The sequence below is a fragment of the Syngnathus scovelli genome, chromosome 18, assembly GCF_024217435.2.
Source record: "Syngnathus scovelli strain Florida chromosome 18, RoL_Ssco_1.2, whole genome shotgun sequence".
Taxonomy (NCBI): domain Eukaryota; kingdom Metazoa; phylum Chordata; class Actinopteri; order Syngnathiformes; family Syngnathidae; genus Syngnathus; species Syngnathus scovelli.
Window position 1 is genome coordinate 4,461,473 of NC_090864.1, and position 60,948 is coordinate 4,522,420.

Genomic DNA, 60,948 nt, shown 5'->3' on the forward strand with positions numbered 1-60,948 from the left:
GCACAATGGTGTTGAAGGCAGAGCTGAAGTCCACAAACAGCAACCTCACATATGAGTCCTTTCTCTCCAGATGGGTGAGGGCCGAGTGGAGGGCAGAGCAGATGGCATCCTCAGAGGACCGCTTGGCACGGTACGCAAACTGGAAAGGGTCAATGGTGGGGGGGAGAACGGACTTGATGTGCTCCATGACCAGCCGCTCAAAGCACTTCATGATGATGGGCGTCAGTGCCACAGGGCGGTAGTCATTGAAGCAGGACGGTGCAGGTTTCTTCGGCACAGGAACGATGGTGGCAGCCTTGAAACTCGAGGGGACGATGGCCTGCTGCAGGGAAACGTTAAAGATGTCCGTGAAGACACCCGACAGCTCCCCAGCGCAGTCCTTCAGCGCTCGACCCGGGATGTTGTCAGGGCCCGCCGCCTTACGGGTGTCAATAGCGGCAAGCGCCCTCCTCACACCGTCGGCAGAGAGGCGCAGGGGCTGCTCGTGTGGGGGGGGAGTGGTCTTCAGCGGGCAAGTGCTGTTCTGGGCGTCGAAGCGAGCAAAGAAGCGGTTCAGATCGTTCAACAGACGGACGTCGCCCTCACAGCTCCTCGGCGCGGGCTTGTAGTCCGTGATGGTCTGAATGCCCCTCCAAAGGCTACGTGCGTCCTTGCTGTCCTTGAAGTGGGTGGAGACCTTGCACGAGAACGCCTTCTTCGCTTCTTTGATGCCTCGGGACAGGTCGGCCCTCGCTGTCCTCAAGCCAGCCTCATCCCCCGCTCTGAAAGCCTTGTCCCTGGCCCTCAACAGTCTGAGGACAGCCCCCGTCAGCCACGGCTTCCAGTTCGCGCGAGTGACGACGGATTTCGAGCAAGTCACATTATCGATGCACTTCGTGATGTAAGAGGTAACAGAGTCAGTATACTCCTCTAAAAGCGCCTGAAGTAGTGTTTCCAAATTTTGCTCACTATCGAGTAATGTGGCAATTGGATGACCTGATTAATGACGGGAAGCAGTCGAGAGCCGTTTTCATCCAGCTCTACTTATCCTTGGAAAGAGGAGAGAATTGTCCAGAATGCCACCAACACAGAATCTGGACATTTATCATGTAGATCAGTTGAACGCCCTCCAACTCTGAGCATGAGACACCGATCACTCAACTCTGTTTTAATTTTTATGGAATCTCTTTTTCTTCCCAGGTTGCAGAGATGCAAAGTTTGCACCTTTCAGTCACAGCTAACAGTGGCAGTGTGATGCTTTTAAAATTGCAACACGGTGCTGTGATGGGGACATAGGAAGACGGCGCTCAGGTTCCGGCTGTTCGCCCGACGGCTTTCCGCTTGGAAACGGAGGCCATTGCTGCGTTTAGCGTTTCCTCTTTGAAGCTTTTAATCGCACTTTACCGATCCCCCATGACTGGAAACAACAATGGAGGAAACATTCAACAGCTTTTTTTGGTCTCAAAAACAGGAAGAATGAATCAATACCCGTTATCCCAGTTGGTTGGGCATTCAGTCTGACTTACTGAAACGACGGTCACAAAGACTAAATTTCTGAGATTAAAACTTGAGGTCAATGTAAGTTTGTATGAATACTGACAGGGACATTGAGTTGCTCGTAAAAGCCAAGGTTCCAAAGTCTTTTAATACGGTATACGGTTCAACCTTCGGTTGGGACAAGCTTGAATAGGATGAAGCGTAAAAAGAGAGGCAGAATGGACAAGAGGAACTAGAATGGTGGCTCACTGATGATATGTACAAGCTTCAGTTTGAATGAAGGACAGAATGAGCTGAACTCAATTGGGTCATCCATTGTGTCCTGATTGCTTGTGATTGCTCTGTCAGTAGTCCAGACAGTGGAAAAAAATAGAGCAGGTTAACCAATTTCCTCTTCCTACCGCTGAGGGACTGATCTTGAAGTGGAAAACTTGTCTAAAAGATCTTCGCAAATGCAAATGCGGGCCCCCTTTGGGTTAACCCTGACGTCCGTCGGGAGGGTATGATATGCAAAACATCCTCAAGCAGGAATATGGAGCGTTGGCTCCATAAATCAGCGTGAAGTTCCGTCACGTGGAAACCCCGAGAGAGAAGCGGACGAGAAGTTTGGCTGGGAAACGACTGACCGACACCGTGAGGACGGCTTACTCCCGCAACCGGCTGCACTGGAGAGACGGTGAAGGGCAGCCAGGACGGTGATAAATAAAGACTTAAAAGGGGATGAATAAAAGATAAAGGGTGGAATTCGTCCTGCAAAGCAATCAGAAGTGGGACCCGCTCAGTGACCCGTCGATTCCAAAGACTCAAAGTGAGGTTGGACTCAGCAAAGTTTACCTTTTGGTGTTCAGTTACTGCGGCAACGCTTCGGCTCATGTTTTATACACCTCGCGCTGACACAATCCCACACAATTTGCTTTCCCAGAAATAGCATTTAACATCTGGCGGAGGTGCTTTTGCAGTCCGCCTCCATACAACATACATGCGTGTCGTTACCCTTTAGCGCGTGACCCTGGTGCATCCTGATGGATCACCTACAGACCGGGATGGATGGTGTTTCCGCCTCCCCCACTAACTACTGCACATTATTCAACGCATCATTCATTTGCATTTTCCTGCATGCGTCTTGCTTGTTAGCGGCGGTTGGGTTGCCACCCCGACATGGCCCCATGAGACTCAGTTGCTCCTGTAGCTATTTGTTACTCTTCGTTTAATACCACACATGCCGGAGTGGCTCCGTTCGAGCCTTATTGCAAGGTTTCTGCTGGAAAGAAATTACTAATATGTCTGTCAGTCCTGGGGAGGAAAAGGTGCAATAACGCTCACTGAGCATTTAATAAGTTGTAATCTGTGTTAAATATTGAGTAACACTTTTATTCTGGGATGTTGAAAATTTTCTCATCCGCGAATAATAAAAGCCCAAGTCAATACTATCAAGTGAATTCTCTGGAGAATTGGGTTTGACAAATTTGCTTTCAACAATGTGTGAAAAATATGTTCTAACTCTACAATGTGGCATTTCAATGAACATCCAACTTGACTCAATTTGACAAATGCAAGAAAAATGCATTATTGGATAAAAACACATTCCACAAGGAGAACTTGCCAAAAGCCTCAATAGTGAACTTGAACGGCACGGCGCATCAAACAAGGCTCTGGAAAACAAACTTCGTCTTCATTCCTGCAACTGTGCAGCCAGGAACCTCCACAGGAAAATCAAGGAAGCAGTCAACCGGCCGACCGGATTGCTATCAAACACAAACAAACTCCTCAGCCTGAGGAAAGAAACGATCCATCTTGCTCCTAGACCCTGCCATGTTGTTTTTTGCAGTCAGTGAGTTCTTGCTTTATGGTGCTAGTGTCGGGATAGTAGCGCCTTGGTCTTTGATCCACTGGAAACCCATCAGAGACACAAAGCCATAAATAAAAATAAAAAATACCTTCTACAAGGTTGTGTTTACATGAAAGATATCCGGCTTTTCTCATTTTACGGTTTATGTGGGTATGCAACCCTGATTTAACCACTTCGGCTAGCAGTTCGCCTAGCTCGCCCTCCGGGCTACAACTTGACTCCTAAATACCAGCTTCATTGCTTGTGGTCTTTGTTTCTAAATCACTGCTGCGAATGAGGTCCACAGGCAAGCAATTTATCAACCACTCGAAAGGGGGGGGAGTCAGTAAACACCTAAGTAAGCAGTGGGATTTTTTAGTAAGCAGTAAGGGATTTTGTATTCAACATAAAATAGCAGAAATGTTCTTTGTCTTTGCAACCTCAACCCAGTACGCGCTACTGAAGATGAGGTTGCGTCTAGTCTTAAAAGTTTAATTTCGGTTGATACAAACCAATATGGCCACCTTACTGTTCACTTTTGGGCACGAGTCTTTAATAAAAAAAAAATTCATGAAAAAATGATGGATTCCGAGAGGGCCTTTGGGTTGCCTGGTGCTCGGTCCTAATTATAGCATTTTTGGCACCCCTGAATGCAGCTTTCCTGTTCTGCGCTACTTGAATGCATCAAGCGTACAATAGAGCAGCATGTTGAGGAACAAAAGCAACGCATCCCTCGGAGGGAGTGCCATGTTACAAGGGGTTAAAACTATATCCGCGGTGATAACTTCAACGCCGAACGGGAGTGTGAGATTTGCTCCGGTGATTATTCTGTCAGATGCCGCCACCACTCTGATGCGTGATCATACTGTCGATGGCTCAGGGGGCGAGCTGATAAAATGGCAGCTCCGTATTGGAGCCACCCACGCTCATTCGCATCTATGCAGTGCTCTAATCCCCAAACTGTTTGCCCTACATGTTGGAGTAAAGAATAAAAAAAGTATGCCAGAAATGTCAAGACTACTTTGAAAGCCAACCGGGTCGCTGCAGGTTCCCGAGGGAGGGGGTGGTGGAAAGCGGAACGAGGCGCCCCGCGAGCGGGGCTGAATGTTTGTCAAACATCATTGTTTTCACATCAACCATCCTTGTCCTGAAAGTTGTGCTCGGAAAGGTGCGCAAGGCCTTTTGGGTCTCTTGTCGTGCTTTTGTTGGAAGCTCCAGTTTCACCGTTTTAGCAACACCATGTTTAAAAAAACATAAAATAAAAAATAATATAAAATATTTTGATTATTGCACCCAAACCCAATGGGGAGACCTTGACTAATATATGCACTTTTCATTATCTGCCAAATGAGAGCGTGCTGAGGTAAATTGAGGTGAGTCATTCTTGCGGTTGGCTTATTAGCAAGGGCCCAAAGCAATATATTACAAAATACAGAGCGGCTATCAGTAATAGTCTCCAATAAAAGGAATGGAACAAGGTCTTTGTCAGCAGATAGGGCATGTGTCGGTTTCCTTCACGGCCGCCGCTTGCCTTAGAGATGTTAAAAAAAAAAAAACACACATCAGCAAAGATGGCGAACGGGATCTTTATGAGGCAAATTAGGCCGTCGCTGATAATTGCTTTTCTCAATGTTGCGGAAGTGCGCTTTGAATTAGCGTCTGGCATTCAGGGAGCTGATTAGCTGCCGTCGGCGCAGCTCTCAATCAGATCTTTGGATCGCGGTTTGGTTCCGAAATTCGGACCTGAAGTAGTACTGTCCAAATCAGAGTTTCTACTTTAGTATGTGTCTCATAGATTCAGAGAGATGCGGTTCGTTTTTTTTTATTTTCAATTAGCGGCCCAGCGGACTTCACCCCACCTCATCATTCCACCTGAACTCTGGGCCTCGCCATTAATTGACTCAGCGGCGTTGTCACCGAACTTCATTTCCACGTCGCGCAACTCCTGGCGACTTCACAACACATTTTGGCCTGCACGAATATCGAAGTGTTTTGTGACATATGGGGGGCTTTATTTTTTGACGCTCCATTTTTCCCATCCTCCGTCGTCCCTGTATGCTTTATAACTCGCGCCTGCTTCCCTCTGTAGCCAAGCCATTACGCATTTAATTGTTCTTTTGAACCGCCAGCTCGTGGCACGCTGCCCTCACTCACTGCTTCCATGCAATTGTCAAGAGGAACTCCATTCTGCCAGTGAAGTATCACATGGGCTGTTTTGGAAGCGAGGAAGCTGGCCAACACTACTTTTGGATTAAATTATACGACCCATGCAAAATTTATGCCGAGCGACTTTATTCGCTGAATTCAATGTGTGTCTCCCTCCAAATGATCAAGTAACATTTTAGTGGTTTCATTCTCTTATAAAAACAAAAGAAAGAAAGTTATTAGCTATACTGTAAAAAAAATATATAATGAAAAAAGTCCTGTGGTGAATAAATAGAGCTTACGATAAAATACGATAAAACGTCCCGGCTCGGAGGAATATGCAAAAACAAGTCTGGCTTGACTGGAGATGCCGTCATGATGCACGGAGGCCATTTGTGATGTGAAAGGTATGTGTGGGTGGGGAGAGGCGGGGGGAGTGGGCTGAGGGAGCAAAGCAAACAGATATGTTCCTGCCTGCGGCGGCCACACTTGAACCTATTTTTAGACTTACACACTTGCAACAGTCATGTGACCCAGCAGCAGTTCAGGCTGACAAGTCATGTTGAACTTGGAAACTCTTGAGGGGATTTTCTCAATGAAAGCCAGACATTTTTTTCTCCTCGGCTGAGCCTTTTAGTGAGTAATTCACGGCTGTTGGGAGGTAGCATCGTCTCGGAAATTTTCATACAACGCCCCAAGTGAATTGTTTGTTTGACTTTTTTTTTTTTTGGCACATTTAAACAAAATTACAATGTACTGTGTATAAAGTATTTCCATATTAATTGGATTGGAGAAAAACGTCCCTGCTGACTGCTAACCGACATAAGTGATAAAATGGCGGGGGCTGTTGACATTCATCTCTTCCTGGGTTACAGCTGCACTTTAAAGGGCTTTTAGTCTGATTCGTTTTGCCACCTACTTTTCAAATTAATGGCGCCTTAACCCTCTATCAGCTGAGCACATTTAGGATCAATCCAAATTTGCTGCTTTGCATGTCTGCATTGAATTCACCACTTGCATAAAGCATATTCTGCTGTAGACGATGAGTCTCTATTTTTTCGGGACGTGTCGTCAAGGTCGGCTTGCGCTTTGTTGTTGTGCGGGGGCATCACACGAGGACTCGTTTTTTTCCATAACGAGTGCTGAGCGTACACAAATACAGCTGCTTCCGTTCTCTCGGCACAGAGCGGGTGGAAAAACCAACAACAGCTTTTTCACATTTTGCAATAAGACAAAAGCATTTCTTGTGGGTTGATTCATTTGAGCCCCTAAACGAAACAAACATAATCTAGTTTATAAAGGCTAATGCTAACGCTATTGGTGCTATCCACGATCTGCGTTCTCTAACGGCCCCGCTGCCGGCTTTGCGATGCAGCCTGTCAGGAGAGCAGAAGCGGAGCGCCGCATAATTGACCCCCCAAGATTAGTTTAATTAAGAAACGCCACACAAAAGAAATTCACGGCCTTCCTCGCGGCTTCCTTGCCATCCATGTCACTTTTTAGAGACAGGCCAATTAAGACGACGTATATGATCGTATCTTTAGCGTTGGACATTTGACATCAATGCGCTCCCAATAAGCGGGAAAGAAGAAAGACTCCCCGCAAATGGCGACAACACGTCGCATACATAAAGCTGGGCTGGCGAGGGCCGATTGTCCGGGCTGCTTTTTTTTTTTTTTTTTTTTGTTCCGCCGCGCTAGCTGGTTTTAAATGTAATTAGCTGTCAGGGCTCGTGAAAGCTGCCGCCTAATTCCCCTTTCTATATATTTTTTTTCTCCCCACTAACAGCAGCGCAGGCTGCATGCGGCCAAGGCTCACACTGACAATAATTAAAGCTCTGCCTCGCCGACGTGCATTTGTTTTCGTACGGTCCGCCACGCGCACGAACTCACGCACTCGCATAAGCTCGCAAGCCACACACGTTCCTACAGGAGTAATTCGCTTCCCTTGAGGGATTTGACCACTTGAAAACACAAGGCCGTTGCACTTAACCACCCCCAACATCTTGCAATTCTTGTTAGCAACTCTTGCAACTTTGGAGCTGTTAAAAGTTCTAATTCAGCCCACTCGACAATAACTTTTCCCAGTGCACCTATAACAGTCTTATGACAATGTAATATAACGTACAATCAAGTCATTATAATCACACGGTTTCATGAACACCGAACCATGCCAATAATGGCAAAGATTTGCCAGTGATTGATAACCTGCCTCAAAGGGATCATAATTGCAGTGTGAGCCACAAAGGACTACTTTTGTCTAAATAAAGAACCTCATTTCATAGCAACATAGTTCCTTGGCACTCTTTTCCACCATAGGCAATAATAATAATAATAATAGTAATAATAATAAATTTTATTTATAAGGCTCCTTTTAAGGCACTCAAGGTCGCCGTGCAAACATAAAATAGCATAAACAATTAAAACAAAAAGAAAACAAAAACGTTAAAAAATGACCGGAGAGCAGCGGCAGCAAGTCGCGCCAGCATTCACTCACATCCGGTAGATAGTTCAATCGCTACAAAAGTCGGCCAAGCTCAACTTTAACATTCGTTGCAAAACCGATGCAATGCACCCCGAACACACATGATCAGCGTCAGCTGTGTAACATAATGCTATTGTTGTGCCCGATAATATTTCAAGATCGCTTTAGAACAATCAGTTAAAAACAAATGACGTAGCCCCACTTTAGAGGCTTTTAAACTCGAGACCAGCGAGCCACTTCATTATTCATGGCAACATCATTTTAAACTTAGTTTAGCGGATGCTATCGTTCTCCGGCAACATCTTGTCTCACGGCGTACCGACTGCACGCAGCAGGGAGAGAAAACCCAACAGGAGCATTTAAACATTGAACAAAAAGCGCAAGCCAGCATCTTCTCGGAACGAGCGGCCAGAAAAACTAACGACTCGTTCCGAAGTGCTTGGAATTAATTTTCCTCTCCAGTCGCTGGCGTTAAACATCTGGGTTGGTGGGTGGTAGTCAGGCGGGGGGTGGGAGGGGGGAGAGCGACATCTGTTGCCGCATGATTATCTTTTACCGCCGCGATCGTCATTATCATTGTCAGCGTGTCATTGTGTGTACAGCAGGCAATCAGCCTCGCCGCGCGATCACCTGAAAAGGGGGGGGTCGGCAAAGGGTTACGTAGGTGGCCCACGTTTTGTTTTTTGTTTTTTAAAGCGAACAAGCTGACCTAACGTCACTGTATTCTTTCGCAAGGCAGTCTGGAATCGAGGGAAAAAAAACGCTTCATCCTATTAACGCCGTACTTGTCGCCATGGTAACGCTCACAATGTGGCGTGCTTGCTTTCAAGATGTTTTGCATTTGCAAAAGAGGTGCGCAGATGTTTACATTAATTAAGGGCGCTGAATACATTAGGCCATTCGTGTTGTTTTTATTTTTTTCCCTCCTAGTCCATCATGAGGCTGTGGATAATTTTAAATTCATAGTCATGCTTTGCATGGTTGGTAAACAATCATCTAATTGTTCTACCTTAAGAGCCATGCTGTTCCTTTCATTAGGATCACTTATTATTCACTATTGGTAATTACGGTGTTATTGTGCGGTGGTAACAATCTAATAACAACCACACTGTTACAGTAAGATTGCTTGCTGACATTAGCCAATCAAAATTGGTTGAGTTCATGCTGTAGAGCACGCACAAAAACAAAAAAACATTATTCGCTCAAAACACTTTACATTGCAACTGGTGAGGGACCTCGTTCTATAATCAGCAATTAGAATCTAATAAAACGCAGGAGCACAAGTCAGGTGGAAAATAACAGTCCTCTTTGTCGATGTGTTTGCCCGCTTGCGATGGCGTCGGGCCCTTGTGTCACCGAACGGGATGCCGACGATAAAGCGCAATAATCAAATGTGCTCCCGTGAGGACCCGCCTCGTTCCTCGCTGCAGGAAAATTAAGTGTCCCTTTTGATCCGTGCGGCTGAGTCGCGAGCGTGTAGAAAATTAAAAAGAGACACCCGCCGCACCTGCCTGGGGGATAAAACAATTCTTCCTTTTTATGCTTCATAGTCAGAGACTTTATTATCTTTTTTCTAAACGGAGCAGAGTAGGATGTAAGTGGATTTTCTGGACCAGGGTTTCTTTGTCGTGCCGGAACTCAATGTAAAAATCGACGTGGCTATGCTCCCTACATGGAGTTTTTTAAATTATTTTTTTAGGCGGGGGTAGGAAATGTTGAAGGAGGTGTGTGTCTTCAAATATTTGGAAAGCTGTCCAGGTTGTTGGGTTGAAAAACATTGGGTGCCCCTGGCTTACATGGATGATATATTTTGGCGTTTTTTTGCAGGGAGGCTAACAAGAACTATGTCAAGGTCCTAAAGGGGATACGTGGCTTTGCACTTGAAAGGGTTTTCCTAACCACACATTAGTCAGTAATTGCAATGGCATTTGCTAGAAATCATTTTTGTCTGATTCAAGCATTCTTCCAAGACTACTTCCTTGTGTCCACATTAGCATAAGTGCCGCAGTGATCTACTTGTGGTTGACGCGTTTTAATGGGGGGTATCATTTCCACTTCACAAAGGACACACGTGGCGGTGGAATGGCGGGCCGGGTCGGGGAACACGGTACAAAGAGAATGGCAGAGAGGCGTGCACCACAACCGGGCCTGTTGCCACTTAATAATGCAGCAAGCTTGGAGGGAGAGAGACAAGCAGTCGTCATCTCGAAGTCAGTTGGATTTCCACACAAAAACTAATTACACAGAAGTTTCTCCAGGAAGGGAGCGGAGCCAAATCGGACTCGTCGGAGACCGCCTGAGCCCTCCAGCATCCGCTGTGGCTCTGAGCTGGGTCATGGTGTCCCTCGAGGGCACAGGGGGAATTTGTCGCAGGCAGATCCTGCCAGCTGTTTTGTCACTAAAACGAGTTCAAGTGGTGCCATGCAAAAAATACGGCAGCATTACAGTACAAGTTACATATTGGATCTTAACCCTTGAACAAGCAAAATACGTACATAAAAAGTTAGCATTTTATATTTGGATTACTTATCTGTCTTCGTGTGTTGCTCCACCATTTGCTGTCTGTTAGCCAGTCTATGCCATTTCGCATTGTTTGTTAGCATTATGCTAATCGGAATGATCCAATTTTCTGTGACTGTTTTGTATACGCAATGCGGATCAACTCTGACGATAACTTCCGTTTTACAGCAATTCACTAATGTGATTTTTTTGTTTGCCACAAACACTTTAAAAACCTTGTTTTCTCGCACACCTTTTGAACAAAAGGCACGGAAATATCCGTCGGCGGGTCTCGTGAGGGTTCAAGACCCGCTCCGCTCGTGTGCCTTATCCTGGCTGTGATTTAGCCTGACACTTTTGGAAACGTTTGTTTCGTGATTGGAATTTTAAATGCATGAGGCCCTGTTTGCGGTTCAGAGAGGCCTTCCCCGAAGGAGAGGTTAAATCAGAGTGCGTTAAAGCGAGCGCTGGCAAAACGGCAAAATTCACACGCTGAACTTTAAAAGATACTTTGTCTTGTTGCGGTATATTTGTTCCCTCAGTGCACAAAAAGTAAAAATTAGTAGCAGTAAAGTCACTTGTGAGTTTTATGTACCATTCAAATTTCATTTGAGCTGCATTTCTTACACTTCCCAAGCACTTCCAAGGACCAACGCTTTTTGTCTCACACGGACCATATGTCCGCATTCTCACACCACGACAAACGTATGCATGTGTGTGTGTTTTTGTTCACACCACCTCATTGAGATACAACAATCCCACTGCATTGGCCGCTTTCTGTTTATACGCAGCCCACCCTCAATGTTTTGGCACGGCCGACACAGCTTCCGAAAAATAGATATCGGATGGAGCCCAGCCTGGAGCGCGCTTCTAGTTCCAGTTAGTCATTTTTAGCACAATTGTTTCACAAACAAACAGCCCAGGCAAGAAATGGCTGCCAAAAGCAATGACTCGTATTTCAGGCAGTGAAATCTAAAAAATGGATTGAACAGATTTTAAAGGAGATCAAACAATGTTATGATAATGATTCAAATGATTAATATTGGTAATTACAAACATTTTGGAGGCGTCAAGCGTTCACATTTATTTTATGGTCTTCCTCTTACTTCATCCATCCATCCATCCATCCATCTTCTTCCGGTTATCCGGGGTCGGGTCGCGGGGGCAGCAGCTTTAGGAGGGACTCCCAGACTTCTCTCTCCCCAGCCACTTCATCCAGCTCATCCCGGGGGATCCCAAGGCGTTCCCAGGCCAGCTGAGAGACATAGTCTCTCCAGCGCGTCCTGGGTCGTGCCCGGGGTCTCCTACCGGTGGGACATGCCCGGAACACCTCCCCAGGGAGGCGTCCAGGAGGCATCCTGATAAGATGCCCGAGCCACCTCATCTGGCTCCTCTCAACGTGGAGGAGTAGCGACTCTACTCCGAGTCTCTCCCGGATGACCGAGCTTCTCACCCTATCTCTAAGGGAGAGCCTGGACATCCTGCGGAGAAAACTCATTTCGGCCGCTTGTATCCGAGATCTCGTTCTTTCGGTCACGACCCATAGCTCGTGACCATAGGTGAGGGTAGGAGCGTAAATCGACCGGTAAATTGAGAGCTTTGCCTTTTGGCTCAGCTCTCTCTTCACCACAACGGACCGGTACAGGGTCCGCATTACTGCCGACGCTGCACCGATCCGCCTGTCGATCTCACGCTCCATCCTCCCCTCACTCGTGAACAAGACTCCAAGATACTTGAACTCCTCCACTTGGGGCAGGATCTCATCCCCGATCCGGAGAGGGCATTCCACCCTTTTCCGATCGAGGACCATGGACTCGGATTTGGAGGTGCTGACCCTCATGCCGACCGCTTCACACTCGGCTGTGAACCGTTCCAGCGAGAGCTGGAGATCACGGCCTGAAGAAGCCAACAGCACCACGTCATCTGCAAAAAGCAGAGACGCGATGCTGAGGTCCCCAAACCGGACTCCCCCAACGCCTCGGCTGCGCCTAGAAATTCTGTCCATAAAAATTATGAACAGAATCGGTGACAAAGGGCAGCCTTGGCGGAGTCCAACCCTCACTGGGAACGAATCTGACTTACTGCCGGAAATGCGGACCAGACTCTGGCATCGGTGATACAGGGACCGAACCGCCCTTATCAGTTGGCTTGGCACCCCGTACTCCCGAAGCACCCTCCACAGAACCTCCCGAGGGACACGGTCGAACGCCTTCTCCAAGTCCACAAAACACATGTGGACTGGTTGGGCGAACTCCCATGCACCCTCGAGGATCCTGCCGAGGGTGTAGACCTGGTCCACTGTTCCACGGCCAGGACGAAAGCCACACTGCTCCTCTTGAATCCGAGGTTCGACCTCCCGACGGACCCTCCTCTCCAGCACCCCTGAATAGACCTTACCAGGGAGGCTGAGGAGTGTGATTCCCCTGTAATTGGAACACACCCTCCGGTCCCCCTTCTTAAAGAGGGGAACCACCATTCCAGTCTGCCAATCCAGAGGCACTGTCCCCGATGTCCACGCAACGTTGTAGAGGCGTGGTAGCCATGACAGCCCCACAACATCCAGAGCCTTTAAGAACTCCGGGCGGATCTCATCCACCCCCGGGGCCTTGCCACCGAGGAGTTTTTTAACTACCTCAGTGACTTCGACCCCAGAGATTGGAGAATCCGCCTCAGAGTCTCCAGGCCCTGCTTCCTCAATGGAAGGCGTGTAGGTGGAATTGAGGAGGTCTTCGAAGTATTCTCCCCACCGACTCACGACGTCCCGAGTCGAGGTCAGCAGCACGCCATCCCCACTGTAAACAGTGTTGACGTTGCACTGCTTCCCCCTCCTGAGACGCTGGATGGTGGACCAGAATTTCCTCGAAACCGTCCGAAAGTCATTCTCCATGGCCTCACCAAACTCCTCCCACGCCCGGGTTTTTGCCTCAGCAACCGCCGAAACCATGTTCCGCTTGGCCATCCGGTACCTGTCAGCTGCCTCCGGAGTCCCGCAGGCCAAAACGGCCCGATAGGACTCCATCTTCAGCTTGACGGCATCCCTTACCGCCGATGTCCACCAGCGGGTTCGGGGATTGCCGCCACGACAGGCACCAACGACCTTACGGCCACAGCTCCGGTCGACCGCCTCAACAATGGAGGCGCGGAACATGGTCCACTCAGACTCAATGTCCCCCGGGACGTGGGAAAAGCTCTGCCGGAGGTGGGAGTTGAAGCTCTTCCTGACAGGAGATTCTGCCAGACGTTCCCAGCAGACCCTCACACAGCGTTTGGGTCTGCCAGGTCGGACCGGCATCTTCCCCCACCATCGGAGCCAACCCACCACCAGGTGGTGATCAGTTGACAGCTCCGCCCCTCTCTTCACCCGAGTGTCCAAAACATGCGGCCGCAAATCCGATGACACGACTACAAAGTCGATCATCGAACCGCGGCCTAGGGTGTCCTGGTGCCAAGTGCACACATGGACACCCTTATGCTTGAACATGGTGTTCATTATTGAAAATCCGTGTCGAGCACAGAAGTCCAACAATAGAACACCGCTCGGGTTCAGATCGGGGGGGGGGGGGGGGGGGGCGTTTCTCCCAATCACGCCCTTCCAGGTCTCACTGTCATTGCCCACGTGAGCATTGAAGTCACCCAGTAGAACGATGGAGTCCCCAGAAGGAGCGCTCTCCAGCACTTCCTCCAGGGACCCGAAGAAGGGTGGGTACTCTGAGCTGCCGTTTGGTGCATAGACACAAACAACAGTCAGGACCCGTCCCCCCACCCGAAGGCGGAGGGAGGCTACCCTCTCGTTCACCGGGGTGAACCTCAATGTGCAGGCGCCCAGCCGGGGAGCAATAAGTATACCCACACCTGCTCGACGCCTCTCACCGTGGGCAACTCCAGAGTGGAAGAGAGTCCAGCCCCTCTCGAGAGGGCTTGTACCGGAACCCAAACTGTGCGTGGAGGCTAGTCCGACTATATCTAGTCGGAATTTTTCTGCCTCGCACACCAGCTCGGGCTCCTTTCCAGCCAGAGAGGTGACATTCCATGTCCCAAGAGCCAGCTTCTGCAGCCGGGGATCAGACCGCCAAGGTCCCTGGCTTTGGCTGCCGTCCAGCTCACATTGCACCCGACCCCTTCGGCCCCTCCCACAGGTGGTGAGCCCATGGGAAGGGGGACCCACGTTTCCATTTCGGGCTATGCCCCATGGGCGAAGGCCCGGCCACCAGACGCTCGCCTTCGAGCCCCGCCTCCAGGCCTGGCTCCAGAGGGAGGCCCCGGTGACCCGCGTCCGGGCGAGGGAAAACAAAGTCCATTTGTGTTTTTCGTCATAAGGGGCTTGGGTGAGCCGTGCTTTGTCTGACCCCTCACCTAGGACCCGTTTGCCATGGGTGACCCTACCAGGGGCATGAAGCCCCCGACAACATGGCTCCTAGGATCATAGGGGCACGCAAACCCCTCCACCACGATAAGGTGACGACTCACGGAGGGGCCTCTTACTTCAAATTTGCATATTTTGGATGATGAATGAATTCATTGTTCACATTCATTTAAAGGCCATTCTGTTTCTGCCAATTTATTAAAAACTTTATTAAGAACTTTTTGGGTGGATTCTAAAAATAAAGTCAGCAGTTTTGTGGAGTTCCACTGGCTCCTACTAAAAAATTCTTCCAAACAAGCGTAGTATTCGACAAATTTTTTAGCCTAAACATGGGGGGAGCATGATGTCAAATTTTTATGAGCCTTTTGAGGATTCACCACCAAAAAGAAGTGACCTGCTTTCGGTTTTCTGGATGGATTCCCAGAATATTGCATTCCCTCAGAAGGTTCCTTGCCCAACCTCGGTCCAAATAAAAAGGAGCCGTATAAACATGTGCGAGTGAGTAGCAGACGGCCGCTTCCACTTGGCTCAGTTTGCTACAGTTGTTTTTTTTTGTTTGTTTGGGTTTTTTTTAAACTGCAATTCCAAACAAAAATAAGTCAGGCCTAAGGAGCTGCGACGTCTCGCCTATGTGGAGCAGATGGTGCTTTATGTATTTATAATAGTGCAAACATTGTAAGACGTTCTCAGTATTTGGAAGCTTCGCACACTAATTAGGCTGATGGATGCCATTAAAATGCAAGCATGTTATTTCCAAAAAAAATTATCAGAGGGATGTTTGAATTGGCTCCGCATGGCATTTTCGAACAAGGCACACACGTGTTAGGAATAACTCGGAAATATTAATGACACTTCCCAGCAGAGTCGTAAAAAAGCGGCGAAAGCACGGCGCTCAATGAAATCAAATACGCGCCATCATCAGTGCGGCAGGCGCGACTTCCCAAGAAATTTATTGCTTTCTTTTTAATAGCGCGGCTATTAAGACCAGGTGATAGTGGGCTTGCTGTCGCCAGAAAACACTTTAGACATATATTTGCACCCTGCCAAATCATCTGGACAGACGTTCCAATGATTTTTTTTAATATTCTATTTTTAATTATTTGGAATTTGTCTCACCCGCCCAATTTATGAGAACTGTTGTAATTTATCAAGAAAAAAAAAGGCAAGTCTGTTGAGTAATTATTACTTCTAAATATTATATAATAATAATAATAATAGTAATAATAATAATAATAATAATGTAGATATGTAACATTTCCTTGTAATATTATGACTTATCTTTTGGATTTTTTTAAATAAATATTTTTGATGCATTTTTATTTAGTCTTCCCTCATTACAATTTTATCAGAATACTACAAAAAAATAATTAAAATGTATTGTACTAATTTCCTACTTTCACTCCAAATAATTGCACATTGATTCATCATTCTGTTCCATGGAACTAATTAACATATTGTTAATGTCTTAATTTCTGTAACGTTAATTAGTGAACAAAAACAACTACTAAATATACAAAAAAATCCCTTATAACATGACCAACACAAAAAAAGTCCTGTTTGCCCAACACCAAACAGTTCCTTAAGTATTATCACAATAAATTGTTGGAACGTGGCAATCCATTAAATTCCACCTCTTCAATTAGCGCAACATGATATGCGAGGGAGGCTAAGATTTATCCGGGAGCGATAGTCTCGGCTCTCTTCTTTCAGCGCGAATGAACCCTCTCTAGATTCACGCATGAAAGAAGTCTTCCCACGTGGATGAAGAAAAAATAAATAAAAATCAAAAAGTCTGCAAATCGGAAGCCCGCCTTGCTTGTTTGCGTCTGGCTGCGACCTTTGCGTAGGTTCGGCCTGTCGGCTGCTAAATTAGCATTAAAGGCGAAGTGGAGTTCTTGTTGTTCATTTTAAGGAGGAGGAGAAGCAGATGAGCAGCGGAAAAGGCAACGTGTGCATCCTTTCCTAAAGACTCAGCGGGAACTTGGAGAATTTAATCTCCTTCGTGAGTAACAGTTCCACAAGAGGTACGATTGAGGCTGACCGGGGGAGCTGTGATTCCTAAGTGCAGTGCGAAAAGGGAAAATACATATATATATATTTTACTGCCATAAGAAGGTTCACTTAAAATAAAGCCTCGCGGCATTGGGAAGGAGCTTGTCGAAGTTGAAAAGTCCTCCGCCACCCCCACCCCCCCCCCACCCCCCCCCACCCCACCAACAGCCGCCCCCTTGCCTGCCACTCTTGGCTTTAAGCTCTTTACGATAAACTCTTTATGTTTAAGTAGCACAATCCAAATCAGAGGGAAGCCGCCGTTAGATCCGAGTGGAACTTTCTTTAGATTTGCTCTTTGATGGAGTTGTGTTCTGGCTCGGATCGGCAGCATTATCCCGGCTGTGACTGTGGCCCCTGCAATGGCGTGGCTGTTTTCCTCCATGTGTCGATGGCCACTTTCCAACGCAATCTCCTTTTGTCTCATCGTCATCAAATCTCTCTTTTAGCGGAGGCAAAGCTCTTATCGGACTTCCCGAGGCCCGATTCTCTTATATTTTGGATTATACAGCCCTCAAGGTTTTGGATTCTCTCTTGGAGCCTGCTTTCAACCTGACTTCTTTATCCTCTCCTGTCACCCCCCCCCCCCCCTCCTTTTTCTCCACAGATAGGTCAATATTCACAATAAGCTTCTTATTCTAAACTCTTCTTTCTCTCTCCGCATGATCACAGATTCACCCTATGTGAAAGGAGTCGCTTGAGCCGATTTTCCACGTTTCATCTATCCATCCATCCGTCCATCCATCCAAGGATCATAGCAGTTGCTCGCAAACATGAGGTCCCACTTGAAAAAAAAAAACATTTATCTTAAGTCTAAGAAAGGCTTTTTTAAACTAGTAACAAGTAGTTGTTTATAGTACGTTATATTATTATTTTTCCAAATAAGAATAATTAGTTGCCTTTTGATTTTATCAGCAAACAATCACAAAAGGTGCTCGTTATGTCACAGCTGAGTTTTATAGGGCGCCTTCCGCTCGGAAAAAAAGTTCAGCTGATACGATTCATAGCGTAAAAAATAAACTCTCAAATCTCAAATGAAAAGCAGCCGCTCCTGTCGCCGACTCTAATTACATTTAGGCTTATCAGCAGCAGAATACATACTACAGAGCAAATTAAAGCCTCTTACTTAATACACATACACACACACACACACACACACACACACACACACACACACACACACACACAGAGTGCAATTCAATTGGACCGCGTGCAGAAATCACTTCCCTGCTCCACCAATCTCCCCGTACGAGAGAATCGCTATTTCTGAACGTCTAATAAGATGAACCCTCACACTCGCCAGCTATGATAAGGAGTCGCTCGGGTGTGTGCTCAACGCGCGCACACACACACACACACACACGCACACGCACACGCACACACACACACACACACACACACACAAATGCTAACCGTCTTAAGTGATTCTCTTCTTCATTTGTCTCACAAAGCATTCAACTTTTCACTTTTTTTTTTTCCGTTTTCACAGCGGCAAGTCGTCTACCTAATGGAAGAGATTTGATTCTGGTGGCAGTCACTGCTTAGGCGAGCAACTTGAGGAGTTTTAGTGGTCAGTCCTTGAGGGGATGTCAAACTCTTGGCTTTCTCGTCTAATTTAAAAAAATAAATAAAAGAGTGGACGTTTCAGATTTAACACAATTCGTGACACGGACTGAGGGTGTGCACACTTATGCAACCACACGATCGCAGTTTATTATTATTTCCCCACTTCAATTTTTTTTTCTGTTGATAGCTCCCATTCATATGATTCAAAAGATACGAAATGATTCATCTCGGTCTCCTTTAAGTATCACAAAGACATTTCAGTAGGGGTGTGTAGACTTTTTAGAGCCACTATTTCTTACTTCTTACAGACGCAATGATGCTATTTGCACCTATTTTTGGAATCGCTTTCCAACATGTCTATTAATAGCTGCCGATTGCGTGACTAGCAACGCACAATCTTCGGCGGGCATTACAAACAATTACAGGTCGACTGATTGGAACTCTTCAATGCGCAGTCGGGTGAGGCCGACGTGATGGAAGGTTCCAGGTGGAGGCGACGGTCAAGGCGGCCCGCTTTTAATCTACTCTAGACTCAAACGCCAGTAATCCTCTTTTTCCCTCTACAGAGAACACAAAGCAATCTTATTTCGATGCCGCGACGGTGATAATCATATCCATCTCCTTGTGCGGCCAACACGCCATCGCGCATCCTGTAATTATCCTCCTGCGTGCAGATGGCGACGTTTGATTGAAATCGCTTTTTTTGAGGGGGGGCCGCCTTGAGCGGTTTATCGACGGTCTTTTCGGTAGAATGGTAAGGCAGCAGATGGAGATGTAGGTCACCGAGCGCTACCGAGCGCAGTGCTGCGCTCGTGACCGATCCCGTGGCGATAAAGGACGCCTGCACCAATTGACTCGTTATCGGACCTGGTGGCCCTTTTCTGAACTTTCCGTGTTCCTTTGGAGTCGCCCATGTCGGAGTAATTACCATAGCGTGATAGCATCTCTGTTTAAGTCTTTGAGCTACATGAATCGCTTAGTATAAATCAGGGGCGACGTGATTAAGTGCTGTTGCCACCGGTGAAAATACACCAATGAAAATCAATCAACTTTTGAGTATGGGCCACTTATTCGAGCCTAATGCTAAAAACGCTGTAACACTGCAGCTCTGCAAGCAATTGTGTAAAAAGACAAAAGGTAGTCTTTTTACACAATTGCTTGGAGGGAGTTACGACAAAAATTACTTGAATTTTTTTTAATTAAATTATTAAATCAATTTATTTATTTATTTATAATGTATTTAATAATAAATTTAATTTATTATTAAATTAAAAAATTACTAGTCACTAGAAAGGAAAAAAGTTACATTTAGCGTTTTGGGCGGCTGCTCATTAAAAAGTTTTTGGGATTCTTTTGGAACTTATTCGAGCCTAATGTTAAAAACGCTGTAACACTGCAGCTCTGCTTACCTTTTGTCTTTTTACACAATTGCTTGGAGGGAGTTACGACAAAAATTACTTGAATTTTTTTAAATTAAATTATTAAATCAATTTATTTATTCATAATGTATTTAATAATAAAAGTAATTTATTATTAAATTAAAAAATTACTAGTCACTAGAAAGGAAAAAAGTTACATTTAGCGTTTTGGGCGGCTGCTCATTAAAAAGTTTTGGGGATTCTTTTGGAACCAACAGAAAAATAAGCAAGGTGATTAACAGACAATCTGATGTGACAAAGCTCTTTAGCCATTTTTTATTTCCGAAACATCTCAGCTCGGAGCTTTGGTGCGTTAATGCAAAGGGGTTAACAAGGAGCTTAATTGTGTAATCCGAATCCCGTCTGACGCACACACATTGTCCTATCCGTGACTTGACTGTTGAGACGGAGGTCAAAGGTCAGAAAACTCTGAAAATGACCCCAAAAAGTTAGTAATAGTTAAGAAAAGCAGGCCAAATTTGTCCTTCTCATCAGTGACCCCAGCCCCTTAGATCGTCCGTCTCTCTCTCTCTCTCTCTCTCTCTCTCTCTCTCTCTCTCTCTCTCTCTCTCTCTCTCTCTCTCTCTCTCTCTCTCTCTCTCTCGTTTTCAAAGCTGCTGTGACCCACATTCAGCTCTCAGGCTAATCCTTTTGTTTCCCCTCATGGCCTGCGAGCACCTAACCGTATCTAATCCGCGGCGGCGGCGGCTTTATTCCAGCATTCGATTTCATCTCGTTCAAGCGTCTTTCCTGGTGATCGCCTGGTTTTCCTTCTCATTAATCGCTTCTCATCTTTCATGCCGCTTTCATGTAATGCGAGGGTTGATGCCTTTGCGGCAATATCCAAGTGCCGTATTGAAAAGGAACATATTTTGGGACATTGGCTTTTCAATAGCTAACAGAAGACCACCTATAAAGTATAGAATTACACAACAAAATAAATCTTGACTTGCGTGGAGTTTTGCTGTATGCAGATTATCATTTGCTAAGCACCTTTGACTTGGTTATTTGGTGCAGTTTGTTAGGGGTGCAGTTGAATCAAAATGGCGGCTCTATTGTCTTGACAAAAACAAAAACTTACCTGGATCAGCAAATGCCGACACGCAGCTACCGTATACATTAGTCATCCTGCGACTGCTCATATGATTGAAAAGCTAATGTTCTAAAGTTAATTCTCCAACTTTTTGTTCTTTTGCATGCGGCTACTTCCGCCCACAGCTTGACGCAAGCTGAGTTCAAGCTCTTTTTTAGTGTTCCCCATATGCACCTGGGCCTTATATTTCCTGCATGACTCGTCCAAGAGGTAATTTTTGAGCTCAAAAGGTTGAATAATTGTCCTCAGGCCAGGAAAAAAAAAAAAAAAACACTTTGACATTTGATTAAAGAAACAAGTGAAGGAGACTTAAGTGTACGTGACTGACGGGTGGCAGGAAGTGAAGAGCTTTTCAAAATAAAAGAATCCATACAAAGGACACAGTGTGTCTTACTTACCATTTTTGGAAGGGTGGGGGTGATCGTCAAAGAGTTCTCGTGGTCGTCCACAATCCAGGTGGAAAGATTTTAGATTTGATGGCGTGTGATGCAGGGGAAGTGGCAGTAAAACAGGCCAAAATTCTAATGGAGGGCAAGAGACAGTTCTTAGTGTTGACCACAATGGGTAAAGATTGAAAGCTAAAAATGTTATTTCAAAAACAGGTGTGCACTTACTATGCATGACCAGTTGAGATGGGGAGTTTTGGTATTCAAGAGTTGATTTTGAATGCAGCTGAGCACCAAGCAGCCAAGCTGTGGGAGCCAGCATGCTCGCTGAGTTAGATGGGATCAAATATTTATTTTATTCTTCCAAAAAAAAACTGTAAATTTTATACTGGGTGTTTTTAGGCATTTCTGATTGATAGCATAATCAACAACCATATATGGCACAGGTGTCAAACTCAAGGCCCGGGGGCCAGATATGGCCACCACATCATTTTATGTGGCCCGCGAAGACAAATTGTGCATCAAATTCGTGTGTCATTACTAGAATTGCAAATTGTCTTCACTTTTAACATTTTTTTTTTAAATATTTGACCAGTTTTTACTCATCTGATTTGAAAACGAGTTATTTGTCAGTTTGTTTTGTAGCTTTTACTGTATATAATATGAGGTGCTCATACATTTATTTGGGTTGACAGTCATAATGGCCCTCCGAAAGAAGCTATGACTACAATGCAGCCTGCGAGAAAAATTATTTTGACACCCGATATATGGTATATATATATTTTACATTCTACAATTTAGTACTTTCTAACAACATAGTCAAAACAAAATTAAATAGAATGTAACATTCTGTTTTTAGCAGAGGATCAAAATTATATGCCCGTGAATAATGTTATATTGTCTATCTGCATGTGTTACTGCACCGTTTGTGTTTAGAAATACATTGCTAATTCTAGTAGCCTATCTGTAGCATTTTCCATTACATGGTACATATTAGAAACCTAGCTGACTGTTTTATATAGACGACATTGCACCACTGCATTTTCTGCATCATAAGTGAACAAACTTACCAATTCAGCGGGGGATGAACTAATTGTTTTTCCATCTGCATGCGGCTTGAGTTGAAGTTGAATTTCCCCTCGAGGTAATGTAACCAGCTCCATAAATCACAATGAAATGAACACAAGGCTTCCAAAAACCTTCCACCTGTCGGGCCCCAATTATGAGCCCGCTGTTTGTCCTTTTGTCGACACAAAACTCGCCGGAAAGAGCAGAAAATACAAACCCCCGGCAGGTCTCCAACAAAAACAGCCGCGCAGCAGCAGGTATGACGAAAAACATCAATACTGCATTGACTTGGCTCTCCACTCGGTGCTGAAAAAACTCAGATTTATTTGGTTTTGGTAACCCTAGAAATACCACCTTGTGAGTAATTAGAATGCAATTATTTGCTAACATTGTCTTTGTCAGGAGACAATGAGTAATGTGATTTAATTTGGAACACTTTTTTTAAGTCCAACTTGGACAATTAGTATCGTAAGTAGATGTGCAAACTGTGGGGCAAGTACCACAAGGGGTGTAAAGTCGTAGTACTGGTATTTTAAAAGATATTGATTTTTTTATTTTTCACTCAAAAATAACTTTCCTTTAGGGATAAAGGTATTCAGCCTAAAATAAAATATGTCAAAGTCAAAGTCTGCTTTATTGTCAATTTCTTCACATGCCAAGACACACAAAGAGATCGAAATTACGTTCCCACTAGCCCGCGGTGACAAGACATAGTACACACTATACATAAATAAGAGTGATGAATAAATAATAAACAAATAACATAATAAATAAGAGGAGCAAAAATGGAGCAAGTGTGGATAGACAGTCAGAATATAGCGCAAAAGTACAGGACGCTACATATTGTAATAAAGTTACAATGAAATAGCCTTGGCAAGGTGATCACGCTGCTCTTCTTTCCCATGTGAAGCCATTTGAGGCTTGTCTGTGATTAAGGGCTATATAAATAAACTTGACTTTCTGTTTTAAACACAAACTGTCACGGATCGGATGGAGCAGGGCGACCAAATGCAGCTTGGACCAGGGTTTATTCAGCAAAACAAACTAATAGACTCGGCAAACTGACATGACTTAACGAAATAACAAAAGGACTAACCGACAGGGACGCGAAACAAAGGCCGTGAAGACATTAAAACAGGAACCAACCGACATCAAGACAACAGCACACAATGATCCGACGGGGCATGAGGGGCAGACAGGACTTATATACACGACAGGTAACAAGAGGCAGGTGAGAATAATCAAACTAATCATGGGCACACAGGAGGGGAGGGGCGAGCACACAGACATAAACCAAGACAACAGAGACACATAGTAACACGGCTGGGGACGAGACGTGACACAAACATGACATTTCTTGGTCTTAGTGAGTTAAAAAAAAAAAAAAAAGCAAAAATTAGAATGTGAGGTCACCACCTCAATATGGATGGTGAGTATCAGGGGTTGCCGCATCCAGAGCATCTTTTCATTTAGTTTGTCATGTAAGGGAAGTTTTGTGCTTTCACGGGCTTTCACAATCGTGAAGTGTTTACAAGGAGCAAGGTATGTCAGAGAAAATCTACGTTCTCACTCTCACAGGAAAGCTCGGAACAGGTTAGGGCCATACGGGTTGAAGGTTTCCGTGCTGTTGCTTTTAGTCAGCCGTCACCAGAGAGTGGACGGTCGTCGGCGCAAATGTTCCGCTTTGGTCCCGGCTCGATGTGCCGCAAAGTGACGGATGCCTCCAGACAGAGGACGGCTGCTGCTGTTGCCTTGAGGGGCCGAATGCCACAACGCGGCGAGAGGCGTTTGAGAAAATTAGCCTAGGTACAGTTAACTCACATTTAGCATAAGAGATACATTTTGCTTTGTATTTTTTGTGTTTCCATTACTCTTATTTGGTTCATGCTTGCTCAAGATTGTGCAAAATGTCAGCATTAAACATGAGACAAACGTGTTATGTAACAAAAACATGGATACATACAAACTAAATAGAACAGCAATAAAATATTACATAGAAATTCATCAGTTGTTAAGAGCTAAATCAACATTTATGTTCAAATTGAGGCGCAATCTGTCAAAAGCACTTTTTGTAACACTGTGAAACTTCACTTTTCAAAAAACAAACAAACAAAAAAACATCGGTGCAATTTATTGTGTATGTACATATGCTCTAACCTGGTGGTGGTTGATCAGATCCTTATTTGTCTCCTGCTCACATTCACTTACCTGGCCGTCCCAAGGTTGGGGGATGCCTGGGGTACTGTTTGGCTTGCTGGAGTCCATCAGGGTATTAATTGTGCCAAAACGACATCAATATCTCGCATCCTTTGCCCTATTTTCAATCGCTATAGACAATAAAGGTCTGGTTAGACCTCAGTTAGAGTGAATCTTTGACCATTTGTTGCTCTTTAACATGATGCAGGTTATTTATATTTGTATTGTGTGTATGGCTAACTGATTATTTCAACCTTAAAACAACAAACAGCATATAATTCGTTGGAAACTGAGTTAGTTATACAAAAACGCACGATTACGAGGTTGTTCGAATTGTGGAAATCCGGGGGGTTAGCAATTTGTACATTTAATCAACGTTAGACGACCCTTACCGTTTCACTATTGAGGGGAAACTCTCTCCTCCTCTTACGCCAGTCTTTTACTGTTATAATTCCTTCAGAAACCAACTTGAAAATTACCTGAAAAAAAGTCTTCATTGAATGCATATTTCGTCGTTAATCATGCGAGGAACGTGCTGCACCTTGTCGTGGGGCGCAGTCCGAGGCGTGGCGCAGCGCTTGACTCCGCCCACACGGATTCTAATCGCATTTTTTCCCCTCTTTATTGTCATTTTGTGTTTTTCTTTAATAAATACGACGTCTTCCTTTTTAACACGTTATTAAACATAAAAAATTACAAACTGTCAGGCCTCAGTCAAACGGAGCGGAGCTAGCTGAACTGTTGCCAAAAGTGACGGAAACGTTCATTGTGGGTAGATCCGTAATCCCTCTACGATTGATATTATTTGGCCCAAAGTTAACCAATCAAATGAAGAAGCATACCGCACTGAATCAGAATCGCGCTGGAATCGTTCCACTTTGAAATAAGGCATCCTTGAATCGTATCAAAACCCATGTATCAAATCATTTTAATTGGTCAGAGGGCCATTCATCATGGAGATCTCAATTGGCTCATAAGACCCAAGTAAGCATTAATTTGCTTGTTAGCGGCCCAAATCAGCCTGCACAAATTTTGTCTGAAAAACGTTTGTAATTGCCTATAACTGCCACAGGATGGTGACAAAGCCTTTTTTCTATATTAAACAAGGCAATGGCGTGACCAAGAAAAATATCTAAGTGGAAAATTTAGAATGAATTGGAAAATTCTTAGATTCTCTTGTTTTCAATGTTTTATTAAAAATTTCATTTCACAATAGTGTGACAGGGAATATGCGAGAAACATTTGTGTCGACATCCTGACGACAACGGGAGGGACAAAATGTTATTACAATCAGCGTAAATGTCACCATCTCCAGCATGCTGACTCCTCATTACATCTCGCTTGAGTCACAGTGCGCCATATGGTGAGAGCTGCATTATCCAAAAATGTATACTATATATAATAGATCAGGAGATTAAGCGTCCCCTCCTGCAACTTGATGACGTCATTTCTGGATAATACTTTGTTTTCAGCAGGGGTGGATAATTGATTCTTTTGAATTTGTCATATTTAAAATCACAAGCCTGAGTTCTCGGCTAATGTACCCAGGGACAAGAGGATGGCGAGTGGTGATGATGATAGTCGTGTTGGTAGGGGAGGTGAAGCGATGATGAGCTTCCAATCGTCAGGCCAAGCGAGTCCTGTCTGTGGCAGACGATAATGTGCCTTGTAAACGGCCGCACGTTCCGGGATAATGACATGGCGAGGCGCTCTGGGCTCTTGCCGGATGGTGCTAGTCTGATGGCGCCAATGACCTGTTCCCCGTTTAGAGCTGCGATACGGGAGACGCAGCACGGCTCCATTAGCTGTGCGTCATGGAGGAAAACACAAGGGCAAGGGGAGGAGGGAAAACAATACATAAGCACGAAGGGGACGTTTGAAAATGTTCTTTGTCGGCTAACCGCGAGCTGCCACTAATTTTGTCAAAAATAACCTAGCTAGCATTTGAGCTATTCTCATTTAAAAGTGGAAGAGACCACACAGTATAGCCACAATTAACATAAAAACAAAAATCAATTCAAACCGAACCTGGCAAACCTGTCCAATCCAATTGAAAATCACTGACCAATTTAAAATTTGCCAAGGGAACTGAGTCAAAAGGGGGTCGGGGTGTGCTGGGGATTTACAGGAGCTAAAAATGTAAATGTACAAACGAAAAGCGGGACATCATTATGTAAAATATTTGCATTGATTGTGAGAATGTGCAAATGCATCAGCATTCACAGTATTTGCCAGTTATGTTTGTGAGTAGCCCGAGTCTGGTGCAAGGCACGCTCTAAATCCGCAAGCTTGTCCAGCTGTCAAGTGTGAGGGCGGCGTTATGTAAATTAGGTACAAAATTACAAATAACAGAAAATTCACTCGGTTGTTTAATTTCACACTTCATGGGTGGGACGCAAAATATGTAGACAAGCAATTAGAATATTTTTTATGTCATGTTATATTTCTCTCTATTTGTAGACTAACAGCGCCATTGTAAAAAACAGACAGAGCAACAAGGAGGTGGGGGAGGGGACTAAAGGCCGACCTATTCGTCAGAGCCGTTAACCACTGGCAAAGCTTGTAATCATTTCTCCGACACGGCCTCCGGACACATCGAGCAACTTAAGCAGCGAAGTCCTCTCTCCTCACACTAGATAGCCTTGAAAATGGCAATCCTTCAGAGAGAAAAAAAAAAAAAAAAAACCTCACACAGCAAGCGGACAACTTCCAAGGATTCTTCAATTGCCACTGCCCGCGGCTAATTAGCGGCCAAAGAGACGCGCACATCATTCTGAACTGCTTTTCCTCAATAGGTCAAAGTAAAAATTGAAGATTCTAGAAGCACTAGGGATGGATTCACCACATCAAGGCCGGTGTTTTTGGTCCAAAGGTTTGATGTTAACTATCAAACCACCATGTATTAAAATGAAGGAGAAAGGTGTCAGAGTTGACTAGAACAAAATGTATAGATAAAGGTTACAAGACCATTTCCAAGAATGTCTCAACAATTTGAACTGTCATGACATTCAGAGCCACCTTTTTCTAGGTATTCCTGTACTTACTTTCATTTTCCCCAAATCTTCCCGTTTGTACATCTCAAACATGCTTTACTTTCCACCCCCACAAAGCTGCTTGCCAGAGTCACGCTTTCCAAACTTCGGGAGCCTTGGTGTTCTCGTGTTGAGACTGGGTTGCGCGACAGATTATCTAAATGAGGCATAGTAGAAGCGTGACATAATCACGTTGAAGGGATGCACGCAGGCTGCCAGGAACATTGCTGCGAGCAACTCCCGTGTATTGCATTAGTGATGATTTAGCAGGAAGGCTCCTCTGGCCCGCGGATTGCTTCTCCTGAGCCGCGGCCAAGCCCGGAAAAACCCGACCCCCTTAAAAAAAAAACATCAGGCCAGGGTGCGCACAATTACACAAACACAAGCCCTGTTGTGCATAACCTTTCGCTCACAAAGCCCTCCTCCTTTTTGGTCTCCCCCGCCCCCCCCCCCCCAAAAAATAAATATAGGTCATTTCGGGACTATAAATGGCTCTCTGAGCCTGAGGCTTGCCAGAGCATGAAATAGACTTTACAGCACGTCCAGCAGGAAACTTTGCTTTTTGTTGTTGCCCATTTTTCATCCCGCCGCGTCACTGTAATCGGGCATATGGCGTGCACATCCACCCCCACAAGACTGGCCTGCCTCCTGAATAAGATATCAGCAGGCGAGACATGCACATCCAGAGTAATACATTTGCGACAATGATATCCACCTCTGCCTTTCACTCTTGTCCTGCACTGATAAGCATGAACGGATGGATTTCAAAATGCACGGCCTAATTATTTCTAGCATCCTTTCACAAGCCCCACAATTTGAAAATATTTTTGCTTTCTAGTGTAAATGCTCAGCGTAACGTTTATAAATCACCATATCAATATTGCGTCCCACCCCTTGCGCTAATATAGACTAAACTAAGAGCAAAGCTAAAAGCATCTCAAAGGAGACATTTCTGCAGCTTTATTTGCTTTCCACGCACTCAGCAAACTTTGAAATATATATATTTTTTTCACCTTTCCAAGCATTCTCGCCTCCTGAGTCTTAATGTTTCAAACTACCGCGTCTGAAAATGGCCTCATGTTTATTTAAACTTCAAGGGCAGCGGCGGGCGGGGGTGCACGCCTGTGGTGTTTTCCTCCATCCAGCCAGCCAGCCAGCAGGCCGACCCTGGAGCCACTCGTTAGGCTAGGCTGAACATTCAAGAGACTTTAGGGGAGGTGGTGGGGCTTTGGTTAGACCGGCAGCGCTCACCACACGCGGCTGTGACGTCATGCAAAAACCGCAAACCAAAGGGTGTGTTCAATAGAGAAAATTACAGGATGGGGGGGGGGGGGGGGGGAAAGTGCTTTTCTCTGTGTTTAACAAATGCGCTGAAACAGCAAAGATTACACTCAACACAATGGGATAGAGTTGATTTTAAGAATACTCAAAAACTCTAAATTTGTTCATTATGAACACAGATGTTATTAGAGGGTGTGCACACTTGTGCAACTTAAGTTAAATAAATATTTGTTCCCACTAGTGGCAAAATCTGTGAAATGGATCACTTTGGGCTAATTTTGTAATATCACAAAGATTTTTACAGGGGTCTGTAGACTTTTGAAACCCACTGCATACCTTATGGGTTTTCACCGAGAAAATTTTTTTTTTTTTTAGAACATTCCAGGAGGTCTGGCGTTAAGACAGATTTAAGCATAGACAACATGCGGATCTCGGCCAAAAGACGTGAAAGATCAAAGCAGGAGGAGGAGGAAGAAGGAAAGCGGCCAACATCAGACTTGGTGGATCCAACTTTAGTGTGAAGTGCGGCCAAAATGGTCCTACTGGAATGTGGAAATAATAAAATAACAGTCAAGACAGAATGAAGAAGAGTGTAAACACAAGTGTATATTTCTATATATAGATATATAGATATATATATCTTTTATTTCAATAATTAAACCCACTGAAAGTTGCAAGTACAACTTTTGAATGAAAGGCACAGGAACAATCAGACAACGCTGATATAATAATACTCCAAAGGAAACGGACAGTACAAAAGTGAACAGTTAAGTCACGCATGTACAAACTCCTCCAAGCGGGGGCCGTTGACGTCACTTTTCCGGGACCAAGGAAAACGGATTGGACACAACGAAGAAGCATGTTAAAAAAAAAATAATAATAAAATAAAAATAAAAAATAAAAAGGCCCGGCGCCAAACGATTCTTATTCTTTCCTATTTGTATTGCTTTTCCAAAACACCCTGCCGGCCACGTCCGATTCACAACATAGAGAGGGGTGAGAAACGAGACATTTGAAAAGTATTCTTTCTCAGAGCTTTTCAGGGCGAAGGAGATGCTGCTGTTTTGGTTAGCAGCCGGGGTTAAATGGGCATTTGTGGCCAAACTAAAAATAATCCACAAAAAAAAAAAAAAATGGTTGCAGTGGAGGAACAAGTTTTCTATTTTACCTTCAGCCTCTTTGGTTTTATTGTCACGGGACTGTGCAGTTCTCTCCTTTCTTTTTCCTAGAAGAGTATCTGTTGTTCTCACCGGTTCCTATTCACAAAAGCTGGTGCAAAGATTTTTACAGGGGTCTGTAGACAAAAAACGACGAAGATTGCTGCCACCACCACGACGGGGACAGACCCTGCGAGCAACGCGATTGATTGGAGCTGCAGACTATTCGGACTTATCTGAGCTGCCTTCTCGGTTCCACCTGACGACAGGAGATTCAAGCTACCTCTGCCTTCCCTGTGGCACGCTACAGAGAGGAAAAAAAATAAAAATAAAATCAAGATTGGTGGTGCAGCAAAAATGTTAATACAGCATTTTAAATGCAGCCATGAAAGAAAGCGGGGAAAAAAAAGGAAAGATCCCCCGGGCAAACTTTCATAGGTGTTCGATTCAATGTTGTCATGAAACGTGATGATGAAATGAGGCGGCAAGACGGGGGAAGTGTGTGGTGGGTGGGGGCGGGGGGGTGAGGTCAGCGTCGCTTGATCGCACATGTTGCATTAGCCTGCGAGCAAAGTGTCGGTCAGAGCCTGCCCCCTTCCTTTTCAGATGGTGCAACTATCCGAGAAAGTTGCTCCCGATTCCTATCCCGCACTCTGCATCGCGCTACCCAGCAGAATCTTGTTAGCGGCCGACTCCTCTTTTCAGGCGGAAAAGCCAGTCCATGTAACCGAAGGCTCTTCCAAACGTAGGCGCCGTCCTGCTCCTGCGCAAAGGGGAGCTCATGACATCAAGGATCTCAAAGAGTTTGGAGGCGCCCGGGATCCATTCTGCGGGCGCGTCGGACCGACGCCGACTCCGTCCATTACCTGGCGGGCGAGGAGGCGGCCGAGAGCCGCGTGAGGTACTCGCGCAGTTCCTTGGCCGCCTGGAAGCGTCCGTATCGCTTCTTGGGCTTGGTGCACTCGTCCAGCAGCGCCTCCAGCTGGCCGTCTTTGGCTATGTGGGCAGGCGGATCGTGGAGGAGGCCCCCGGTGGTGCCACGCCAGGTGGCATAGCGCGACAGCAGGTTCTGGCACACGGCGTAGTAGTTGTGGTCCACCGTGACCCGGGAGCACAGAGAGTCCTTGGAGAAGGACAGGCAGGCCTCTCGGTCGCACTCCTCAAAGCGGCTCTCGTACCACACGTCGTAGTTCTCGGGTTTGTCTGTTTGGGGAGGGCGGAGGCACGTTACCGGCACATCGCAATACCAGTATACATTGTTTTCTTTTCCATTTTCTTGCCACCACAGGATGCAAAAACTCACTCGGCTTATCACAGCAACTCAATTAAACCATCAAGTGCTGCCCTGCAAGGAAATGAGTCCCACTAACGCTCCCCAAAATAGGAGGGGCGCATCAACATCAATCAGTGAGGTTAGGACAGATTTCCTCGCACGCGCATTGAAGCAAAGGTGTGCACTCAACCACCGAGGTGAGGTGACAGCAATTAATATTCCCGCACTTGATTGACAGACGGCATCAAGAAAATGAAGCACTCCTCTTGGCCACACTAACGCACGACAGCGAGGAGATTCTTCCCAAGGATGAAGCTGAGTGTGTGGCAGGGAGGGGAGGGGGGAGCACCTCATAACAGAAAGTAAAAGAAGCTCATCACTTTCTTTTGTTGGGCTTATATTGCGGGCGTGACGAAACGTACGCTGTCAAAAGCGGAGAATATCATTTTCAGTCCCAATGGATCGGTGGAACAAGCGGTACAAACGTGCTAGGTCACGTCGTCTCGTTATTTCCCGGGGAGCCTCTTGTGGAAAAAAACGACACATGATTGAACCTCGACGTCTCGTCAAGCTCAAAAAGCTACCTGACATTTGGGAACCTGAACGGACCTGGAAAATGGTCCAATTGTTTTGACATTGGACCGTCTGTTCAGGTCCAGCCGGTACGCGCGCTTGCGACATTGTGAGACTGATTATCACCATCGCCACCACTTCCACCATAAACGTTCTTGACGCGCCGGCCCGGGTACGCAGTCGGACTTGACAAGCTCTCAGCGGCTGTCAGACGGAGAACGTCAATGGGCCGGATTGCATTTTAAGGTGAGTCGAAAAGACAGCGTGGCAACGCGGGGAACCTTCAGCTAGTAGCTATAAAAAGTAACAAGTAGCCCTTAACGGTGCTTCAACGCAACTCCATTTGATCATCGGAATGACTTCATCACAAGAATCCCTTTTTCTATGTATACAATACGAGTCCACACGTACACGAAAGCTAGACAACACTTGATATCTGTCATGGGGAGCACTGGTGGGGCCTTCGCATCTGGCGACACAACATTCCATCACCTTAATAGGATTTCTGGAGAAAACGGGACAAATCAAAAAGGAGTGACTGGGTGGTCCTCCCTTTCTGTGAAGCAGCGGCGGGAAGGAGGACCAAGGGGTAGGGATCTGTCACGCACTACCTGTGATGTATAGCTCCGTCCTTGTTATGAGGTTTATTTCAAGAAGGTGGGGGAGGGGTGGGGGGGAGACAGCTCGTTATCGAGACCATCTTTGCTTTGATGGAGACGAGCGTGTTGAGGGCAGAAGAAGCTGGATGAGGATATTCTTGGCAGCTTGGTAGAAGCAATGCCCCAGAACAGCTCCTGCTATTTAACTCATTCGGTACCAATGACGGTTAAAGACGTCGATTTTGAGGAAACTCACTTTGCTTGATCAGTCGCTTGTCGGCCACTAGGACATTCTCGGCGTCGACCACGATGACCTTTCCGTCGCGGGGGCCGACGGCAAAGTTGTCGAAGCTGACGTCGAGCAGGTAGAGGGCGAACTCAAAGTCGTTGTTGGTCAGCTGCTCCGCAATGTCCATCAGCTGCCGGGCCAGGTCCGCCCGCTTCTCCCAGGGTGCGTGGTAGTAGCTCCACAGCTCTTCGCCCACGTAGTTGACGGCCACCACGCGCCCGCACGCCCCGAGGTACTTGGCGAAAGGCCAGCCTTCGTCCGACGGGAAACTCTAAAGGGAAAACATACTCCAGTTGAAGCGCAAATTTTAAAAGTTTAAAGAGCGGCCGTGGTCATTATCGGAAAAGCGCTTGTTGAACTTGCGACGGGAACTGGTTTTCCTCGCATAAAGAGAGAAAGAGAATAATCCCAGACATCAAACGCAAAGTTTGCCATGCAGCCTTGGGTAACATTTGATACGCCAGTGTAAGCACAAGATTTGAGAATCTGCCGAAAGGAGCGCATGAAACAGAGCCAGCGATGGCTACAGCGGATTAAATCTAACAGAAAAATAGCCGTCTTGCGTTTGAAGCCCCGAGCCGATATCTGCCGCCTGCCATTACGGTAAACCTAACGGTTATTTGCGTCCGCCGAAAGTTTAAATCGTCACTGTGCCCGTTTAACAGTGAAAATGCGTTTTAGTGATTCAGCAAAAAAAAATTCCTCCGAAGCCTTGATGTGTTGGTTCTAACAACAAACAAGTTGTTTATGCAAATGTATTTACAAGGAAATGTTACAAATAGCTGCTTTGTTGCCACTCTTCTCCATTAGCTACAACACACGCTGTGCTGAAAACACGGCCTTGTCATTAAAAGACTATGACCATTTCAAAGCGGTTCAGAGTTTGAGCAAGGCTTGAAATACAAAATCCAGATTGCACCATTGGGGCTTCTCTCAATTTTCTGTCAAACTGTTCTTTTGCCATAAAGTGTACCGGATGGGAGCTTCCTATGTAACGAATCCCACAAAGACTGCTGTTCCTGGCAATGCGGTCGAGGAAAGGGTAAGGGAGGGGGGGGACTTGTGTTTCCGAATCCTGAAACCCGATAGCGAAATGTCAGGGAACACGGAACGTTACTGTTGGCAAGGTGTGAACTACTCCTGACCGCCGTGTCACCGGAGGAAAGTCGACGCTCTGCCGCCTTTTGGTGCCTGCGAGGAGGCTTTTACATATGCATGGCGAGCTCACCTTAAATATTGATGAAATACAAATTATTTAAACGTTATTCTCCCTGACGGTATATCACAAATGCGGATTACATCGCCTGTATAGGAATGGAGTAAAGTGAGGCCGGGAAAGTTTTTGTGTGTTTCAAATGGGAATCGAAAGGGCAACGGCGCTAACCAGTATTGACTGAGCTTGAGAACACAAGCCAAAATAGGTTCAAAACAATTTGGTTCTGATTAGCGCCACAAAAATAGATCTAAGACCACACATGAAGCACAATGGGCTTCAACCAGGCCGTCACTCTTCTTGGGGCCCAGTCACCCTGTTTTGGCAAGGACTCCTTCTGAATTCTGCCCTTACTTTGGAGTCGACAGCCTTCCTCGACAATTTTTGTAAAAGTGACAGCAAAGGGGAGCTGATATCCTTTGGTGACAATTTGGAGATTCCAGAGGAATTTGGGATTAGAGGGGCTTAGTATCTAAAATGGCTTTTTAAACATAGAAAGTGAAAGATTAGATTGAAGCTGGATAATTTGCTGGTACATCCCTATTAGGCCCGTTTCCTCTGACCCAAATGCAAACCTTGGATTGCGCCGTGTTGATGCAACTCTAAGCAGCTCTTGGCCATGTTGACAAAACTCGGCCCGTCCAACGGAATGGCTGAAGCGGCTTTACCGTTCAAAAAAAAAAATCCTCCTAAATTGAAGCCCCTGCAGCCAGGTTTGGCGGATGAGACGAGAATGGAGAAAGCCAAAGCTGGGAGGAGAGTAAAGCGGCGTACGTATGCTGGTTTACGAAAGCCTCTCTCCGCTCTTTGGTTGTCAGGTTGCAGCCTGAAAGGCTACAAAAGCGGAGCGCCGGAAGCTTGGGTGTGTGTGTAGGGGGGGGGGGGGACGTTTGATTACCCCGAGGCAACTTTCAGACTTACTGTCAGCCTGTGTTACGGGAAGGCCTTCATGTCGCCGTCTCCTGCTCTTAACTCTCATTCGACGGTCTCTGCATACTCAGGTGCCATTTTCAATGAGGGGCCCGTATTTGCGTGTGAAAAGCAAACGCGCCAGCTGAAGGCGAGGACTAGCGAGCGGCATACTTGAAAGACTCGACGACTTCCCATCACCGAGCTTGATAAATACACCGCGTGTCCCGCTGATCGCTCTCCCTCAGCGCTCTTTAAACGGTTACTCGGCAGAAGCCATTACCGTCTGCAATGAGGCGTTGAGGGGGGGTTCGGTGGGCGGGGAGGGACGAAATGAGTTGGATACACTTCTCTGCCATCTCTGAGCAGATCTGGGAAGTTTCCTGCAAGAGGCGTATGAAGCGCACAGGTGGTAAATTTTACTATTTGTGTCCCCCGGAGACGGCGTGCATTTTAAATGCGCTGAAAATGCAATTCTGGTTACGACTTTTTGTGATGCCAAATTCTATCCCTGCCAATTGATGACAATCTGCTAAAGTTGGACATACGCCGTCTATTGTTCAAATTGTGGCACGTGGCACTGGGCTGGAAAGTAAACGCTAACGACTTAAGCTAGCATCATCTAGCATCTGAGTCGTACGTAAAAGCGGCTCACTGTCAACACCCCGCATTTAATTAGCTTAATGGGGCAACCAGCACTATGTCTAGCCCAAAGCTCCATTTGAAAGGCAGAGGCAAGTAAATTGCTGTTTTACTGTCACGCTTCCAAAGTGGCAATTGAGCAAGAACACAGGACGCGAGTCGTGACATGCAGTCGTCGATTCACGATGGACCTCTGTTCCAAATTCGGAAAATGTCGTAGTCATCCAGTAAATACGATTTAATACGAAGAAATGTAATAAACAAGACTGGCAAACACACACACACAAGCTTGTTCTTATTGCAGGTGACCTCGCAGTGACTTCTAAGGGCAGTTCTGGCTAATCTAATGTAAAAGGTAGAGCCGGTGCACAACAGCGGCATTGAGCCGGGGGACGTGTGCTTTCCGCTCCCCTCCCTTTAATACAACAGACGAGCTGGCGTCCTCCCGGGGGGTGGTGGGGGAGGGAGGGCATCCGAGTGGGCTGAAATGAAACGGGGCCACAGACAAATAGGCAGCCTCGGGAGAAGGAGGATGAAACGAATGGAGCGAGCGGTGCAGGGAACACACACCTGCGTCCTGACATCCGCTGACAAAGACGTGCCCTTCTACTGGACAACTTGGGGGAGGGCACGGGCAAAGAGGCTCTTTGAGCGTCAACCCAAAACTGTATCCCGCCGCATATGAATTAGAAAATGCAACGTGACCGGGGCTGATAACAACCTCTTTTCAGGGGCCGAGTAAACATCAGCGGCTCCCAAGATATCGCCTTGGCTACCCCGCAAGAACACTTGGCCAATCAAACACCAGTGAGGAAACGCTGTGGCGCAGAGCTGCATTTATACATGAAAGCTTTGTATGTATATATAACGAAAAGGCTTGGGCTTAGCAACGATGGCTACTTAGAGGAAATTAGTAGCTAGCCACAGCAGTAGTTAAGGGTACGGTTAAAATTCTCTGCATTTTCTGTCCTCGACTAAACCGCGGCGTTTTATGAAAAGCAAGTCAGAACAGGACTCTGGAGGCCAGTCCCGAAGATCAAATGCTAAGTGTGGAGGGCAGACGTGTTCGTGTCAGACACAACAACAGAAATTTCTTCCGGCTATGACTCAGATGCTTTAGAACAGGGACTCATCTCTTAGGCGGAGTCAGATGTTCCTCTGAAGCCAGTCGGGGGTCAGGAGGGGTGACATTTCTTATTCACCTTTTTCATATGGAGGATGTGCAGCAAGCCCCTTCTGGGCAATTTGAAGTCTCGAATCCAGTCTGGTAGCCCACAGCGAGCGCTCAAGCCTCACTTTAAAAGCCCCATCGTCGCGGTCGCACACATGCAGCAAGACATTTCTATGTCATCTGCCCCCCTAAACTTGCTCACTGGCCTCTTTGTTGCTTCTGCAGTCTTTTCGGTTTCTCAAAGTAAAATTCCTAGTCAGCAAACTAAGTTGGAGGAAAGGTATTTGCTCAAGTGTCAGAGCGTAGAGAGACAAAGGATGCGGAGTGTGTCAAAGCTCCTATCAAAGCATATCAATTAGCTAAGCTTTAACACAAAGCTTGAAAATCCCTTTTAGATACGAGTTTGTGGCACTTGCACAAGGCACTGCTTTGATGCAGTCAGCAAGTCATTCTTGCCCGGCCTTTTAAATGAAATGTCACACTTGGCTTTAAGCATGTTTTAAGTATACTGGAGAATGAAAATGAAGACTGGGAGTGAAAAGCGAGAGGGGAGGGAAGAGGGGCCGACTTAGTGGTTTCTAATGATAACTGTGTGCTGACCTGAACCCGAGCCGCTGCGCACAGACCTCATAAATCCCCTTTGCTGGGAAAGCCAGGAATGTGTAAAGTCAAAGGCGGTCGCTGTTGAATCCGTCTGGGTGGTTGTGCCGCCCACGCGGACCGGGGAGGAACCCAACCAGAACTCGAAACTAACTTCCGTGGGCTTGTACGTTTGAGGTCTGCGTCGAGGCTCGCGTATCGCAGAGCGGCAGACAATTATCTCAGGGGACGGCAAACTGTTGCGACTGACCCTGTGCTCAGAAGCTCGCTGCGGATAGAGCGAGTCAGTATTTAAGAGAATTTAATGAACCAAACAGTCACGGAGAGGTTCCACTGTCCCGAGGCAGCTGCACTTGCAGTGACTACGAGTCAATGTGCTGCATTATCTGAAGGTATTTTCTCTGGCAGGAAGTGCCAGTGGTGGATACAACAGTGGCTTGCTTGGCAAGCAGGCATGACAGAAGGAAGCTTGATTTGGGGGTAGGGGGAGACCCGGTGTGTGGTACGGGGTGCTTCAGACCACCTAAGCAAACACAGCTGTCATGTGTGCATGTGTTTGTTGAGGATTACGGTGACAACGGCAGGCAGGCTCATTCAAAATGAGAGAAAAGGCCACAAGGCCCTGGGCTTGTAGGACAGAGAGTGCTGTCAAACCATTCCCCGGCCCTCCGCCTTCCATGGCGTCTCCCATCCAATGAGGGCATCCAAAAGAGGGGAGCTGGGCCCGGATAACTCTCTATCCTAACAGGATTCAGTCTGTACACAAAGGCGTAGAAGAAGAATGAAAAGGGGATTGGGAGCACTCGAAGCCGGGTTAAGCGGCGTAAACAACTCTGCTCTTATGCGCTAAGGAGTGTCTCTGGGAACCAGAAAGCAAATAAGATATTCATCACTATTTAGTGATGGACCTCAGCCACTTTAAAGAATGGGAGGCAGACACACCACGCCGCAGGACTGAAGGCAAGTCCGCAATTATGAAGTAAATAGTCGGAAAGTATAATTGGCCTTGGATTGCATTTGGCATGTCCCATCAAGTGTACCAGTGGAAGCAGAACCATTTCTTACCAATAACAAATGTTTAGGAATCGGCTCCTTGCTCTACGATAAATCAATTTTGGGAGGGTCACGTTTCAGGTGTCACCTTTGCCCCCCACCCTGAGCCAGAAGCACCTTCCGTGTTTATTTAAGCTTCAGTTCCCAAAGGTTAGTCTTGTGATTGGGTATGCAAAAGCTCATTAAAATAAAAAACAACACAAAGACAATCCGCCCCCCCCCCGTTTGGGGAGAAAACAAACAATGCAGCCAGACTGTTTGTTGAAAGCACATTGGGTCTTTACTTTTCACAGTTCAGATCTTCCTGTCAGGAATCTTAGCAGGCATGAAAGATAAGGTCATCTATCAATGTGTGTGCTTCTTTTTTTCTGCAATGCGGTGTTGGGTGTCAGATGTTGTGCGGGAAAAAAACAGATGGCTACGCGACAGGACCGTTCTGATGAGCATGTCGGTGTCAGCCGAGGACTGGGTGTTAAGTGAGGAGGTGGTTCTTTGGGATGGTGGCAAAGGGGAGGGAGGGTTGGGAAAGTGGCACAGATTTGAGTTTGGAGGAGATGAGAGTGCCGCCGGCTGAGTGAAGCCCACAGCCTGTCACTTCCTATTCTCAGCTTCACTGGGCAAAGCGGAGCCCAGGACCAAAAAGGGTGCGAGCGCAGTCACATGGTCCTGGCCGCCTCGCAAGGCTTAATGACTTGGAACGGAAGACCGAGGCGAAAATCAAACTCGTTTCCGATTGGGCCAGATGTACTGTAGCCCATCAAATCACCTGATGAATCAGTAAGTCATTTAGCCAAAGGAAAGGCACCAAATTAACTGCAAATGGGAAGAAGCTTGATGACTAAGACTTTTGGGAGAAGGGGGGCGAGCTCAGCGTTTCTAAATACATACATCCCAAGGCATGTTCCATCTGAAAAGGGAGTGCAACGAGCCTTCGCCTTTGTCGTGCTACCCGATCAGAAGCGATCTGCTCCTCCCATGATTCATTTCATTTCACATGGATTTTAAACGGCGCTTATACGTGGCGACATTGTGTTTTCCCAGAACACAAATAGCCCCGAGGAGCAATTTTATCATTAAATCATGTTACGATTTGGCTCGCCATCAAACAACTGACAAATTACCATCAACGAACTGCTCCCAATAATGTTTGTCAACTGGACCGGTCAGTTGCTAAGGAGCCGCTTACCTGAACATTGCGTAATCTTTGCTCGGGATAATTAGAAGGAAGCATTAGGGCGTAGTAAATTTGTGCATTTCACGGAGCCTCCCGTGCCTCAACTCGAGAGGCACTCAACAGTGCGCAAATAAATGTTCACGTTGGCTAATGCGGCGAAATGCTCACTGAGCCGTCTCCCGCTGTAGTGAAGGAGGAGGGCCACACTGCAAGCGCAGCAGGTTGGTGCCGAGTACAGTGCGGGGAGAAGACGGGTCCATTCAGAAATGCCTGAATGATCCACTGGAATTAGCCCCGGGCATCTCTCTAAGACACGATTTTTGTGTAGACTAAATGATGTCACCATTGAATGAGACGTCAAATCAACGGGCATCATGTGACTTGGCATATCTCTACTGTTTTGATTTAACCGTGACCTTAACTCCACGTAGATGTCCTGCGGAAATGACACCTCATTGGATAGCGATGATATTTATCAAGCCAAAGCAGGAAACAAACGCTAGACATGGCGCCAGGCTTTTGTATTTTGCCGTCGTCATTTTTTTTTGGTCATCTAAAAATATTTATTGCCCCACGGCCAAACGGTCTGGCACGTGACAGAGGAATGCAAGCTGTGTTTGCGTATGCCTTGCACGGCACACAGAAACGGGCCATTGTTGTCCCGAGCCAAAACAACAGAGCAGATTGTTTGCCACTGACAAAGGAGGTCTGGTGTCTCATCGTGAAACAGGGCCCATTTACTGCCAGTGGCTACAAAAGAGCAAAACCACAAGGCATTCCGTGAGAGTTCAGAGCTCACAGAGCAGACAGTAGAAATGTTACGCGCATTATTCAAGCGAATAAAGCCGGAGGAAAGAGAAGCAGTGGCAAACAATGGCGGCAGGAAATCCGTCGTATTAAAGACGGTGAACCTGAAAATTGTAACTCTTGGGGGTGACGGCCTCTGCTAAAACAAGTTGAAGCAGTGGGAAGAAGATTTTCATTAATTCTGTCCTTGCTTATCTTTTGTTAAAATTCAATCTCTACCAGGCGGGTATCACCGCTGGCCAAAACAGACATCCAGGTACCGCGGCATGTTTATTCTATACATTAATTCTTTATGGTCCACTCCTGCCCAAGCTTGGCTGAGGGTCCTTTGGTATACTTTGACCAGCCAAGCCGTCAGATCTTTTTACCCTATGTTGTCGATGCCAACCATGTGCTACATAGGATCAACGTACCCATGCGACCCGAAGGTCTCTCAAACACACCACAGATGATAAGGTGTCAGGATGAGCCACGTGCAAAAGGAAAACACTGCCAAGAGCAAAAGAGTAGAGGGATGCATGCAGCTGATGGGAAGGTGTGATGTGTTGGTGTCTAATGTCTTTAGCATTCCATTTGCGGCTCCGAATCACGTAGCCTTTGGGCTCGGGGGAGGATGGCAAGAGGCCATGGCGATGGAATAATCCGGAGTTTGTGGAGCATATATTCATCCGCTGACAAAAAGAGAGACACAGGCGGACAGAACAAAAGGCAGAGAGGAAAGCACGAGCCGGGCGAAACGGGCATTATGGATCAACTGGACAAAAGCTGATCTCGCTTTTTATCTTGCGGAATGCCGGGAGGCGTCCGACATTATGAGTATAAAAAGGGGGGCGAGGGTTGGAGGACAGTTATTGAATGTCAACACGGGCTGCGACCATCGTGGTTCTGTCGAGACACGGTCAATGACAGATTGAGATTGGAATTGATCGGATGCTTGTATATCACACAGGGAGATGGAAAAAGGCCGCGTCGGTGGAGCCTTTCTGGCAACCGGGATGATAGAACACTACATTCCGAGCACAAACTCCCACAGATGACGGCGGCCCATCGGACAGAGACACGTATTCGAATTAAAACCAACTTGGACCATTTACAGATTGCAATCTTGAATAATTCAAATACGCCCTACATATGGTGTTAAATATGCAATCTTGCCGCCAGCAAAATCCTCTCATCTTTCACGAGGCCACGGCTCTCAAAACCTTTGGAGGATCGCGAGCATTGCCAAAGGTTCTGAAAGGGTTCCTCCCAAACCAACATCTATACATAGAAGGGAAATGAGCATACTGTACTGGTGAGCTTGTCCAAAGATAACCCCAAAGGATGACACCTGGAGCCATAACTCCGTCCTATCAAAACTCCGTCCTATCAAAACAAAAGTTAATGGGAACAACAGTCGAAGAGGGAACACAAGAATTTGTAACATCTGATTCTGCTTATCGTGCAGAATCAGACCTTCAACTCACCCTCCTCATAGGTCTGAATTGCATCAATGCTAATAATGGGAGGAAGGGATATTTATCTCAGTTCCCAAAGGCATTAAAAAAAGAAGTCAACGGGCTTTCTTTAGTTGGTGCCCTGCCACTTTAGATGAGGATAGTAACAAAGATTTAACCTCCTAGGTGAAGGTAACAAAACAATACCTGCAGGACAAGTGGTTCCGGGTTGAATGCCAAGGTCATGAGCAGCTGCATTCTCTCCGTGTCCTTCAGGTTCTTGAGGAGAAAGCTTCCAGAGTCTTTGGTCTCGGCGTAGCGTCGAACCACGCGGTCCAGCAGACGCTGAGAGGGGCAGTGTACCAGGTCTGACCAGCCCTCTACCACCTCTGGAGTAAGAAGACGAACGTCGCCATTGATCCTAGCAAATTCAGTTTTGTACATGGCCTGGATGAGATCGCAGCGAGGCCTGCCCGTGGCCCTCTTACAGATCTTTTGGTCTATCTCGGCCAGCTCCTGGTTGGAGCCCAGCCGCTTCAGCACGATGCGACGCGTGCCTTCCCTGGGCTCTCCGTATTGGGCAAAGTAAACATTCTTGACATTGAAGATGTCGAGGAAGCGCAGGCGCCCCCACGTCTCAAAGGAAACCTGACCGTTCATGAATTTGCGACACCAGCTGGTGCCGAAGCAGGCGGGACACTTGTTGAGGTTGATGAAGCGACGGTCCGTGAGCTCGTTCTTTTGGAACGAGGCGAACAGGTTGTGGGTGTTCATCAGCAAGATGACAAACAGTCCCACCACAAACAGGAGCTTCAGACAGCGGTACACGCGGCCGAGTTTGAGAGGGAGGAAGCGCAGCATGGTGGGGACGGGACAGAAGTGTGGTCTCGAGGGCTTCGGTGGCCGGGAGCGTTATCCAGATGGCTGTCGGCGAGTTGACTTCAACGCCTCTCCGTCATGGCGCGTCGGGTTGGCATCTAGAGCCACAAGCTGGGGCGAGGTTGGCAGTCCCTGCAACTGGCCGGTGAGTCATGTTCAACCAAGCTTCCTGTTGACGGGCTACTTTCAGCTAGCAAGCCTGGACGCAAACAAAGAGCAGGAAACTCATCAGAACAGGTCACAAGAGAAAGAGAAATTGCGTAAGCATCCATTTTGATCACGGCTTACCGGTAAATGACGACTTAATGTGCGCTACCTTGAAAGATGCCCGTTTCCTGAGAAGAAGCAATTGCCAGAGAAATTCTAATTGTTTCATCTGAGAACTTTCCATACCTTTGTCCACAGCTGAGACAGAAGGTGGCAGACAAAATCAAACCACCAGTGCCCATTTGAACATTTTCTCCCTAAGAAAATCATTTTATGGGCACTCACAGTAAAACGATAAATAAAAGCAAGATGGTGAGGATATAATGGCAGCTATCAAACCAAGAGTGAAACGTCTTTCTCTCGAGTGCAAATAAAAAGGAACCTCCTCATTCTCCAATTGTATCACTTTCCTATACAGCACTATGTTGTGAAGAGTGCAAGGTCCAATCTCTGATCAAAGTTGCCCTGCTTTGATATGCTTTGAAAAATGGCCCGTTACTGTCCCTCACGCTCGAAAAATAAATGCCATCGGGCAAAATCGTCTCGCCGTCTGGCACAAAGGGATCGTGTCAAGAAATAACCGCAGGACAAAGTGACTCCAATCTAGAATCGGGGACGGCGGATCATCCAAGACCAAATCATATTAGATTCCTTTGAGCTTTAAGATGCTTCCAGAAAGACAATGAGTCCAGCCATGCAAATTAGCCGTCTTCAATTAGAGCTCATTAGGACATTCCTATTAGGACAAAAGACTAGCGAGAGGGCGCGGCTAACGAGCAAGCAGATTAGCGTGGCGTGCACACTGATTCTTTGCGTTTGGTCCTTCCATTTTAGCTGCCGAGATGTGGCCTCACGACGGAGAGCTCCAGGCGGCCAAGTAAGCGGTGACGGCTGGAGCAGCGGTGGGGCCTTCGATAAGGAACTGCACCCACCGCCATCTGAGCCTAGCTAGGCTATAACGCTAAAAATAACCCGAATCCAATTAAGGGGAAGTAGAGACGGCGGCTGCACTGCTTGGTGGGTATTTTTTTTTTTCAAAAGAGGACAAGATTTATGAATGCTGTCTGTCTGCACTTGCCGTAAAAACTCTGAGCATATAATGTACTATAAACAAGATGGAAAGCCAGAATGGTGATCTGTCACATCCGGATGCCATTTAGTGATTTATGAAATCATAAAAAAAAGACATCACCACTTTTAGGGCTTTACAAGTGAATAATATCCAGGGCACATTTAGTATACAATGACAGCGGTGCAATACTGTGGACAAAGTACATGGTAATCCTTTACGCTTTTTTTAAAAGTCTGAAACCTGCATAACACTGAGCAAGCTAAAAAAAAAAATTGAACCTCAGTATCACGCTGACTTCTACAAAATGTCTCCAGTGTGATGAATGAACAATAAAAAAATATATTACCCCTCAGGAGTGGTGCGCATTCTGCCCGTTCTAAAAAGCCAACACAATAATTTGATAGGGTCCCAAAAATAAAATAAAAAATCTATTCCTCCAAGATAATCATATTCATTTGGGAAAGGAAGATGAATCAGCGGGGAGAAAATAAGAACACAGTCAGCCAACAATAAAACGTCGATATGAGCCGAGGAAGCATACCGTGTACATTTCACTACATGGAGCGAGGGAGTGAAGGAGGGGGGGAATGGAATATCACGTTGCTCTAAGATATCGAATCAAAAGCCATTTAGCTTCCGACACAGGCGGTTAGGGCTTCGACGTCGCAGCCCTGATCTTGGGAGTAGATAAGAGTTTTAATTCGGATCAGCAAAGGACTCAAGGGAGTGAGCGGGTAGAAGTCACTCATCTCAACGGCGAGCTTGAGCCAACAGGTAATAAGGTGCGCGGGTGGGGGGGCGGCTAACAAGCTAACACGTAGTGTCTTGCCGTCTCTCAAGAGAACAAGTGTTAGGCCTCAATTACCTACGGAGCGTTACCTGGATTATGTCGATGACCTTGTTAATTGCCACGGCGAAAGGATAAAGCGCACGCAGCAGTTTTGACGAGGTTGTTAACAAAAGGCCAGCGGAAGCGTTAGCCAAAATACATAACCGTCGCTCTGATTCTTTGGAGTTTACGTTGGCAAGGTTGCCCTCGAGAGGGTAAAGGCCACATGAAGGTGTCGGGCGCTTTGTATTCTGCACCAGATGTGAATCAAAAAGGGTGCCAGCCCGGTGAAATTTAAGGTTGGGGGCAAACCTCATTGTACCCCATGGTGTCAAATTAGCCCCGCTTTCAGATCTCACCCCGGCGACATCTCGTCTCTCCCTTGAAGGGAGGAGGAGGGATACACAATACCAAGCGGAAACCCCTGTTTAGAATAAGCATCAGATTGCCTAACGTAGGGGGTGGTGACTTTTCCTCGCTACCATTTCTTGGGTGAGCACGGAAGAGAGGCAAAGTAAGGCGGGCAAATCAAAGGGCGCCTCGCTCCTCATGCATAGGAAATGAGCCTTGCGTGCAAAATGCACGTTTCAAGTCGGGGCAAATGCCAAGAGACGCAAAATGCCTCATTAGCAGGAGAGAACAGTGCCACAATATAGCGATAGCTAGGCCTCGTGTTGACTGAAAACAGAATGAAAGGTTGCGGATATTCTAATATTTCAACTCGTCTTCAACATTTGACAGGATAAACCAGATAAGGTAGGGAATTTCCTCCAGGGATAATCTCCGCCGTTGTTCGTCAAATCAAACTGGATTGAGATTAACATATTAGAGGGCTTGGATGCCACGGGATAAACCAATTGTCTCGGTGGCACCTGTGGGGAATTTTTAAGACCACATGTGGGCACAATGTCAATCGTTGATATCACGTCATTAAATCTTTTAGTCTATAAAATGTTAAATTGTCAGCCACATTCCCATTGTGTCAACCAACTGTACTTTAAACGACAGAGCAGACTCACCTTTTGGCAATGGTACGCTCCAGCATTTTTCTTCAGTGCACCGGCACAAAGGTTAAGTGCATCCAAATATTCAACTGAATCGCATTCGCTTTAGAACTTAAGTCTCAAATCCCACACATGAAAAAAAAAGCGTTTAACGGCATTTGTTGGCGGCTTTCGCCGCAACATCAGACGGAGCTTCCACTTTCCCACCCCTGCTGTCATTGCGAGGCTCCAGTTGCCAAGGTTATCGACTGGGGGAGTCAATAATGTTTGATCGCAAATACAGACAAAAAAAAACAACTCACAGGAGAAAGCGCGCGGGCGGCTTGCAATGAGAGAAACTTAACGACAGCAGCGTTTTACACTCCTGGAGGAGCATTAAGGCTTTTTAAAAATCAGCACCAATTAACAGCAGCCTCCTCTCGCAGGGGACATTATTAATCCGGGGATCTATTTGTTTTTGAGGTTTTTGGGGTTGTAATGTGCTAGACTGTTCAGAGGATAGCATGCTAATTTAGATTGATTTTAAGACTAACATGATGTTTAAAGGCTCAAGAAAATCAAATGGCAGTTAAAACGAAAATAAAAAGATTAGAAAAGTTCTATTATGCAAGGTGGCATGGAAGTTGCATTCATATCCAAAAAGATCCCGTCTCATTTTGAATCCCGGCACATTTCTCTAACAAATAAGCAACCCGAGTCATGCAAATTGATGTAAATTCTGCTGCCAAACTCGCAGTTGGAATATTTTCAAGGAGTTCCCGCACTTGGGATCGGTACCCCCAAATGGGACTGACTGACTGGCTGACTGTGGGAGAAAAAATGTTAAAAGCTACTTTATTTAATTTATAGGGTGTTTTAGACACGTGATCCTGTCTAATTTAGATCTTGCGCTGAGACACAAATGTTGCAGCTCTGCATTTCAAACACTCCGTGTGCGAATGCAACGCAACCACACGGTTTTACCAACGTTATTTCAGTTTTTTTGTTGTACTGTGTTCAAATTGAGCTTCAAACGACTCACGGAAGTTCTTTTTCTGCAAAACATCACGCAGAACCGTTTTAGCGGTTATGTTACCCGTCTTGTCGCCACTCGTGGACAATGGGGGCATCTGATAAGAGAAGAAATGCTCTTATCGTCTGCTTTCATCGGAGAAAAAGAAACTAAAGTGTCACGCGAAGCCTCGTGTAAAAGAAAAATCACGAGCCAGCCAAGTCAAAATTGCACAATCACTTCAATGGCTTAAACATTAAGGCTGAAGTCGAACTGACGAACCGATGGAAGCCAAGTTGAAGAAAAAAAGCAACAAACCTGAGTGACTTTTCTTTCTTTCCAGGTTAAATGTGCAAAAAACGTCAGCAGACGCTCAGCTCTCACGCGATCATTCTTCAAAGTTGGTGCGTGGGGTGATCAGGACCACATCAAGGCAACAAAATAACAACAAAAGGCAGTTTTAACTGGGCTCAGTTCCCATCGATCACAACACGCGAGCTTCTGCTTCGTTGCAAGTAGCGGCTCCCCCCGTGCATGTAGCCAGCTAGCCTGCTAGCCGCTCAGATAAACAGTTAGGATGTCGAATCTTAACTCTTCGTAGACCGGCTCGTCCTGCTTCCTCTTCACAAAAGAGCCGAGCGTCGGCGCAGAGCGTGGACGCCCATGAGTGTCTGCAGAGCATGGGTCTCTTTGCATGGGTAAGAAACGTGCTCCTGCTTCGCTCTTCTCGCCCGAATAGCGGCTCTCTACTCGCCTTGTCTAACCACAATAGAATCTCTGGCGACTCTTTTCAACAGCAGTCTTTTTTACGACAGCCTACGTCTGTTTACGCTCGTGTTTCCATAGCGACTCTTCCAATGTTTGTCTCGGCGGAATGCCCCCCCAGAACAAAGTTTGCCCTAAAATGCAACATTTTGCGCACTTCAGGTGAATATATCTACAAGTTGATTATTAATGTTATTCAAGAAAATATATTGTTTCATTAATTATACGCCCCCCCATGGATTTTTTTATTTTTATTACTACGTTGTCCTTAAAAAAAAACAGAACCCAAACGCACCATATAGGGACATTTACAATAATAAGCGAGCTACTCGGTTGTGCAACCGAGACAACACTTAGATAATTGCACTCCTTCATCACAGAGACGATGTTATTACTATCGTAATCAGCGAAGTAATGCACATGGCAAACACAATTCACACTAGCCGAATGACTAATTGATTAATTAGCCGCTAATGGCTGGATCACTCCCACCGAACAGGACAATGACAGCGGCGATTCGATATTTCCGGCTCAACTGAGGCGTGATCAACCTTTCAACACTGGCATGAATTAGTTTGCAGTCACCGCCATCTTGTGGTCAAAAGTAGGAAATGTTTTTTAAGTTCTTTGCAGTAATTTGCGGGGCAGCTATAAATGGATTCCGAGATTTACGAGGATCACTCAATGCAGCACAAAATGTTAGGGAAATAACTATTTAAAGTCCCCTCAAAAGTTTGACATATGCCCCAAAGAAGAGTCGAATTTTGCTCACTGTAAACACTTCAAAGCTTATCATCCAACCCATTTTACTACCCTGCAAGTCTACATTGTGCAGAATTAAATATTTGCATGGAAGGTGTAGGGAGGGAAAGCAACGTATGGTAAGTTGCAATGCCTTTGTTTGTTTTCATATGACACTTGTTGATGGATTTATTGGATGAAGAACCAACTTTAATAATAATAATAATAATAACAATAATAATAATAATAAATTATATTTATAGTGCACCTTACTTTTTTTTTAAATCTCAAAGTGCTACAGAAAATGCCTTTTTAAAAAGAAACGTCTTAAGACCGTTTTTAGTGTCAACCGACTGCGGTGCTCTCAAGTGGACTGGTAGGGCATTCCACAATGTGGGTGAGACAGAGCAGAAAGCCCGGTCTCTCATGAAACGGAGGTTAGTTTGGGGGGTTTTGAGGAGGAAGGTGTTAGATGAGCGGAGATTCCGTGTGGAAGACTGGAGAGTGATTAGTTCCTTAAGGTAAGGGGGTGCGTCGCTATGGATGCATTGATGGGTCAGCAGAGAGATTTTATATTCAGTCCGAGAGGAAATGGGAAGCCAGTGTAGTGATTGGAGGATGGGTGTGATGTGGTCGTATTTGCGCACTCTCATCAGGATCCTGGCGGCGCTGTTTTGGATATATTGGAGCTTTTGAAGGCTCTTCCCAGGGATCCCGATGAGAAGTGCATTGCAGTAGTCAAGTCTGGAGGAGACAAAGGCGTGGACGAGTTTTTCCGCATCCTGCGGTGACAGGGTGGGGCGGAGTTTGGCTATATTTCTAAGGTGGAAGAATTATGTTTTACAGATGTGTTTGATGTGGGCCTCGTAATTGAGCTGGGGGTCCATTCGCACGCCAAGTGACGACGGATGGCAGCGGAATGTCCTGACCAGAAAAAGTGATGGTTGTTATTGGGGAGGATGTGACCTGGTGTGGAGTCCCGATGAGGATGGCTTCCGTTTTGCATCTGTTTAACTGCAGGAAGTTTTCTCTCAACCACGCCTCTATCTCCTCCAGGCAGATGGTGAGTGTAGTGGAGATTAAATTAGGTGTTTTGACCACTTTTATGTAAAGCTGTGTGTCATCAGCTTTACATCAGTCATCAGTATGTTAAAGCATACTTAAGTAGTTTAACATATACTGAAAGGTAGTCCTTTTTTACAACCAATAAGGAAAAATGCGATTTTAATAGAATATCCCTGCAAACCTGCGCTGCCAACTTGATCCATCCAATATATAGGAGTCATTGATTGATTGATTGATTGATTGATTGATTGATTGATTGATTGATTGATTGATTGATTGATTGATTGGTTGGTTGGTTGGTTGGTTGGTTGGTTGGTTGGTTGGTTGGTTGGTTGGTTGGTTGGTTGGTTGGTTGGTTGGTTGATTCTTAATTGATCCCCAGGGGGAGGGAAATTCAGGTTGGGTATATAAAGACACACAGATGACATGAGCGCAACTCAATAGACTCCTATAAAAGGCTGCCACACACAACGGCGCCACAAAGAAAGCCAATAAGTGTGAAAGTTAAAAGTCATCAAAGCAAAGCAACAAGACAAGAACAAAGGAAAAAAGTAACAGCGGGCCAGCTGGTGAGAGGCCTAAATATTGTAAATGGTCCCGCCAACCAGCCCCCCTCAATACCATAAGAACACCCCAAAAACACACATATTTGATTGCATTGCATTGAGATGAAACTGCCCAAGTAATCCTATAAAAAGTTGTGTTTTTTTAGTGTTAGCAATTTTTCAAATGGGTGGAGCCTAAGAGGTGACCCTTGTTCCTGGGCCAATTGCATCACCCCCACTCTACTGCTGCCTCATTAGCAAACGCTCGACCACACAGGCCATTACCAAGGCCCAAACCATTCTGTGTTGACTTCACGCCATTAAGTCGGATTCATAAGGGGGCCGAGCTGGGGCAGATAAAGATTTCATTGCATTACCGAGTCCATTATGCGCCACAGGGGAGTTTTTGGTCCAATAGAATATAGTGAGCTGCTCGGCTGAACTTGCAATTATTGTATACACCGCACCAACGTGTGTCGCAGGTGACCCTTAAAATAAAGCCATGAGCGTTATGCATAATTGATCAGTAACAGTGTCTACATCAGTTTTTATGCAGACATTGTCATACCTCAGCAGATGAGAACATGATCAAATCTGGTTTGTAGTGTAGGTAATTGCGCTTGCAATAACAGGCCATGAGAATGGGCATTTTTCTGCCCAGAACAGGAATGAAATGATCAATAGTGGAAAGGAAATATAGGCTGAGCAGACCGGGCAGCAGCTTTCAACACATCATCACAAGCAAGCATGCTCAGTTTGTATAAAAAAAAAAAAAAAAAAACCACTCGGCGTGTTATTGAGAGTGTAGGTTGCAGTCATTAGCTTTAATCTGCTGAATGTCTGTGCATGCACATTGACCGTGGTTCGCATTGTAATTAATTCAGTGGTGACGGCCGCCTGCCTTCTCATTTTATATTACGCTCTTAATCATCACCGGAGGCCCCAGTCAGTGATGTGGGATAGAATGCTAATGCAGTCATAATATTACAGGCTAGCCAAGGGATATCAGGTTATGTAATTCATCAACTGCCGCTCACCCTGGAGATTGATTGTTGACATATGCGTTGATTGACATATTTTGAGGCAAACAATGTTCCCCTGGACTTTTCTAAGGGAAAAGGACAGGGTAAAGCTGTTGTAAGCGCTGACCTACAGTGAATTACTTGTGTGTGATATGTGTCAATCACTTTCAGTTAAGCGGCGTCCCTGTGGGAGACCTGTCAGTCACCGACCGACACAGCAGCTCCATCCTTTTTTTTGTTTTTTGTTTTTTTGCCTGAGACCTCTGATCCTGTCACCCATCATCTTTCATGGAGCTAAGCAGGCTGTCTTGTCAGGCCTCCACAATGGGGCCTGGACACTAGTAGCGGAAGTGTTTTTAATGACGCTATTAAATGCATGATAAGGTCAAAATATTAGAAACAGCAATCTGTCCACAAGTCTGTCGTTGAACGTACACCTTTTGTGACTATTAATTAAAATTGAGCGTACAGTTTAGCGTTTAATGTACAGGTAAAAAAAAAACAAAAAAAAAAACGGTGGCCTGCTGGTCTGGCTTGTGAACACGAGGTGGTGCTGTTAGAATGCGTGAAAATTCTCCGTTGCTCCCACGACAGAATCGTTGTGGTTGTTTTTGTTTGTTCCACTGGATCATGCTTTATTTTATTCTCATCTGACTACAATTACTGCACTCATCATTCAGTTATGCTTACTGTGTATAATCTCCTCTGACATGCATTTATCAGTGTATCTGCTGTATTGTGATTTATGTATTTTATCCATCGTGAGAAAGCACAATCTTGACATCCTTTTCCAATGTAACCTGTCTTTAAAGACTCCCTTAAAAAAGCCCATCGCCCCCAGTCCACCGTCCTCCTTGAGGGGAAACATGGCTGACTTTAACAAGCTGGGTCATGTTTGCATTCTTTGACGTGCTGGTGTCGCTTATGTGTGAGTCAGGGGTATGCAGAAAGGGTGTCAGGGGAGCAACGGAGCCTTTCTGGCGCCATTTAGAAGTCGTTGCGCCTCTCGTCAGCCTGTCATTGTTTCTATTTTCATCACAAAGATGTGCTCGTACTGTACACTGCATGCCATGAGCTTCACGTCATATCCCTTCGAGACACTGCTTCTCTGCTCAACTTCAGTCCAATATTTATATGAAAAGGTCAAAGGTCAAAGTTCAGGGTTTTTTCCCCCCGCCCTTCTGATCAAAATTCCTATTTATGTGGTTAATATAAATTTGCCCGGTTCGAGTCCGAGCCACCTGAGGCGGCCACATCACATGCCACAGTCTGCAGCAGCTTCACTCTCACAGTGAAGGAGCACGAGGTGAGGCGCATGCTACGGACCATCAACCCAAGGAAGGCTGCAGGTCCTGACGGCATCACTGGGCGTGTCCTAAAAGACTGCGCAGATCAGCTGGCTGGAGTCTTCACAAAGATCTTCAACCAGTCCCTTACCGAGTCCACCATCAAATCCTGTTTAAAATCCTCCACTATAGTCCCCCTGCCCAAGAAACGCCACATCACCAGCCTTAATGACTACCAGCCAGTCGCACTCACCCCGGTGGTGATGAAGTGCTTTGAAAAGCTGGTACGGGGTCACATCACATCACTCCTGCTCAGAGGTTTTGACCCCCACCAGTTTGCCTACAGGGCAAATAGATCCACAGAGGACGCAGTTGCTACAGCCCTCCATGCTGTACTGTCCCACCTGGAGCAGCCGGGAAGCTACGTGCGGATGCTCTTCGTGGACTTTAGCTCTGCTTTTAACACCATCCTCCCCCACAGACTGGTGGACGTACTGGGGGGCCTGGGACTTCCACACAATACCTGCATGTGGATTAAGAGCTTCTTGACGCGTCGCAGCCAGAGGGTGAGAGTGGGCCGTCTTACATCCACACCTCTCAGTCTTGGTACCGGTTCCCCACAGGGCTGCGTACTGAGCCCGCTGCTTTACACACTCTACACCAGGGGTCACCAACACGTTGCCCGCAGGCACCAGGTCGCCCGTGAGGACCGCATGAGTCGCCCGCAGGACTGTTCTAAAATTAGTTCAAATAGCGGCACTTGTCAGTGAGCTGCATCTATTTATTTTACAGTCAAACCTCGGTTTTCGAACGTCCTGGTTCTCGAACAAATCGTAATTCTAACAGAAAAATCTTGATTTAATTCTTCGGTTGTCAAACAAAATTCAGAGGTAGAACCTCGCGAGATGAGCCGGGAGGACCCGAGAAAACCCGACCGCGCGGCCCGGATGCCGACTGACTCCGTTGTTATTGTATTTTCGTTACTTTGAGGATTGTATTAACCCCTAATCATGCCTCCAAAGAAAGCAAGTGGGAGCAGTAAAGTCATCCTAAAACACATAGACGCTCTTAAAGCAATGCGGCAGTGAGCGCCCGGCGCCCTGCGGTTGAGCGATTGGACCAAATTAAGCTCCCTGCGCACTGAGGTCCACTTAAATTTTGGAAGGTACATCAGGACTTGAAAAATATTTTCTAAATTTCAGCGACGGCTCTGTCACAATAATGCGACCAGCGCAGTGCAGTTGCGCGGTGGGCGACACGTTACGGTTGCGCGTTCGGCGGTGCGCTGCAGTTGCGCGATCGGACAAATATGCACAATTTAAAAAATGCTTATATTTGGCGTTTTTGTCTTGAAACTGATTAAAATTGTTTCCATTATTTGTAATGGGAAAAATAGATTCGGAATTCGACCGATTCGCTTCTCGAACCGCCTTTTGGAATGGATTGTGGTCAAAAACCAAGGTTTGACTGTATTTTTGCTATTCTTGTTAAAATCACACATGTGAACTGGAAATGACAATAATACCACAGTGAAAGCCAAATTGAGCAAATTGGCTATTTCAGAAGTCTGTGTCAAACTGGTAGCCCTTTGCCTTAATCAGTACCGAGGAAGTAGCTCTCGGTTTAAGAAAGGTTGGTGACCCCTGCTCTACACACATACATGCACGCCCGCCCACCGCAGCAACACCATTGTCAAGTTTGCGAATGACACCACCGTGGTGGGACTCATCTCAAACGGGGATGAGTCTGCCGACAGGGATGACGTGGTGCAGCTATCGGAGTGGTGCGGAGAGAACAATTTGCTCCTGAACACGGCTAAAACCCAAGAACTAGTCATTGATTTTAGGAGGAAAAATAAAACGGACCTTCCACCAGTTATCATCAATGGGGTCTGTGTGGAGAGGGTGTCGTCCTTCTGCTACCTGGGAGTCCACATCGAGGAGGACTTCACCTGGAGCGTGAACACCTCTGAGCTGCTAAAAACGGCCCAGCAGAGACTCTACTTCCTAAGGGTGCTCAGGAGGTACAGCATTACACAAAGACTGCTGGTGTCCTTCTTTCGCTGCTGCATAGAGAGCACTCTGACATACTGTATATGTGTTTGGTACACCAGCTGCACTGCAGCTCAGAGGAAAAAGCTCCAAGGGGTGATCAACACAGCACAAAAGATCATTGGCTGCCCTCTCCCCACACTGGAAGACCTACACAGCACCCATCCATCCATCTTCTTCCGCTTATCCGGGGTCGGGTCGCGGGGGCAGCAGCTTTAGGAGGGACTCCCAGACTTCCCTCTCCCCAGCCACTTCATTCAGCTCATCCCGGGGGATCCCAAGGCGTTCCCAGGCCAGCTGAGAGACATAGTCTCTCCAGCGCGTCCTGGGTCGTCCCCGGGGTCTCCTACCGGTGGGACATGCCCGGAACACCTCCCCAGGGAGGCGTCCAGGAGGCATCCTGATAAGATGCCCGAGCCACCTCATCTGGCTCCTCTCAACGTGGAGGAGTAGCGACTCTACTCCGAGTCTCTCCCGGATGACCGAGCTTCTCACCCTATCTCTAAGGGAGAGCCCGGACATCCTGCGGAGAAAACTCATTTCGGCCGCTTGTATCCGAGATCTCGTTCTTTCGGTCACGACCCATAGCTCGTGACCATAGGTGAGGGTAGGAGCGTAAATCGACCGGTAAATTGAGAGCTTTGCCTTTTGGCTCAGCTCTCTCTTCACCACAACGGACCGGTACAGGGTCCGCATTACTGCCGACGCTGCACCGATCCGCCTGTCGATCTCACGCTCCATCCTCCCCTCACTCGTGAACAAGACTCCAAGATACTTGAACTCCTCCACTTGGGGCAGGATCTCATCCCCGATCCGGAGAGGGCATTCCACCCTTTTCCGATCGAGGACCATGGACTCGGATTTGGAGGTGCTGACCCTCATCCCGACCGCTTCACACTCGGCTGCGAACCGTTCCAGCGAGAGCTGGAGATCACGGCCTGAAGAAGCCAACAGCACCACGTCATCTGCAAAAAGCAGAGACGCGATGCTGAGGTCCCCAAACCGGACCCCCTCAACGCCTCGGCTGCGCCTAGAAATTCTGTCCATAAAAATTATGAACAGAATCGGTGACAAAGGGCAGCCTTGGCGGAGTCCAACCCTCACTGGGAACGAATCCAACTTACTGCCGGAAATGCGGACCAGACTCTGGCATCGGTGATACAGGGACCGAACCGCCCTTATCAGTTGGCTCCCCGTACTCCCGAAGCACCCTCCACAGAACCTCCCGAGGGACACGGTCGAACGCCTTCTCCAAGTCCACAAAACACATGTGGACTGGTTGGGCGAACTCCCATGCACCCTCGAGGATCCTGCCGAGGGTGTAGAGCTGGTCCACTGTTCCACGGCCAGGACGAAAGCCACACTGCTCCTCCTGAATCCGAGGTTCGACCTCCCGACGGACCCTCCTCTCCAGCACCCCTGAATAGACCTTACCAGGGAGGCTGAGGAGTGTGATTCCCCTGTAATTGGAACACACCCTCCGGTCCCCCTTCTTAAAGAGGGGAACCACCACCCCAGTCTGCCAATCCAGAGGCACTGTCCCCGATGTCCACGCAACGTTGTAGAGGCGTGTCAGCCATGACAGCCCCACAACATCCAGAGCCTTTAAGAACTCTGGGCGGATCTCATCCACCCCCGGGGCCTTGCCACCGAGGAGTTTTTTAACTACCTCAGTGACTTCGACCCCAGAGATTGGAGAATCCGCCTCAGAGTCTCCAGGCCCTGCTTCCTCAATGGAAGGCGTGTAGGTGGAATTGAGGAGGTCTTCGAAGTATTCTCCCCACCGACTCACGACGTCCCGAGTCGAGGTCAGCAGCACGCCATCCCCACTGTAAACAGTGTTGACGTTGCACTGCTTTCCCCTCCTGAGACGCCGGATGGTGGACCAGAATTTCCTCGAAGCCGTCCGAAAGTCATTCTCCATGGCCTCACCGAACTCCTCCCACGCCCGGGTTTTTGCCTCAGCAACCGCCGAAGCCGCGTTCCGCTTGGCCATCCGGTACCTGTCAGCTGCCTCCGGAGTCCCGCAGGCCAAAACGGCCCGATAGGACTCCTTCTTCAGCTTGACGGCATCCCTTACCGCCGGTGTCCACCAGCGGGTTCGGGGATTGCCGCCACGACAGGCACCAACGACCTTACGGCCACAGCTCCGGTCGGCCGCCTCAACAATGGAGGCGCGGAACATGGTCCACTCAGACTCAATGTCCCCCGCCTCCCCCGGGACGTGGGAAAAGCTCTGCCGGAGGTGGGAGTTGAAGCTCTTCCTGACAGGAGATTCTGCCAGACGTTCCCAGCAGACCCTCACAGAGCGTTTGGGTCTGCCAGGTCGGACCGGCATCTTCCCCCACCATCGGAGCCAACCCACCACCAGGTGGTGATCAGTTGACAGCTCCGCCCCTCTCTTCACCCGAGTGTCCAAAACATGCGGCCGCAAATCCGATGACACGACTACAAAGTCGATCATCGAACCGCGGCCTAGGGTGTCCTGGTGCCACGTGCACACATGGACACCCTTATGTTTGAACATGGTGTTCATTATTGAAAATCCGTGTCGAGCACAGAAGTCCAACAATAGAACACCGCTCGGGTTCAGATCAGGGGGGCCGTTCCTCCCAATCACGCCCTTCCAGGTCTCACTGTCATTGCCCACGTGAGCATTGAAGTCACCCAGTAGAACGATAGAGTCCCCAGAAGGAGCGCTCTCCAGCACTTCCTCCAGGGACCCCAAGAAGGGTGGGTACTCTGAGCTGCCGTTTGGTGCATAGACACAAACAACAGTCAGGACCCGTCCCCCCACCCGAAGGCGGAGGGAGGCTACCCTCTCGTTCACCGGGGTGAACCCCAATGTGCAGGCGCCCAGCCGGGGGGCAATAAGTATACCCACACCTGCTCGACGCCTCTCACCGTGGGCAACTCCAGAGTGGAAGAGAGTCCAGCCCCTCTCGAGAGGGCTTGTACCGGAACCCAAACTGTGTGTGGAGGCTAGTCCGACTATATCTAGTCGGAATCTTTCTGCCTCGCACACCAGCTTGGGCTCCTTTCCAGCCAGAGAGGTGACATTCCATGTCCCAAGAGCCAGCTTCTGCAGCCGGGGATCAGACCGCCAAGGTCCCCGCCTTTGGCTGCCGCCCAGCTCACATTGCACCCGACCCCTTCGGCCCCTCCCACAGGTGGTGAGCCCATGGGAAGGGGGACCCACGTTTCCATTTCGGGCTATGCCCGGCCGGGCCCCATGGGCGAAGGCCCGGCCACCAGACGCTCGCCTTCGAGCCCCGCCTCCAGGCCTGGCTCCAGAGGGAGGCCCCGGTGACCCGCGTCCGGGCGAGGGAAAACTAAGTCCATTTATATCACTCATCATAAGGGGCTTGGGTGAGCCGTGCTTTGTCTGACCCCTCACCTAGGACCCGTTTGCCATGGGTGACCCTACCAGGGGCATGAAGCCCCCGACAACATGGCTCCTAGGATCATAGGGGCACGCAAACCCCTCCACCACGATAAGGTGACGACTCGCGGAGGACACTGGAAGACCTACACAGAACCCGCTGTCTCAAAAAAATACAGAACATTCTGAAGGACACTTCCCACCCTGACCACTCCCTTGCCGAACTGTTGCCATCAGGCAGACGCTACAGATCAATTAGATCAAGGACTAGCAGATTCGCCAACTGTTTTTACCCCATGGCGGTAGTCACATTAAATGCCGCTAAAAAAATGAATGATCATGTTTGTGTATGTTCTTCTGTGTGGTTTTTAGCTTGTATTTTTTAACTTTTTATTGTATTTAGTTTATTTTTTTATCTTTGCACTGATCGGTTGGCACTTTTTAAATTTCGTTGTACATGTGTGACAATGACAATAAAGATCCATTCTATTCTATTCTATTCTATTCTATTCTATTCTATTCTATTCTATTCTAATAGTGTTTTGGGCCAAGCCATTGACTCGATGATTGTGAGAAAACTATTGCACAGTATTTGCACAAAGGCTAACAGTTAGCTCTTTTATTTCTTGTAATACCACATATACCGCACTATAAAGCGCACCGGATTATAAGGCGCACCTTCAATGAATGGACAATTTTAAAACTTTGTCCATATATAAGGTGAACCGGATTATAAGGCGCATAGAATAAATAACTCAACGTTGCTCAAGCGTTAATGCAATCACAATATAGTAACACTCGAAATATTGAAAACAATAACAATATACCAATAACTCAACTTTGCTCAAACGTTAATATCACACAACACAAAATAAACACGTAAAGCTTACTTTAATAAGTTAGTCCTCATCCACAAATCCATATTGGTCTATATATAAGGCACACCAGATTATAAGGCGCACTGAGAAAATTGGAAGTTTTTAGTTGCACCTTATAGTGCGGAAAACACAGTACTATGTTTTGTATTTTCTTCTTTGTAATAGATACAATAGTTATACAATTACATCAACCACAAATTTAATGTAAAACATCAAACCATTATACATGCACTATAAAAGACTCCAGTTTATGATCACAATTAACCGTCGTTATATGGCGTCCAGCCCGTTGGCAGCTAGCAAGATGCTAAGCTAGCAGTCAAATTTTGGCTCCTTCTCAATTGGCTTAAAAATAAATAATAAAAACACAGAAAAGCTACATGCAGCCAGGAAAGATCCTCACTTGTTATAATGCTAGGTGGCAATATGTTGAATTTCCTGTTTTATGGTCGTCATCTCAATTTCACTCTTTGCTATCATGGGTGTAAAAAAAAAAAAAAGAACCATTAATACTTAATCTATTTAGTCTCGATGAAGTCCTCGTGGCTAACCTTCAGTTGAACGTATGCAGGTAGTCAGCCTTTTAAAGCGAATTCTGCAGCACGGAATACTTTGGGTTTCATGCACTTCAAACAAACCTCTCAATCCTCTCGCAGATTGTGGCTGCGAGCATGAATATTATTTCAGACACATCACACGGATCTGCTTCAGGTTAGCGCATACAAATGAGAAACAGAAGGCAGTGGAAAAGCAGGAAGAAGGAAATCCAAAGCATATGATAGACCATGAGTGTTCAGTGGTGGGTTTTTTTCATTATAATCATTTTGATTTGATGACAGAACTCTATCAGATGATCACTTGACGCAAAACACTACGTCAGATTTAAAGGTGATAATCAAATAATCAAAAAAGTACTGCGTGTCACCATACAGGCGTATATGACCCCAGGAGGCTTCCATACGACCTCTCGTCGATCTTCTGCCTGAATCGACTTTCCGTGTTAGTTTTTTGCCGCGGTACCAGATGAACACTTGTCAGCTGTAGCTCAGAGGGAGCCATGGCAACACAGCCCACCACCTTTGTGTGTACGTGTCTGTCTTTGTGCGAATCCTGTGAAGGGTGCTTGGATGTGTTATTGTCAGCCAGCCAGCATTGTGGGAGTGCTATCTATTTTATCTACAGTATTACTTTTTTTAAAACATCTAAATATAGTATTTCCCACTTGGATCATATTTTTCAACTGTGATGACTGAGCTAGGATTATTCATTCATTCATTTATTCATTTATTCATTTATTCATTTATTTATTTATTTATTTATTTATTCTTTTATTTGTTTATTTATGTATTTATTCTTTTAAATATTTTATTTATTTATTTATTTATTTATTTATTTATTTATTTATTTATTCTTTTATATATTTATTTATTATTTCAATTATTCTTTATTTAGTTATTTTTATGTTTTGGGTTCGGCATAATCCGTGTTAGTTAGTATTATTGTAGGGTAAAGGTTGGTTTGGTTCCAGTCAGTTTTTTTTCTCGGCTTCTCCTTTGACTCCAGCCAAGATGATACCCGTGGCCTCGTAGCGGTTGTCATTCTCTCTGCGGCAGTCCTGACATGCTATCTGCTGTTTTGTGTCCCCGCTCTCAGTCCGCCTTGTTGTCAGATGCCGCTCCGGCAACTCGACCGTTTGGCAACGAGCTGTCGAATCCGTAACACCGAAGGGGAACTTGCCTTTTTATGTCCCTGTCTTGTGAAAGAGGAATTTATGTGGGAGTTTCTCGTTTGTATTGTAGAGATTGATGTTTGTGATTGGCAAGCGGACACAATGGAGGAGGCAAGGACAAAGCGACACCTTGGATAGGATCAAATCAGACGAGCGCTGCTGCCATGGATGAACAATACTGATAGAAGTCCCCTTTTATTCTGCTTGTAAAAAAAAAAAAAAAAAAAAAAAAAAAACGGCTATTGTGGGAGACGGAGGAATTTCTGCTTCAGAGGTAGCAACAGGGCCGAGACGACCAAGTCGTCAATGCGCGGCTGCCGTGCCTTTGTCCGCCACACAGTGCCATGGTTGTTCCTTGAGTGTCGCGAGCAGCCGCACTATCCCTGTCACTTGACCGGTCCGTCGGCCTGCTGTTCTGCCTGGCCCCGCGCACAAAGACGGCCCTTATTAGGGAGCCGCAGCGGGTTCCTGGCACTGAAATGTTAACAAGCTCTCTCGGAGCGGCTTATGACCTTATGGCGAAGCGCCCTCTCCAAAGCCGTGTCAACCGGGCCCCCGTTGACCCGGTTGACTGGAAGCTAACAAGACGTCAGTCAGTCAAGAGTTTTTCCCAAGGCGACATTTAAACATACTGAAAATTGATTTTTTTTCTATTTTTTTTAATGATGGCTATTTGAAGGAAGAACATTACCATTTTTATGAGATTGTTTTAAGTGAGCAAA

General features: G+C 46.5%; 1 protein-coding gene across 1 annotated transcript; it reads right to left on the reverse strand.

Annotated features, from left to right (window-relative positions):
• Nucleotides 1-29,489: 29,489 nt before the first annotated feature.
• dipk2ab (divergent protein kinase domain 2Ab) lies at nucleotides 29,490-47,562 on the reverse strand. The gene is made up of 4 exons (XM_049749713.2): nucleotides 47,081-47,562; nucleotides 41,988-42,858; nucleotides 32,743-33,046; nucleotides 29,490-31,244 (listed from the first exon to the last, which is right to left on the reverse strand). The coding sequence occupies exons 2-4, from the start codon at nucleotides 42,639-42,641 to the stop codon at nucleotides 30,904-30,906; spliced, it is 1,299 nt and encodes a 432-aa protein (XP_049605670.1). The 5' UTR covers nucleotides 42,642-42,858; nucleotides 47,081-47,562; the 3' UTR covers nucleotides 29,490-30,903.
• Between the last annotated feature and the right edge of the window lie 13,386 nt (nucleotides 47,563-60,948).

What these genes read in the sequence shown, in the direction of transcription:
- dipk2ab (XM_049749713.2), bottom strand. Translation starts at nt 42,641, where the DNA reads ATGCTGCGCTTCCTCCCTCTCAAACTCGGCCGCGTGTACCGCTGTCTG. An exon ending in CGGAACCACTTGTCCTGCAG is followed by an intron (nt 33,047 to 41,987) that starts GTATTGTTTTGT and finishes TTTTCCCTTTAG; the next exon opens with AGTTTCCCGTCGGACGAAGG. An exon ending in CAAGCGACTGATCAAGCAAA is followed by an intron (nt 31,245 to 32,742) that starts GTGAGTTTCCTC and finishes CTCCCCAAACAG; the next exon opens with ACAAACCCGAGAACTACGAC.